The following is a 70,087-nucleotide window of genomic DNA, read 5'->3' on the forward strand; positions in this document are numbered from 1 at the left end:
AGTAGGCTACAACAAGGTTCAAGCAGGGCCGGCCCGAGGCATAAGCGAACTAAGCGGCTGCTTCCAATCGAGTTTTTTTATTTTATTTATTTTTTTACATAGCCTATTAATTAACTTTAATAAGTGACATAAATGAATGAATGGATGAATAATTCAAGACAAGAAAATTCTGATTTCATGATCAATATACCTGCCTACAACTGCTGCTGTGTCTGCCAGTGTTTGAGTCATGCGCATAACCTCGCGTGCATAAACAATTCGTGCGCAAGTCACGGAAATGTTAAGCCATGTCACAAAAATTTGATTTGATCAATGATTGATGATTGACATTTAAATCAATGATTTATCCTTTAAATGTAATGATATTCAGAACAGAAAAAGAATAAAAATATAACTATAAACAAGCCACAACGAAATAATTTAAAGCGAAAGTGAAAGTAAGCAGCGTTGGGCTCACGTATCTCTCTCATTAGAATCTACATTTTAAAACATTCGCGATGAATTTGGATGGTAAACTATCCTTTATTATATGCTTCTTTGTACTCCACTCACGTTCCAATATCGACGGAAAAAAATCATCCTCTTCACATGCGCAAAAATGTGCTTGGAAACATCACAGTGGAGCGGTGCTTACGCTGAATGGTAGCCTATCAATTGTACTAGCCTACTGACTATTTAAACGGAGCAGTGCAATTTTTATATGTTAGGTTGACTATTTTATTATTATATTTTATTACGGTTATAGCCTAATGAACAGGCTGCGATGTCAAGATTGATATGTTGTGTGTGTGTGTGTGTGTGTGTGTGTGTGTGTGTGTGTGGCGCGGGCGCGATCGAACAGTGGAAACATAAAAACATACTCCGTCATGTTCATACAAGACATCATTCAAACTAAAAAAAATTACAAATATCCTCCAAAACGTATTTTGCAAATAATTTATTTAATATGTTTGTGACAGTTTGTTTTCAGAAGTTTCAAAGAGTTAAAACTTTTTTATTTAAGTATTTATTTTGCATTAATACCCTCATTGTATTAATTTATAATGTAACATTATAGCGTGACATTTGTGTCAATAATCGTCAAGCACAGGTGACTCCGCGTGGTGGGAGGGGGCCCCCAAATCAAATTCTGCTTAGGGCCCCCGAAAGGCTCGGGCCGGCACTGGGTTCAAGGGTCTATTATTGTCAATGAAGGAACGAAACTAAGTACTAAGGTCCCGGTCAAAACACAAGATAAAAACATTGACCAATAAAAACATTAGAAACTAGGGTGTGTGTGTCTAAGCAGCGTTGTCAATAATTAGCATAACAGCAATAAAAATCTAGAATAGACAATGCAAGAATAAAAACAGTAATAATTAGTAATAAATTAGGACATAAATAGTCAAATATTACTGTGCATTAAATGTATAAATAATACTTTTACATTTTTTTTTACAATTATTTATTAAAAAAACAAACAAAAAAAACAGAGAAACTTTTATTACACATGCCCGTATCTATATTATTGCACACAGAGTAGAAGATCAAGGATTTGTCAGTCGAATAGCCTCTGCAAAAAAAAAAGTTTCCTGAGCCTATAGTTGTTCTTGCCCGGATGGAGCTCAACCTTCTTCGAGGGAACTGGGACAAACAGTCCATAGACAGGGTGGGAAGAGTCCAACTGCATTCACGATTATTAAATGTGACTTTTGGACAAATAGAGAGATGTTTAAATAAACTCTATTTGTAAAGCAATCTGTTTTTTTAATCTGTAACATTGTAATTCATAAATGTTTTTTGCCTTGTGCCTCAGAATGGTCATTTGAACAGGTTTCACAACAGAAGAATAAATCGAATGTTATATGTGCCTTTAGGCTACCTGAACTTATTTACATTATGTGGAGTTCGTTATGAACTGTAACCTATGTTACAAAAACAATGTCATTTCACTAGAGCAAATTTTTACCTACCCCTCTCAGCATTAGTGATGGGACGGTTGGCACCGGGCTCCGATGCTCCAGTTTTCAAAGCCCTATTAGGCTAAATCACACACTGTACCGATGATAGTTTCGAAATGACAATACCACGTGATTGATAACGTTTGATGGGAAGTTCGGATCATTTTACTGACACTTTCGTTCGATCTCGTCATCAAAATTAATAAATCTTTATTCGAGTCATTTCGTGGTGCATCTAAGTGGCAAATTCCCCGAACACATCCACCTACGCAATCTTAATCAATAAGAAATCATTATAATACAGCCAAAGATAATTTACAGGGAACATAAATATTTACTTTACCTTACGAGTCTTTAGGCTTGTTTGATGCGCCTCGCCTCGCCTACCTTCGTGTGCAAACGCTGCCTGCAAAGTCCGATAGGACAGCGAGGCAACAAATCACTGAATACGTTTTCGACCCAGACGGACAGTGCTCTCTTCTCCTAGTGGATCAGACACCTGCGAGATCAAAGGCAGATATCACGGGATTCACGCTCATGTACGGTGTTGCTAATAAACTGAATGTGATTTTAAGTTCTGTTGCTTTTATATGAAAATAAATATGATGAACAAGACACCCAAAGTATAATTTTTGCTTTAGCCTACAGACATGTTAATAGCCTATATTTTTTTATATAAATATGACAACAATCACATAGACAGATATCACACTGTCAGAGAGTTTGAAATTTCACACATAATTTGTACACATACAAACATGATGAGTTTTAAAATCAAAAATGTTAAAACAGAACAATACATCACTGTTGTTTAAACCAATGAGCATTAAGCAATTAAGTCTTCAGCAAGTCGTTTCTCTTTTGATCAGTGCATTCGGTGGAGAGCAACTGCAGAATCTGACACGTCCGCCTCGCCGTCGCGAGAGTTTTTTTGACATACGCATGACATCAGAGCAAGTCGGACCGCACTTGGACACATTTCACCCAAAAATGCATATTCTGTCATTAATTACTCACCCTCATGTCGTTCCAAACCGTAAGACCTTCGTTCATCTTCAGAACACAAATTAAGATATTTTTCATGAAATCCAATGGCTCGGGGGCTCCATTGACAGCTATTTAATTAACACTTTGAAGGCCCATAAAGGTAGGAAAGACATTGTTAAAATAGTACATGTGACTACAGTGGTTCAACCTCAATGTTGTGAAGCGACGAGAATACTTTTTGTGCGTCAAACAAACAAAATAACGACTTTATTCAGCTGATATGGAAGAGAAGAAATTGTTAAATAAAGTCGTCATTTTGTTTTTTTGGCGCACAAAAAGCATTCTCGTCGCTAAATAGCTGTCAACGGAGCTGTCAATAACAAAGACGAAGCTTGATGACGCTATGAAGGAGAGTGGAACAACACACTGTATGCAGGGGACATTCAAATGCATAAATCTAAAATAAAGCTTTATCTGATCTAAGAAGAAAACTGATTAGTAGAAATTAAGAGTAGTGATCTCGCCTTGCATGAACTCTGAAGCATTTGACCAGCCAGTAAAACTACAAGCTGGAACATAAAACGGGATATTCCTACATAATCCTACATTAAAACAACTATTGAAATAACCTCATTCAGATGAATGCATATCAATCAGCAATAGCCTACCAGACTTGTTCATCACAGTAAGTAAAGCAGCAGGAGCTTGACAGTGAGTTCTGTCCTCTGTTCCTGATCAGATATAAAGCTGATATGTTTTTAAAAAGTGACTGCACTTTTTGGTGTAAGAGAAATCTCAGTGAAACACTGTAAAGAAACAAGCTATTTGTATTATTGTTGATGTTGCTGGCTTAATGAAAAACAATACCCTGCATTAATCTCCATTAAGTAATTAAATATTACATCACGGCAATAACAATATCCCTACTCATGTTTCATCATACACATAGCAGTAAATAACACCACTGGATTAAAATACATTTGAACACATATTACCAATAATATAGCTGGATATAGTAGTGGGCACAGTTTATTTCTAGACTGTCAATTTGGCAAATCATGTGATTTCAGAAAACGGACCGCAAAATATTTCGGCATCTTTTATATAGACTGATATATATATATGAATATGTATATGTATATGTGTATGTGTATGTATGTATGTATGTATATACTGTATATAAACTAAAACTGAAACTAAAAGTTTAAACTGAAACTAAAAATGTCACTAGGGGGCAGCAGTTTTCAAAACACGTGTTTGATTTTAATTTATTTAATGTAGTCATTCATTTTATCACTTAAAACTCATTTTTGATCACCACAATGGCATATTTAAATGTTTTTTCCTGTGATTTTTTTTAAATTCATGCTTTAAAATAACTTGAATGTAACTCTGCACCCTTGCGTCATCTAGTATATCGTTAGCCTCATAGCATAATTGCCTAAGTCTTTTTTTTTTAAATATGACTTGGGCAATTATGCTATGAGGCTAACGATATGCGGAATCATGAATATGCAAATTAGCCCCGCCTCCACTCACTCATACATGGTCGTCTACAAGTCGATGTATCAGAATGGTAATGCGTTTCATGTATCGCTATCAATCACGTCGGACACATAACGGTAATTAATATGATTAGCCTTTGGCTTGACTGCGTTATCAAACAGCTAATAATGTGTTGCTCATTTTACACAAACCATGTTCCCGCTCACCATCTCAGAGTGAAGAATTATATGTCCTATGCACTGATCTATATAATGACTGGATAGCTCATGACGTTCTAAACTGCCACTAGGCAGTGAAGCCACCGGAAGTGTTCGAGCGGCCATCTTACGATTCCCTACCAGCAGAGGGCTCCAACGCCCGTTATACAGAGATTGGTAGCTCCGACGGCACTTTTAAGATGACCCGCTGTGCAGTAAACAAGTGTAAAACGACGTTCACAAAAGGATGTAGAAAAACTGCCCAAAGGTTGTAATTCAAGCCCTTTAAGTAATAATTTATATGCAAAATTGTCGCTATGCCCGTGTTGTTTTCTCCGAGGCAAGAGTAGCCTAATGCTGCTGCTTCTTCAGAAAAAAACGATAAAACAGTCAACAGTAGCCTATAGGCCTATATCACGAAAAAATTGAAGACCGGAAGTACGTCTTTTAGTAGGGATACAGCTCTTCCGGTTAGCTCTTTACAATGGCGGAGTCCGATAGATACCGCTGGACCAAATCTCTCCGCAACCTGCCTGAAGTCACATATGACGATGTGGTTCGGATGGTAAATGAAAACTCTCAAGAGGAAAAGCGTGAAAGCTGAGTTATGGCTTTCTACGTCCTGACGCAGAGCAACCCGGTGAACTACAACAACAGCAGCGGGCCGTTCGCCAGTTAGGTAAACGTTTCTATGGTAACAGCGAGTTGGACCAATCAGCAGACGTTGCTGCTACGCTTAGGATTGTGGGTAGTGTAGTTTTTTTTCAGAAGATCGCGGATAAAACATGTTTTTCTTGAAACAAGGTTGATTTCATACGAACTTATAGCTTCTACAGGAGCAAAAACCTTCGTTTCACAACCTCATAGCTCCTGGTCAGTCTACCTCGGATGGTTTAGACATTATGGCTGATAATATAAATCCTTATGGAGAAATACTGTTGACCGGAAGTTCTGAATCCCTACTCCGCGTTCCGGAAGCAGGAAGTGTGACATAGGCCTATAAGAAACCTCAGGGCAGCAATAATCACAATTACGGTAAGTGTCCAATAGCGACACCATTTGACAGCTTCAAAAGAGCTTCGTGCAGACTCCGTTTACCGTTACATTAACCCATACAATTTGTATTATGCATTTCCTGAACATGTACTTGCTAATCACTTTATATGAACAAACTACTAATCTATAAAACACATTCGGTCTTCCGACCTTTTACTATTGTGTCAACTGATGTTGATATGCGCGAGGGAGAGAGAGCATACAGCGCTCGATCGTGTTGTTTGAAGGCGGTGAGAGTGCGCGCGCGCGCGGCCGGGTCTCTCTCTCTCTCTGCTTGTTCTTATGCGCCCTGTCCACTGATCTAAATAATTCGTTGTTACGACGACTTATTTGTTCCCTCGTTTTAATAAATCGTGGACACGTTGAACTAATTCCCTCCCTCATTTTGATTTAACGAATTACAACGTGGCCACAAGATAACGTGCTGAGCAGGGACGTCGTTAGGCCTATTTTAGGGGGGCTGAAGCTACCCCAAAATGTTCCTAAGCCCCCCTAAATGATAATAAGAACAACAATAACAATTCGATTTAGCAATAACCGTATCCTCATTCATATTTAGACGTAACAAATGATATATATCCAGCTACAAAAAATAGCCGAAAAGTCGGAAGTTGGACCTGCCAACTCTTACGCATTCACCGTGAGACACACGCAATTGACACTTTTCACACGCTCTCACGCCACACATCCATTTTCTCAAGCACAGAAAAATCGCGAAGCAAAGAGGACGCGGAGACCGACAGACTAGACAGAGCAGGTTACTTATGATATAAATCTCAACTCTCAGATTCTGTAAATTTTATTACGAATTTCAAACAATAAATACAGTTTTGGCGCTTGTAAATGTGATGTGACAGATCCCTAGCGCACGTGAACCGATCATCTCTAGGCTAGCTAGTAAAAAAAACACGAACACTGTTGAAAGATACAGCAGTAGGCTACAACTTACCGAAATGTATATTCCTCATACATAATATCGATCAATCAGTGTTTTTTATCAGTGTGAAGAGGTCAATAACATAGCTGGAGAACAATTATGTCACATTTACCTCAGGAAAGCCATTTAATGAACATAATATAGGCTATAGCATGTAGTTGGCAAGAAAAAAAGAGCTATAGAGAGTATTTTGCTAAATATGTGTTCTATATTACATATTTATTATATTTTTACTTATATCATTAAATAAAGTTGTTTTTATTATAATAAAAAAACGCATTATATTTAATTTTTTTATTAATTTTTAACCTTAAATAATACTACCAGCTGATATAGGGCTGTCTGTATGTTTACAGAATTGGATGAGTTTTTATCTTGAGAAAAATGTATGCCTATCTTGAGTAGGCCTACCTAATATTTATCCAAATGAGTCAATATTAAATCATATAAATGAATATAAATTCAAATAATTGAATTGAATTGAAATAATACAAAAGCGTAGCTTACCAGAAATTGTACCATGCACCATAAAATTTACGTATTATTTTACACTTATGCTATAAAGCCTGAAATGGGCACTTTTTGTGACAGCAACCCTATCATTTTTGATCAAAGATATGGCTTAAATTCAGAATTTGAACTAAAATCAGTATTCTTAAAAAAAATTACGGGGTTGTGACGGGGTTGAGACTAGGGTAACAGGGTTGAAGATGGTAACGGGGTTGAAGAGACAAATACAGCTAAACATATACAGTTGTTTTTTACTCAAATTCACTGTAAGATTTTCTATAAACGCAAGTCACAAATACCCTGGGGGCTAAGCCCCCCCTGTCTTCCAATCGTAGTGACGTCCCTGGTGCTGAGGTATTATTAATTCGTGGCCACGAAAAAATATTCACCTGAATATTCACCAATTCACAAAAATATAGGTCTGTAGCATTCACTATTTAATTAATATTATCAAACTGTTTTTCTTACCTGTGAAGATAGCTCTTCAGTGAAGGCCGACTAGTGTTCTCGTACAGCTTTTTATTCCTTTTGCAAAGAAATTGCCGTTTTTTAATAAGCAGGAAAAATTTCCCGACTTTAAACAAATACCCATTTAAATGCTTAGGATGTTTGCGTTGTGAGAATATACAGGGAGACTTTAGATTTAAAAACTGTGTCTCGTTAGGCAATGTTTTCTCAGTCAAATCATAAAATTTCCTATTGATTCAATAGAACGCGTGAGCTCACTAGGGAATACCAATATGGCGGCGCGGTGGCTTCACTGTTTATGACGTCATGAGCTATCCAATCATTCTATATAGATCAGTGGTCCTATGACATAATCAACGAGATAATGAATATAATTTCACTTAATGTACTACGAAAAGTTTTGTCTCCCATTCGTGGCGGCTTTTATGCAATACTCGTGGATGAAACTAAAGACATTTCCAACAAAGAACAACTTGTGACTTTGCTTCGCTGGGTAGACGACACATACAAAATTCGAGAGGATTTCATAGGACTTGATTTGCCAAAAAACGACGCTCACACAATTTTCAGTGTAATAAATGACCTTTTGATCCGCTGCAATATAATGTGTGATTTGTGCAGAGGCCAGGCATATGACGGCACAGCGAACATGTCCGGTCAATTGAGAAGCGTCGCTGCATGCTTTAACCCTCGTGTTATGTTGGAATTCTGTGCACTGCCCTTATGGTCCGGGTCAAATTGACCCACATTGGATTCAATACAATTCCTCAAAAATCCCACTATGAAAAACAACAAAGATTTAGGTTCAAACTGTAAACTTTTAATATCAGCATTTGTCAAATATTCCAAAAAATATATATCTGAAGATATGATTTAATGAAAATGTTTTTTTAACCATTTTTTAAAACTATTTAAAATTTGAATATACGTTATATTTATATATATTTGCATATACATTTTTTTAACTTTTTTTTTTTTTTGCTTAGAACATCATAACTGAACAATTAATCAATTAATCTGAGCTCATTTTTCCTGCTGTCTATGTCGAAGTCTCAAGATATTTCAGATATCTTGAATATATAAATGAGAGCTTATTTTACTATCTGCGTCTGTCAAAGATTTTCATTTGTAATTTGCAATTAATTCTGAACACCATGATTTAGCTTTTTCAAGTGTGTTTGGTTTGGGTTAGAGCACCTTTAGATACACTTACACTTTAGAACTGGAGTTGATGCCCTGACATACATAAAATAAATGTTTTTATTTTGTGTCTGTACAGTTGCTTTTGAATAGCTGCCTATGATGGACATCACAAACGTAATAGTAATTTTGTTTGTATTTGTCAAAAAAAACACCAGTATGTTGAAACTTTGCATGCATGTTGATGATAAATGAGAAAAAGTTAATAATAATAATTAATTAATTTTATCATAATTAATGATAAAATAAAATATTATTTCAGGTAGCTTGAAAAAATAAATGATAGGTCATTTTTACCATCTGTGGCTGACAAAATATTTTTCTGTATTGAAATAAGTGTGGAAAACCTAATTTTTTAGCTTTATAAGGTAGTAAAAAAATAAAATAACAAAATATAACCAAGAAATGTAATTATTTTGGGTCCGTACAGTTGCCTTAGAGCGTTAAAATATGCGGGTCAAATTGACCCGCCAACATCACGAAAGGAACATTAATTTTGTTTGTATATGTCAAAAAACACCAGCATGTTGAAACTTTGCATGCATGTTCATGAAGATAAATGAGAAAAAGTCACAAAATATCAAGAAAAAAAAAAAGGTTTAATATTATTTCAGGTAGCTTGAAAAAATAAATGATAGGTAATTTTTACCATCTGTGGCTGACAAAATATTTTTCTGTATTGAAATAAGTGTGGAAAACTATTTTTTTTAGCTTCTAGAGGTAGTAAAAAAATAAAATAACAAAATATAACCAAGAAATGTTATTATTTTGGGTCCGTACAGTTGTCTTAGAGCGTTAAAATATGCGGGTCAAATTGACCCGCGAACATCACGAAAGGAACAGTAATTTTGTTTGTATATATCAAAAAACACCAGCATGTTGAAACTTTGCATGCATGTTCATGATGATAAATGAGAAAAAGTCACAAAATATCAAGAAAAAAAACATAGGTTAACCAGTATTTCCAACAACTAGAAAATCTAAACGGGTCAAATTGACCCGCAACATAACACAAGGGTTAAAGAGTGCAGTCCAGTGGCTGTACAAGTGCACTGTTTAGCAGATTGCTTGAACTTATGCCTGCCTTCAAGATGCTGGTAAAAATTGTAAGCTGATACGAGATGCATTGGATATTGTGCAAGAAGTTACTCACTTGATCAAACAGTCTCCAAAACGAACTTGGAGAAACACCTTTTCACAGCTTCTTCTGGGGAAGAGGTGACTCTCCAGCCTTCTATAACGTCTTTGTACAAGGTGGATTTTGACTTTGAGAATTTATGTGCACATGAGCATGAGAGCATGTATGTGCACGTGAGCATGTTGCCAGACATTATCAAGGGATCATTCAAGATAAGTCTGGAACATCAGTTAGATTCATCAGTGAGGCTATGAATACTGTCACTGATTCAACTGAAACTGTTTTTCACAATTCCTGCCTCAACAGCATCAGCTGATAGATCATTCTCAACACTGAGATGTATTCAAATGTACCTACGCTCGACTATGATATAGGCTTAATGACTAGATATGCTGCCACACACATACAGAGGTCTCGGCAAAAGTGGACATGATTGCCGTTGCTGAAGTATTCATCCTGCGTAACTAGTGACAGACTTGTTCAGAAAGTTTGAAGAGCGTTAATGAAGTGAGTCTTAATATATTTTGTTACATTTTCAAAGTATTGTGTGGCGAGCAGGATGAGGTCGAGGGCCCTGAGAGAACAGTGCGAGGCCGTTTATTGGTCCGTTTATTGGTCCGTTATATTGGTCCGTTTGCAATCAAATATCTTTATTAGCTACAAAATGCCGGTTAGTGTACTCAGTAACATTTGTGACCCTGGATCACGAAACCAGTCTCAAGTCGCACGAGAATATTTGTGGAAATAGCCAACAAATGCATTGTATGGGTCAAAATTATCGATTTGGCTTTTATGCCAAAATCATTAGGATATCAAGTAAAGATCATGTTCCATGAAGATATTTTGTAAATTTCCTACACTGTAAAAAATTTGCTGTAGTTTTGCAGCTGTTTGCCAGTAACTTACTGTAGATTTAAATTTATGTTATTTACTGGCAACAGTTTGTTCAAAGTTAAATGAACATTAAACATTAACAAGTCTTTGTCTTTAAAGAATACAATTATAAAATAACAACATAATGCAAAGCATTCTGGGAACCAGAAATCTTCATCAACCTTTTTCTGTTTTTTTCCTTCAGATTTTGGTTCCCAGAATGCTTTGCATGAGGATATTATTTTAGTTTTATTCTGTAAAGATAAAGACTTGTTAATGTTTAATGTTCATTTAATTTTGAACAAATTGTTGCCAGTAAATAACATCAATTTAAATCTACAGTAAGTTACTGGCAAGTAGCTGCCAGTAATACTGTAATTTCTACAGATTTTTCTAACAGTGTACGGTAAATATAAAACATTTATTTTTGTGAGTGAATGCAGCACAATCGCAAACATACAGTAAATGGACAACTTTAAAGGCGTTTTTCTCAATGTTTTTCTCAACGTCATACGTCATACACCGGCATCCATCTCCCGTGAACGCTCGTCAAGCATTGCCGGAAGCAAGATATTTTCATTTATAAAGTTTTAAATATGTATATTTTTACGACAAAACCGCACGGATTACCCTCAGAAGGCCTTCGTTTATCCCCCTGGAGCCGGATGGATTACTTTTGTGAAGGATGCATGCACATTTTGGGACTTGAAGGAGGTGGACCCCATAACTTCACATTATAACCACTGAAAGATCTAAGACATTTTCTAAAATAACTGAAAATGTGTTCGTCTGAAAAATGATTGACATAGGGGAGAGTGGGGTGATTTGTGCCAGGGGGGAAGTAGTTCCACCCCTTGTTCTGGAAAACCATAGAATAATTTGGTCATGTGACCACATAATTTTGAAAAGCAATCAATTTTACTCATCCTCCAAAGAAGAGAGATACATGGCATGAGAGTTAAGCACATTTTAGTGCAAAAAACTGTTTTTTCCCTTTCAAAGTAAATTTTCTATGATTAAGGTTTTTTGATTGTAGTGTCTGGACAATTATAGACAAGTTTGAAAACATTTCACACATGTTTTAGTGCTTTAGTAGGCTACACAATGAGTCTATACAGTTAGCATGATGTTAGCTCTTAACTGCTGGATCATGCTAATTATTCAAACTTGTGGGTCTGGGGTGATTTGTGCCAAAGGGCATGGGGTAAGTTGTGCCAGATCCAGACCACCTAGAGACCTACATACTCACAGGGGATAATCTTGAGAAGTGAGGAGATGGGCATGCCTCATCATTGTTTGACTTAGGCCTGCCTGTTATTTGTTTAATTTAGCTAACACTGATTTCAGTTTTGAGTTTGCACTATGTTAATAAAGAGAAGTTTTATTCAGTTTTTAAGTGGCCTAAGTCACAATAGGATGTTTAGAAATTAGCCTAGTAACTTTATTCTTATGTTACATAATTGACAGACAGCGCTACGTCAACAGGCATCTATTGCCAAAGCCTTTTTTGCCTGAAATGATTCACAAATATCATATATTGTGTTGCTATGGTGCTCTAAATGGTTGCTAGGGCGTAGCTTGATAGCTTCACAATGATCCTGAGAGACTGATTGGTCGTCTGAGTAAAATGAGCCCGCCCCCTTGTCTCTGTGACACTGTGATCCAGAGTTGTGTTCAATACAAAATCCCTATGCAATTGACCATAGTAGGAAAAACGCATGCTATGGTATTCCAGGGTGACAATATCTAAATAAACCTTAAATTAGTCATTTTGTATTGAATTTGTCTTGCTTTCATATAGCATACGGTTCATAACAGTAAAATGTTCTGTTTTACTTCAGAAAGCACTGGCACAATTTACCCCAACATATTTCCCCAAAAGGCACAACTTACCCCGCACCAGGGGCAAGTTGTGCCATGAGACCACTTTTTTCCCAAAAGCTATATTTCTGAAACTTTTTATTTTAGATCCAAAGTTATTATTCTCAGGGATGCACAACATCCTGAAATACATGTACATCCTTAAGTTGAAGGCATTACTGCCATGGCCTCACTTTAAAGTCACTTTGAGTAAAAACTGGCACAACTCACCCCACTCTCCCCTATGCATCTCGAATGGCTTGAGGGTGAGTAAATCATGGGTTAAATATCATTTTTGGCCGAACTATCCCTTTAATTTCATGCAAATGAGCAGCAATGTAATGTGGCGACTAATAAGAGTGAAGTCAGTTTGGCACACATGTCCAAAATTTGTAATTAATTCCATATAATTTTTCTCTGCTCACATACAGTGATTTATAAGCAAGACAGTCTGGTAACCATATATATATATACACCGTAATAAATGTTGTGATGTTTTCTCTCTCAAGAGGTTCATACATTTTTGGTCAAGATGTTGTACTGACAATGCAAGAGTCCAGCACTCTGTAAAGTCTCCTCCAGCACATCTCAAAGACTTTCAATGAATTCAAGCTCTGGACTCAGAGGAGACGATTCATGTGTGAAAATGATTCTTCATGCTCCTCCCAACCATTCATTCACAGTTTGAGCCTGCTGAATCTTGACATTGTCATCCTGGAATTTGGTCATTATGCGTGTTATGCTACACACTCCATCAATCAGGGTTAGAAGAACTGTTCTATATATATATATATATATATATATATATATGAAGTGAGTGCAAAAAGTGAGAATATTTTACACTCTTTTGAACACATTTTATTCAGTCTGGTGATTGTATCGGTCCAGCCACAACAATTCAATTCTAATATTTCAACAGATCTAAAACTCAAATCTAATCTGAAAAGTCTGTATATGCATATGATCACAACATATTTGTGCACTGTAAAACAGTTTTTATTTTGATTTGTAACATCAAAATAATTTCACTTTTTTTATTAGTTATTTGTGATTCAACTTTCAAAAAAGGCGGCTTAAGAGTTTTCGATTGTAACCTCTCTATATCCCTCTCTTTTTTCTTGAACAACAGATTTAAGTCCTCCAATCTCTGCATCCTTTGAAATGAGTAGCTCTTTAATAGTCATTATTTTGTGTTAAATCTAACTTTCTGCTTAAAGGTAGAGGCAATTTTAAATTTGATCACCTCAACAAGATCTTTCAAGTATGACAGTAATTTGTCAACCTTTATCTGATCATTAGGTTTAAAACATCATGCTGGATTCTTGCTGATAATGAGATCTTCAATTGTCTCAGTAGTTGCTGTTGCTTTTTTGAATGACAAAATATCTGTCCACATTTGTCAATTAAAGGTTGAAGCTGCTGATGTATATGCTCCTTAGTGGTATAACCATCCAGTTTTTCTCCATGTGTGAAGATTACTATAGTATGATCCCATAGCCGAACAGTAAGAACATTCTCTAGGGTGCTGATGGTCGACTCTGGCAGCACCAAGTTCACTTTAGGAGCCAAGAGGACCGTGTGAGGTTCAGTATCATATTCATAGATGCCACCTACGTCACTACAAATAGAACGCCGCCATATTTGCGACCGATTCGCACGGTATGGCCGCCCAAACTGCCCATTTGAATGAGAGAGAGAGACAGAGATACCTGGAGAAAATTTTAGGCTCCGATCCTTATTTTTTACCTCCAGTTTTCTTTAGTCCATTATTATCTGCCCCAGGTTTGCCCCAATTGGCCTTTCATGATATAGAAATACTTAAGTCATAGAGCTTCATGGCGCGCGTTCATGAGAGTCGAGGCGATGTCATGAATGAATCTATGAATCTGCAGCTGTTCGGCTGGCATGAATGAATCTATCTAATCCGTCCATCAGCACAGCCAGAGACATCAGCCGAATATCATAAAAGACTGCCATATCTGTCCGAAAGAACAGATGTTCAATTACAGAGAGAAGGTTTAATACACACAAATATCGAAATGAAAGAATCTTTCGAGTCGAATCTTTTTGAATGATTCGGCTGCGATTAAAAGCTATCAAGAGGTAAACTCAGTGATTATAATATAACGACTTAAATTGCAGTTTGTTCGTCACATAAAGCTATAATATGAATAAATAACGATATTAATATAACGGACGAGTCGTATTAGATCACTTTTATGATACTTTTGTGATGTTTTTTTTGTTTTTTTGTCTTTTATTATTATTATTTTTTGCGTGACAGCCCCCAGTAGGCTAATGTTACTCATTCACTTTCATTACATCGACAAGAAGAGTCTCCATTAGGCTACATATTCAAAAATGTCCCTTTGTCTTCCGCGGAAAGTAAACTTAAGGATTTGCACATGAAGGTGAGTAAATGACGGCAGAATTATCATTTTTGGAAGAACTAGTCCTTTAATATGCATTTCAAGGCTGAGATTATGCATCGTCTGCAGAGCTACTTAAACAAAATAACATCTAAAGCGCATGTGACGAAGACAATATCTTTATGAACTTCAGAAAAATATTTATTAGATTTAGGTAGGTATTAACTAACAGACAGTTATATTCAAAACAACCCCAGATCTTACTAACTTACCATGATAAAGTGCATTTAAACAGACCCAACAATAAAATGAAGACAAAACATTATCTGTCGATATCTGTCTATAATGTTGGCCTCTGAGAGTATAATGGAAATATAATTAACCACAAACCAACATGAGACTTCAAGTCTTTTAAATAAATGATTCTCTCTTCTCTCTTCTTTTGGTATAGAATAAAATACCAGTTCAGAGTTCCTCTTTCGGCTGTTGTTGCAGCCAACTGCACAACATATTGCAGGCATTACCGAGACCGCCGCGGTCGCAAAGATGGCGGCGCAAAGCTACAGTGACGTCATGTGAATCGAATGAATAAGGACTGCACACAGTGAACCATTTCACATTTCGTTTTCTGTGGACAAGTCTGGGTCAATATGTCTGGATGTAATTTTTATTGCAAAGACATTTGTTAAATAGTAATAAATCTAAATACACATTCATATTATCACCATCATACTCTAACAAGAGCACCTTATCCTCTCGTGCCAAAAAAATAATTTATAAAACTTATAAATTATCATACAGTATATACACTCAAATCAAAGATTCACAGAGAAATATTTATTGTTATAAAAATTGAAAATCTGTATATTTATTTAAAACACACAACTTTTTTTTCCCATTTGTTTCAGTCAGAGAAAGAGTGAATGAAAACGAGTGAGTGAATTCGGACAGCTGTACATTGAATGAGTGAATTCAATAACATCCACTATGGTTTTGGTAACCACTACAAATGCATGTCCCCTCAAATAATGCCCTACTTGAAGGTATAGGGGGCGATTTTTGATTCAGCCAGGGAGTATAAACCCACAGGGAAAATTTATGACAGACAGCTGAACGTAATCAGTTACTATAACTGAACTGAAGCACAAGAAACAAACTCACAGGAATGAAATTAACACTAAACTCAACATAATCCTGACAGTACTCCCCCGTCCCACAAGGCACATCTTTGAGCCATATGCAAAAGTCCTACTGTGGAGGGAGGGGACGAGACGGAGACCCATAGCGAAACTGCGAGGACTACGGCCCAGTGCGAGAGCGCAGGCCTGGGTGGCGTCGTCAGCTCAAGAACATTTTGTGATTCTGTGTGTTCTTGAAGATAATGTAAGCTCCAATCACCGGCCCAACGACGGTGTCCGGTGTCTTGGTCGAAGGCAATGCAGCGTGTATGTCTTTTCGGGCGCTTCTGGAAAATTCACTTTAATTTATTAAACAGTTGATTTCCAATTTTAATTCTGACTCCTTGAATAATTTAATCTGACTCCAAATTTAAGTGACTCTTTGTATTTATTGATTTTCTCTCTTAACAGCTGATCAAAAGATGAATTGTGATTTAATTTAGATCTTTTATAATTCTTGGCCTTCCATACTTTCAGTTATTAATTAATTATGGACCCAATGCCGCATAGAGATCACGTCGGCCGGATCGTGTTTCTCACGGACACAAACTTGCTAATTCTGATTTTAGTCAGTGGATGTAGGGTTTGCTAATACTTCTTAAGTCGGTTGCCTACTGCTCACTCATACAAAAAAAGTGTAGTTTATTTTAGCCATTTCCAAACAACTTGCTAAATCAGTGATAGACAGAAATCAAAAGGTCTTCAGATGACGTGCCCACTGCTCCGTTCATACAGACACCTTTAGTTTGACCTACCCTAACTAAGATTTGCGGTAGCACCAGCCTCCTTAATTTACTAAAATAATGATTTCAGAATACTTCAGAATAAATCAAGATGTAACATTTATTTTGCCAGGCAGGATTAAGCATCAATTAAAAAGGATTAAACAGAATACACAATACATAACTGATCAGCATAAAATACAAACATAATTCAAAATGCAATATCAAAAGTAGTTTAAAAGAGTCTGCATACCTGGCAATAGAGACACACAGCAACAGTGTGGGAAGTTCTGTTCACAGATGCTTCCTTGAGTGGTTTGCCAATTCCCTTTAAATACCCAAGTGGAACAAAATAACAATAAACATCTAGCACCCAAATATTTATTCAGCTTTTGCTGGACCCTTTCTAGTGCCCAAGTGGTCACGCCTGAGTTTGGGGGATAAACACAAATGGTTATCTATTATCTTTATTGGTGCATCTACCACATTAGAAGAATAGGCATTGTTTTCTTTGTTCTGACTGTTCTGCTGCTGCGGGAATGAAACTTCTTTACCATTCGCACCAAAAGTATTTATTTTGACCTCTCATAAAACAACTGGAGACAGTAGGTGTGTGTGTTTTGCATGACTGAATGAGACCTGTAGGGGAGAAGACAGTGTGAGGAGTCAGGAACCCAGCATGGGGGGAAGAGACGAGATTGGAGAAGTTGTGTTGTGCTCTCTGTCCCATAGATCTCTTCTTCAGATTTTTTTTTTTTTTTTTTTTTGGCCCACCACCACCCCCCCTCTTCGGAGGACAACTTTATTGTTTAATAAAGCAAATTATATACACAATATATTACAATACTGACGACAGATTTATATACATGGCGTAACCATTCAACCAGTTTAGTGAGACCCTGGGTACATGAGGGGAGGGGGGATTATAACACCACGAACAGAGTAAAATTTGCTTAAGATCATTCTACTTAATCAATAATAATACGTTGTTGTGTTTGTCAACTGTCTTGTCCCTCTGTTGTCTGTCTATCACCTTGTCATGTCTTATATGTTACGTGTTACACTCTCTTCTTCAGATTAGTGAGTTGTATTGTTTTATTGCAGGCTAGGATTCTTGAATTCAGTCTTAGTAAAAGTCCATCCTTACAATAATAAGAACAATACATATGTGTGAGATTTCCCTGATGTGGAGAAGAAATTATCTTTTTATTCTGGATAATAAAAAAATTAAGCAGACCTCTTTGAGAAAGAAATGATGACTGTATGATAGCTGATGATCACCATGTTTCACCAATTTCCTCCAAGAAAGGTGTAAACAGTTTTTTCATGGCATTATCATTACGAGGGATTTCCTTCATGAGGTCTCTTGTCTTCAGCACTGACTGTTGTTCACCCCACTTCTCTATTATAAGGTCTACTAGATCACCTCCGTTTTTTTTATCTAATGATGATTTGGAAATGTTCCATTCCTTACTCAAGTGCATGAGATCTTTAATTGTTTTCAGTTGATCATCAGTCAGTTTATCCAAGATCTGAAGAAGAGTGACACCCCATCCCTGCTGCTGGACTGACCCTGTTGGAACATGTTCACCACCTGAAATCATTATGTATTTATTCAATAGCTTTCAGTCAATAATAATTGTGTACAAATATTTGACTTGTATGTGCAGAAAAGGTTCTCAAGTAAACACACAAGAAAACTGATTCCTTGTCAAAATACAATGACTTTTGTGTGGGGTTCCCACTAAGAATAGTCAAGTTCTAGAAGTAAAAATCCCCATTAATTCTCCCCATAGAGAAATAGATTATTGATGATTCTGTCCAGACAGACCTACATACCATGAGCCCTGAGATTATTAATCATTATTGGTATACACTTTGGTCAAAATATTATTGATCTGCCTGCATTGACACCCATCCCATGAGAACTGAACTGAGCTGGACGATTACATCACTGTTTTCTTCAGAGTGGCTGTACAGATAAATGAACTAAATTAATGTCTAATTATTTTTACCATGGAAATGAATCAACACTGAACTTACTTAAGCTGGACAATGACACTATTTTCATTTAGAGTTGCTGTAGAGCCAAAACAAACGTTGTGGCATTATTTTCCTGTTAACACTGTAAAGTAAATATTTGAGGGCAGTTGTGGCCTAATAGCTACACGTCACGTCACTCTTTTTAAAGCTGCTTTGAAACCATCTGTATTGTAAAAAGTGCTATATAAATAAAGGTGACTTTGGTATGCTTGAAGCCATCAGCATGACTTCACTTTCTAATTGCCAATTTCCAGGTGAAAAACTATCATACTCATGAATCCTGAAAAGAGAATTCTTCCTCCTGTGAGATGATGTGCTTCTTATAAAGAATAAGGCAGTCGTGTGTTTATTAGTCATGTTTAATCAATCATAGTGTTTCAATCTTCTGTGTATTCAGCAACAGTGATGATGCCCACAGGGATCTCCTGGAATGTGTGTTATCATACTTATGCAGTGGGTCATATTTGGGTGGGGGTGGGGGTGTGTGTGTGTGTGTGTGTGTGTGTGTGTGTGTGTGTGTGTGTGTGTGTGTGTGAGAGAGAGAGAGAGACGCCCTCTGGTGTTCAGAGGGATATGTGGTGTGTGTGTGTGTGTGTGTGTGTGTATGTGTGCCCTTCTTTATATTACATTGTGGGGACCAAATGTCCCCATAAGAATAGTAAAACCTAAGATCACCTACATTGTGGGGACCAGCTAGCGGTCCCCACTTTTCAAAAGGCTTATAAATCACACAGGATGAGTTGTTTTGAGAAAGTAAAAATGCAGAATGTTTCCTGTGATGGGCAGGTTTAGGGGCAGGGGCAGTGTAAGGGGATAGAATGTACAGTTTGTACGGTATAAAAACCATTACGTCTATGGAGAGTCCCCACAAAGATAGTGAACCAGACATGTGTTGTGTGTGTGTGTGTGTGTGTGTGTGTGTGTGTGTGTGTGTGTGTGTGTGTGTGTGTGTGTGTGACGCCCTCTGGTGTTCAGAGGAATATGTGGTGTGCAGCCCTCTGGTGTTCAGAGAGATATGTGGTGTGTGTTGGTGTGTGTGTGTGTGTGTGTGTGATGGAGCATTTACTACTGATCAGCTGCTGCACTGACAAACTGCGCATAAAATAATCGCAGCCTTTGCCAAATTGCGTGCGGTTTCATTGCGATTAATTTTGCAGACCTACTGTCAGTGTGAACAGGACATTGGAGCTTTCTGCACACAAACATTCCTGCAAGATCCTGTGTGATTACTGCTGTTATCAAAAGAGCATGATATGAAAACACATTTGAACTACTTACTATTTGAAGGAAGAACATTTAATGGAATTTGGGGGAAGCTTCTCATGGACTCCTGATTAAGATTTTGACTGAGTCGACTACGGATGTCTGCATGTACAGTTGCATGTTGATCCTCATGTGTTCTCTGTTCTATAGCTCTTGTTTCCCATATTTGTAGCTGTTTTTCCAATTCTTTAATCCCAGTATCCTTTTCCAATTCCACTTTGCACTTCATATTGAGTTGATGTTCCAGTTCTGCAATTCTGTGTTGGGCAGACGGGTCAGGTCCTGAGGATCTTGATCGTAACCTCACTATCTCCCTCTCTTTTACTTGAACAAGGTTATTCAGCCTCTTTATCTCATCATCTTTTGATTTGAGTAGCTTTTTATATGAGTCATTATTTAGTGTTTTTGGATTTAACTGTAAATTTTCCTTCATGGTTAAAATAGAAACAATTTTAGATTTGATCCTCTCGACAAGACATGTCCAGTCTGACAGTAATGCATTAGTATCAACCTCTTTCAGAGCAGAAAGTTTAAAACAACTGGCTGAATTCTTCCTGATAATGAGCTCTTCAATTTTGTCAGTAATCTGGTTGCAGTCATTTTTCTGAACCACGAAATATCTTTGTCCACATTTGTCAATTAAAGGTTGAAGCTGCTGACATCTGATATTATCCTCAATGGTATAACCTCCCAGTTTTTCCGCATGTGTGAAGATCACTATAGTATGATTCCACAGCTCATCAGTAAGAAGTCTTTCTAGGGTGCTGATGGTCGACTCTGGCAGTTTTGAGTTCACTTTAAGAGCCAAGAGGACTGCATGAGGGCCAGTATTGTATAAGGACTGCACACAGTGAACAATTTCCCTTCTGGTTTTCTCTGATCTATGCAACTCTCCTTTCCAGCCTGGAATGCGAGTCAAATGAATCCGTGTTCCTGATACTGTACGAGTCTCCTTGATGTGGTCACTTCTAAAAGATGTCCAGAACGTGAAGATTTTATCCCCAAGGATGGCATTACCAATAGTGTTTTTTCCAGCACCTTGACTTCCAATCAGAACAAGTTTCAGTTCCTCAAAAATAGGCTGAATTCCTGAAAGAGTGAAATGTTCCATTAAATTAAAATAAATTAAAACATATTTTAAAAACTTATTTTAAAGAAAGCCTGCTCGCTCAGCGGCCATATTGCAATGATATAAATCTTAATAAAATGCACAGTTTCACAATACAGGCCTGGTAGCAACAGAGATGTTCATATTCTCACCTTCATCTCTCTCTATCAACGGCACCTGGTCCTCTTGTGCTAAATAGGAAAATAATCAGCTAATCTAAAGAACTTATAAATTATCATATAAAGAGTCACATTAAATATTCATAGGAAAAATGTAAAATTATTATAGTTACCTTCATGTTATAAAGTGGATTTAAATCTGTACTTACATATACTGGAACCCATTTTTCATGTTTTCAGTCAGGAAAAGTCTTGATAGCTTAAGTTTAAGAACAGTCTAATGAATAAATTGATTAAAAAAAGGATACAGTATAAAAGTGTCCTATCCTAAACACTAATGAAAAACCTGATTGATGAATGATATAAATATATTTCTAACTAAATCACATATAGCTCTGCTCATATTTGAGGTCCTGTAAGTGTAAATATCAACTTTAATGACATAAATTAAAATTGGCTTTCAATTTGCATTTAACCTGTTCAAAAATAATCAGTTAAATCTGTATCACATAACTGGTTTTCAGTTAACTAATGTGCTAGTTAATAAGAATTAATTAGTCAAGCTAATATGGTTGGAAACATCAAGCTTTTGATACCTGTTGCTTTTAAAGTAGCAAATTGTGAAGCATTTCTTTTTGGTCGTAATCTGTTTTAATATCAACACAGTATTGCTCATTATCTACAAAGCAATTATGGACATCAACCTGAAGTAATCTCAGTTTCAATGCCTTGCTTTAGAATAGTATTAAGTGTTTCTTAGCTAGAATTACTAACTGAAATATCACCTCCACTTGGTATATTTAAGAAAAAGAGCTTGTCAAGATACTTTTAAAATGCAGCACTCATTTGATCAAATCCAATATAGTGCATGAATCACTCGCACACATTCAAAGACAGATAACAGAATTATATTTACTGTACATACGTCAGTTTCTTCTTGTGAATCATGGCTGCTGTTTAGGCTGAGTATCTGTTGTAACAAAAGAGGAAGCATTAAACATGGCTGGAGATGGAAAAATTCCTCCTTTTGTCAGTTATCTTAATGAGGAGAGATGAGATAAAGTCCGAAGGTCGTCAAGAAGTTAATACTGCTTCTATAATTATCAGTAACGCACTGGAATATAGCTCTTTAGTTGTTTGTACAGAACCCCACCTGAAGATTATCCGTTTCTCTTTTCCTGTATTCTTCTCAGTCATGTGACTATTTTGCTAGACAGATAAAAATAGCAACAACAAACAAGTATGAACTAGACAGAGGAAGTTATTATGTTTCATAACACAAGTGCAGCGACAATAGATGCTACTCTATGCTTTTCATTGTTTTATTCATATAATGACATCCTGGGTCTATATTTTGATGATCTTTAACAGAGCACAAGGTTCAAGGGTTTTTTTTTGTCATTCCATACACATTTTTACATGAAGGAACGAAACTAAGTACTAAGGTCCTGGTCAAAACACAAGATAAAAACACTGACCAATAAAAACATTAGAAACTAGGGTGTATGTCTAAGCAGCTTTGTCAATAAATAGCATAATAACAATGAAAAAACTAGACAATGCAAGAATAAAAACGGTGCAATAATTAGTAATAAAGCAGGACATAAATATTCAAATATTATTGCACATAAAATGTCTAAATAATAATTTCTTTTTAATTATTTCTAAAAAAAAAAATTATAATTTTTTTTTTATATATATGTGTATATATATATATATATATAAAACAATAGAAACTTTTATTACACATGCCCGTGTCTATATTATTGCACACAGAGTAGAAGATCAAGGATTTGTCAGTCGAATAGTCTCTGAAAAAAAACTAAAACTGTTCCTGAGCCTATAGTTGTTCTTGCCCGGATGGAGCGCAACCTTCTTCCTGAGGGAACTGGGACAAACAGTCCATAGGCAGGGTGGGAAGAGTCCAACTCACTGCATTCACGTTTATGTGATTTGTGGACAAATAGAGAGATGTTTAAATAAACATCTCTCTATTTGTCAAGCAATCTGGTTCTTTAATCTGTTTACACTGTAATTCATGTTTTTTTTTTTTCTTATGTCTCAGAAAGAAAGAACAGGTTGAACAGGTTTCACAACAGAAGATTAAAATCGAATGTTACAGCCAGGTCCCTTTAGGCTACCTGAACTTATTTACATTTTGTGGAGTCCGTTATGAACTGTATATTTAACAAATTTACTAATATTACCATGTTTTACAGTTTTACAACTTTTGTAAAAATCCATCATCACATAATGTTTCTTCTATAAGAAACAGATTAACTTGTCAAAATAACAGTCTAATTAGATGCACATTTTGATGTTATCAGATATAAATAATGTATTTGCCTTTTCATCCCACATATGACTGAATATTCAATTAATTTAGTGAAAAGGCACTCAAATCACTAAGCAGACACAAGGGACTGCCTTTCATGCGTTTGTGTTTAATTTCTGCATTCGAGTCAAAAAGATGTCAGGGTATCGCCCATGGACAAACAGCGCTGAAATGAATGGGAAAGTGAAGGTAAGACATCCATCGAATGCATTAAGAAATAGGAGTGGATGGTGGCATTTGCGATGCAAAAGACACAAGAAGTGAAGAGCGATCAGTGTTGTCTACTATAAACTGTGCAAACAACAGATCGGAGAGGGTTAAACGAATTCTGAAGGCCAAGCAAAATGAGGAAGATGGTGAGTTTGACAATTCTGAAGGCGAAAGTGAGGAAGACTTCTTTGAATCTTCAAGCACCAGTTTCCAACCTACCGGACGTTCACCCAGGCCCATATCTGATCCATGTCTGATCGTCCCGTCATCCAGCGAGATGCACCATCGTGGGGCCTGATGCAAATGGATGCAACCCTTGGAGAGGAGAGATTTCCGGCAGGCAAGTCACTATTGTAGAGCACTAATGGAGATCTGGGATTGACAGTAAAGGCACATTTCAAAAACATCTCTCTCAAAGTGTCTCACTGTGTCAACCTGGACCGCATGCATTCATCCTGCAGTGATTCCCGCTTATTTATCCTTCACTGGTCAGTACAGGCGTGCAGTGGAACGTACCTTATCAGCGTTAGGAGAAACATCATGGAGCCACACTATTGTTCTGCTCACCTGGGGGGAAACTTTAGGAGAGAGCGGCCAGCAGCACGTGAAGAGAAACGGTGACCTGGAGCGGCTGGTTCGGAGGTGTGGGAACAGATGCCACGTGCTTGACAACAGATATCGGGAATCTCACGTGGTTAAGTTGCTGGAGAAGGTTGAGGAGATGCTTGGAGGAAACAATGGATGTTACTACAAACTGGACTGAAAAAGAGTGTTGGGAATTTAAAGAGAGCCTTAATGACTTTGAATGACTTTTAAATTATGATATAGACCTATCTGGTACATTGTCTTGACATTCTTGGCTTTAGACAATATTTATGTGTTTAGGAGTACAAATTAAAATAAACAAGATTTTCAAAAGACTTTAAAGTAAAATGTGTTTATGTACAATAGAGTAGGCCGAACTACAGCAAACATGCAAGTATGTAATTCACACTCTTAACAGAAGGTGGCGCACTTGTACTAAAAGTTCCACTAGGTCGTTTCACAGTATTTTATTTCTATTTCACAGCAAATATGAGGATGAATACGCTATTTTCTCTCTTTGTAATACAATACAATGAGGTAAGGTAAAGTACATGGTTCATTTCCAAAACGTCCCACGTAAACTTTTTTTTATGTTTTGTATGTTTAACGATCATTTCAGTCTAAAAATGAATCATTAAGAAGCCGAGCTCCTCATAATTTGTTGCGAGATTGGAACGATATAAAGACGCCAAATTACTCACATTTAACACCGATTCAAGCATATTCAGTGATTCTCCGGAACATAAACAGAATGTAGGCTACTTTCCATAAGTGCCTCGGTGAAGTGGCGTCTTGCTGTGCTTCCGCTGCGATCCTGACAGGTAAATTATTACCTTAAAAATATTGGTCAGTTTCGTCTGAAAGAGAAACCCTTCCCATCGACTGAAAACACACATTTAAAATGAAATTCTCTTTTATGGCCCACACACAGAAAACCCAAACGCTTACATATAATCTGTGGTAATTACGCGAGGATAGTATTCCTCCGCCTCGCTATTATGCGCGTCAAACAGATAAAATAATTCCTCAACAGCGTGTCGTTTCCCCCACGACGTTTATATGTGTCTGAATGGTCTATTTCCAAGTCTTTTTAAATAATCTATCATTTATCACTTATGACATCAAATACAGATTTTATTTTATAAGACCAACATTGTTAGTTTTAGGAAAACACTTCAATTAGACGAAAATAATATGCAATCTAACTGAAAGTGTGTCAGTCTGAGTGCATTAGTCGACTTCTTTCATTTGCCCATTAATTGCTATTTTGGGTTTTCTAGTCATTATCTGCACTATAGCTTTTTAAGGTATAATGAACATGGCCAAGCTAACATCATTTTATCAGCAGAAACTTCAAATTTCAGTCTCCTCTTAAACTACTAGACAGATGTGCATTCATTGGCATGCTTATTGTATGTGTAGTAAATCCTGCTATCTCTAATGGATGATAAAACCTCTTGACAATTCTAATTAGCCTAAATTCACTGCAATTACCATATGTGCTAATTTCTCTTTTGGTCAGATCAGATCAAGCAATGTTAAGGCTTTTATAAGATGATGTAAAACACTCACTCCATTCATGTTTCAATTTAGAATTACACTTTGTTTTAGTTTGACAGCATAAACTCTTCCCAATTAATATAGATTCTTCCAGATTCCCAACATGCAAAGTCACAAGTCAAAGTAGGTGCATTGTTGTTTGTCTCCTAAATGGAAATGAAATACAGTGACTCCAGAAGACTCAAATCAGATATTAACATACAAATACAAATGCAAATAAAATAGGGCACTTTTCAACTTTCTTGGACTATAAGCAGGGTAAACATCTGACTGCAGAGACCATATTTAGCATATAATTGTTGCATTACACGAGGGGGAAAACATCTACAATTGCATTCCCATGACTTATAGCATATAAGAAAAAAAAGATGACTTGTGTCATGTCAAATTCAGCCACTCCCTCAGCATCTCAATTAGAAACCCCATCTTAGCAGTGTTAACTGTTTTATTTATTTATTTATTTATTTATTTGTCATTTAATGATAACATAATGTGGTAATAATATGCCCTATATACCATTTAAATGTTTAGGATCAGTAAGTGTTTTTCGTTTTGAGAAAATAATACTTTTTCAGCAAGGATGCATCAATTTTATCAAAAGTGAAAACATAGTTGTATTTCAGATAAATGCTGTTATTTTAAACTGTCTATTCAGATTTTTTTTTTATTATTATTATTAAATGTTTCACGGTTTCCATAAAACATGTAGCTTAGCTGTTTTTAACATTAAAAATAAGGAATGCTTCTTGAGCAGCACATCATCATATTAGAATGATTTCTGAAGAATGTGACACTGAAGACTGGAGTAATGATGCTTAAAATTCAACTTTGATGAAGAAATAACATTTTACCGCATATTAAAATAGTAAACAGTATTATTGTATTTTTTTGTATTATTTGTTGTAAATTCAGCCTTGCTGAACATAATGGTAGTATAAATGTACATACTAAAAAAAGAAAATATAAAAAAATAACTGCTAGCTTTATGAAGTTATTTATTTTCCAAACATACACAGAATAGCAATAAATATGATAATATTAAACAAGAGTAAATTAATCAATTTTTGTACAGTTTGTATTTATCATGCAAGCCATTGATTCCAAATAATGCTTTATTTTTGTAGTCACTTGTTAGGCATATGCCGATCAAACTTTGAGAGACCCTGACCCTCCAGATGCCCTTTAAAATGCCCCTTTGGAACTTCAGATGCTGTCTGCATGCACAGTGTGCAGCGAACTTATAAAGGTCAACCCGATGTCTCTGAGGGCAGACATATCAATTCTGATGGACCATGAGGAGCAACACTCTAATTAATATCTTCTGGTAAATGCTGATCCAGGAACAGTTTTCCGATCCCAAAATCTATCATCATACTTACTTATCATACTTATCATCATACAGAACATCAAACTACAGAACTGGCCTCAGATCAGCATATTTGTGAGAAAAGGCCAACCTTTAGCCACATTTGGACCATGAAGCAAAAACAATTTTAGGCATTTTTTTTGAAAAGTTTCATATTGAACTTGCATGTTGCACCTCGACTGGACAAGAATGTAGGCAAATGGTTTTACGGCTTATGTCACTTTATTGACACTTAATTCACTTAATGTCACTTTATTCACACTTCACAGAACAGTGCAGTTTTTTTTTTTTTAAATCATGCAAAAGTTTGATAAACATTTCCCAAATTCAAGTCCCGACCCAAAGCATCATCATGCCTATCTTTATAATGCCTATCTTTATAAAGCAATATTTGTCTGAGTTTCAGTGGGTTAAAAAAAATACAGAGAAAAACTGCTGGTATTATTGAGAGATGAAGATGGATTTGAAACATGATGCTCATGAACCAATGATTGATATATTTGGATGATTGATATTTATATATATATATTTATATATATATATATATATAAATATCAATATATATCAATATATATATATATATATATATATGTGTGTGTGTGTGTGTGTGTGTGTGTGTGTGTGTGTGTGTGTGTGTGTGTAAGAACCTGATATATGAATTCTAAAATGTTCAATAAATAATTTTACTCAACAACAAAATGTTTTTTTATTCAGATGATTTAAAGAACTTGGATTTTCTTTTTTGCACACAAAGGTTTCACCATTTATACTTGTCCTATTAACCTCCTGCAGAGTTTCAAGCCGTTTGCTACATAAATTAGCCTGTACTTCATAAGTGCTTGTCTTTGAAATATATGAACTTCTTCCCAAGATCAGCTCGTCAGGTAGGCTACAAGTAAGAAAATTGGGATGTGTTTTATTTAAACCCCAGTCAGAGGAAGATTTGTATGCATCTCCTCCCCGAAATTACCATATATGGCTCATAGCCTCGTTTTATGCATTAAACTGATGCAAGTTAAGCTCCATCCACACACAAAATAGAATCAGCATTTTTTAAGCCATTACATCAACACCTCTCATAATGGGAGTGGGGGAACGGATTCCGACAGCTTTTTTTTTTTTGCCGTCGGATTCTGTTCCCCCCATATTTCTGACACGCTGAGGTTCTAATATTTATCAAATTGATGCTGTTTAAGCTCCATCCACAAACAGAAAGAAATAAGCATATTTTAAGCCGATACATCAACATCTCTCATCATTGGGGTGGGGGAACAGATTTTTCGACAGCTAAACTATTGGCCGTCTGATTCTGTTCCCCTTATGGTTCCTACACCATAAGGTTCTAGTATTTATCATATTGCAACAAATTACTAGCTTCAATAGCTTAGTAGTCAGTGCCCTGACAATATTTTTTTTTAGCTTTGGGCGACCCGAGTTCAGGTCAAGAAAGGTCGTCGAACTTTCTTGATACTATACTGTCCTATCATAATAAAAGGCAAAAAAAATATTCTTTAAACTGATGCAAGTTAAGCTCCATCCACACACAAAAATAAAATCAGCATTTTTTAAGCCATTACATCAACACCTCTCATAATGGGAGTGGGGGAACTGATTCCAACAGCTTTTTTTTTTTGCTTTCGGATTCTGTTCCCCCTATGTTTCTTACACAATAAGGTTCTAATATTTATCAAATTGATGCTGTTTAAGCTCCATCCACACACAGAAAGGAATAAGCATATTTTAAGCCGATACATCAACATCTCTCATCATTGGGGTGGGGGAACGGATTTCGACAGCTGAACTATTTGCCATCGGATTCTGTTCCCCCTATGTTTCTTACACAATAAGGTTCTAATATTTATGACATTGCAGATGATTACTAGACACAATAGCCTAGTGGTCAGTGCTCTGATAATGTTTTGTTTTTTTCGCTTTGGGCGACCCGAGTTCAAGTCCCGGGTCATCGAACTTTCTTGATACTATACTGTCCTATCATAATAAAAGGCAAAACATGTATTCTTTAACGTCAACTACCATTTCCAGATTCCCATCCATGTGATACCACGACAACCATGTGATACCACAACAAGACATTAGGAAACAAGTACTAAAAACTCAGTGAGTGTTTTAGCGCAATTTTCTCACCTCATGGGATCACAACACTAAGAGATAGTAAATCTTTTCCTGGATTTTTTTTGTGCGTTCCCGAGATTAGACCTTCCTTAACATAATGCCGAAAACCCGAAGTCTCTAGGTGGTCTGGTTGAGGAGTAGATAGAAGTGCAAGATTGGTGCGCACAGACGCACAGAACAGAAATCATGAGTTAACAATCGCAATTTGTCCGGTGGAAAATTGCGCTAAAAATATATAAGATAAGGAATATGTGCCGTCACAATACAATAGTAAAAATCATTCATATCCTTGCCTTGTTTTACAATAAATAAATCATTGTATAAAATACATTTCTGTGAAAGTTTACAGAGAAGAGTCATCTTTAATTCCCATTGGCCAAATATTAGGCAATGTTTAATTGATTTAAGCAAATCAAATGTATGCATTTTTTGCCTATAAGGTAAACATATTTATTTGTGTTTTAATGGAAGCAGATAGGCCTTATTTTTTGCATTGTAAATAATTGTCTTACTGAGCACGAGTCACTGACAAAACATTTAAAATAATAAAAACGTGCATATCCTACAGTTTCCTTCAAATTTTATCCTTCAAATACAATTGTAATTCATAATATTGGGAAGACCCCACAAATGATCGGCTACTGTCTATATAGGCCTAATTAATAATTTTTGTATAAATCCTGCCAGATTTGGCTCGTCCCTATTGGAGTCAACCATTTACAAAAACCAGGGGAATATGAAAGTTTACGGTCTCAAATTAACTCACACCCTCCCTTAATCAACACCAAATATAAATAAAAAATATCAAATTCATACCAACATCAATTAATTTAACATAAACCCAACAATATTTCCCCACATTACACAACATAGGCTATATAAGCTAGTAGCCAACCGTTCCAGGTGGCGCCAATATTGGCGAAGACCTGACAGTATAAATACCGGAAGCCCTCGATCATTACCAAGCGCGTTTTTATCTTGGTCTCCTTCGCAGGTCGCACCCGAAATCAGACGACACAAACTAACTGGTAATTATACTTAAATGTATGTTTATGCGGTGTGTGAGTTTATTATAGCGGACGAATGTTGAATTTACGAGGCAAATTAAAATGTGTGTGTCAGATCCAGTGCCATCCTGCCCCTCTTCACAAAATGTATTTGCACTCAGTTTTGCGGCTCCTGGCCGTGCTGGGCAGATTGTGGGTCTTCGCATGATAAACATTTCGTAAGATTTGTTTTAATGGCTGAACACATCAGACGCACTTTTGGTAGATGTCCTCTTTGCGTTATTCAGCCTGAGGGTGGTGCTCTAATGATGATTGACTTAATACACACAACAAACGTATATAATGTCATCTTTTAGAATTGCTTTAATGTAGTATTTATTGCCTCCGAATGTTGTTTTAGAATGTTGTAAGTTGTGTGGGAATCCCAGTGAGGAAAACTGTGTCATGTTCTCAGAACAAACATTAAACAAACACGACAGACTAATGTATAACGTTACCAGGTTCACATGAGCTGCGATTGCTTCGACCTGCCATTTTTGACCAGGTGTGGAAAACGCACAAATGATAGTTTTTGTTTTGTTGTTGAGGTTGTTAACTGGGTGAGTAAAGTCAGTAAATTTTGGTCAATGCAGTAACATTGACTAGCATTTTTGGGTACAGGAAAATTCTAGAGTGCCTGCCCACTGATCTTCAACATGTTTTACGCTAAACAATACTTTTTGTGACCACTAGGCTATGTATATTTTACTATGATAAAAAGGTTTCGGATGAGACAGGTAGGACTCATTTATGGCATTACCATAGTATAATACCTTTAGTTATTTTGAATAAAGGTAAAACTGCTTAAACTAACTTTAGATACTTGGTTTTAATAAATGGAACATTAATAGCCTTGTTAATTAAATACAAAATGGAATTGTATTTGGTTTATTTTTATGTATTGTTATATAACCAATACAATATGACATTAAGTGTAACTGGGACATGAATTTTCAAATTATTTATTACAAACAAACCAAAAACTGGACTTCTGTCTCATTCCAGAGCACCACTGCACACCGTGTTGAGGGAACAATGTTTTTCTAGTGGCCATGACTTCTGTTGAGGAGTCACGGGACATGCACTGTGTTGAGAATTCATGGCCGAGAACGCTTTGTAGCCGTGCCAAACTAAGTTATAACTTTAACCATTCTAAGAACTGTTTGGTCTGACAGTGGAAAAGCTGCTAATGTTTCCCAACCCTGTTCCCAGAGCCAAATTGGTTATTTTGCATGTTTGCCTCTTCAGACACAGTATACACTTCAAACACTGTTGGGAAACACTGCATTTAAGTATAAAGCTGATGCTAATTCTGTTCTGTGATATTTTTCAGATTGATTTAATCCAAAGATGACCCACCCAACAACTCTTCAATTAGTGGGTGCAAGCGGAGGTGGTGGATTCTCATTGACTGGTGAGCACAACGGTGCCAGATTGGAGAAGATCGGCGTCTGGCTGGGAGAATGGCAGGTGAAGGCTGTCAAGGTTTGGCTTACAGACGGGAGAGTTCAAGTTTTTGGAGATCCAGCCGGACCTTATCAAGAGTTCCATTTCCAGGCTGGTGAGTGTTTCACCTCACTGTCCCTGTGGGACAACGGAGCGGGAACGCGTCTTGGAGCCATTAAATTCCAGACCAACCTGGGGAGAGGATTTTTTGCCAAGATGACAAGGTCGGATTTAAAAACCGAATATCCCATTTATGTCGGCTCTGGATATTGTTTGGGAGTTGTAGGAAAATGTGGGTTAGACATTGACAGCATTGGTTTCATGTTCCTCAATGCAGTTTAATCTCCAGTTCTCACCAATTTCAACTATCCACCAACTGATACCACAGGTTACTGCAGAAGGAATCAAATCCATCTCTTACAGGAACGACTCCTCCATCACTCAGAAACAAAGTTGAAACCTCAAAGAAAATAACCAACAAATCGTCATGGTCTGTGAATGAAAGTTTAACATCAACATGTTGTCTGGAAGTGAAGGCTGGGATTCCAATCTTTGCAGATGTTACAATGGGACTCGTGTCACTGTTTTCAAATGATCTTATGGTACCGGGACATAAATATTTATAAAGCTTCATACCTTGTGTAATCACTTTAAAATGATACCTAGAAACCGATTCTGTAATGTTTTAATGACATTTAAAGACAATTTATTAAATTTTTTGCAAGTAATGTTCCCTCTAATTGTTTTCTTGCTGCGCAAAACATTTATTTATTGGGTGGACATTTTAACCCTTGTGCATCCTTGAGGACATTTTTGGCTTTTTCAGTTTTGTTTTTTTGATCACTTTGCCTGTGTTAATGCTAACTGCATAAAATTTGGCACGGGTGTGTATTTTTATTGGAATTTTACTATTTCATCATCATTTTCTTTAAAAAATCTATTTTGCACTAGTTACACAAAATACTTCCTCTCAGGACCTTAAGGACAAAAATGTCCCCATTGAAACCCATTAAAACTGCATTTTTTAATCCCTGTGCCGTTTAACTATAAAATGATGCAATCTTTTTTAATAGGCTTTCATTCTGTTGGCAAGGCTTCAAAATTGACATTTTTACCATTTTTTTATCAGATGGTGCCATTTTTTCAGGTTAGGCCTATAAAGCAAATACTCGCTTTATTCCTGTTTTCTGCTTCGGCATATTATAGAGCCAACTGGATAAATTATGCAACGATAATTGTGTGGGTTTGTTGGTATGGATGTCTAAGTGTGGTTGGTATGTGTGTTATAAAAAAAAAATGTTTGTGTGCATGTGTGTGCTTGTAATATTTGAGAGAGAAAAACTCAACTGCAAATCGAAAATCCAATCACTGTGTTCACCAGTGGAGTTTTGCTGGCATCCAATGGGGAAAGTCTGGTACTGCGCCCAAACAAAATCTTACTGAAAGCTCATTTTTTGAGATATCATCCTCAAATTTGGAACACAACCTGTTTAGATTTATGGCTTTGAATTTATATCAGTTTTAGAGTTCCAAATGTTTCATAAAATATATATTTTATATAAAATATTGATTATAATGTTCATAAATATTTTTCATAAACTTAAACTTCTATAACATTTTTTTGGTTGCACTTTTTTTCAATTTTTTTACTTCAACAACAATCTGCCAAGGGTCTTCTTTAAAATGAGACCAAACTTAAGTATTTGCTCCCAAGCATAACATTTTTATGAGAGTTTTTTGACTTGGACATTTTTGTCCCTTTTGGACCTATGAGTAAGTTTTTTTTATTTTTTTATGTTAACTGCATTAATTTTGGCACAGGTGTCTATTTTTATTGTAATTTTACTATTTCACCCCCATTTCATTTGAAAAAAAAAAATGTTGCACTAGTTACACAAAATACTTATATATATATATTATATAAAATATTGATTATATTGTTCATAAATATTTTTCATAAACTTAAACTTCTATAAAAAAAATTTGGTTGCACGTTTTTCACTTTTTTCACTTCAACAACAATCTGCCAAGGGTCTTCTTTAAAATGAGACCAAACTTAAGTATTTGCTCCCAAGCATAACATTTTTATGAGAGTTTTTTGACTTGGACATTTTTGTCCCTTTTGGACCTATGAGTAAGTTTTAGTTTTTTTGTTACTGTTAACTGCATGAATTTTGAGCTATTATAGAGCCAGTTGGATAAATTATGCAATGATAATTGTGTGGGTGTGTTGGTATGGATGTCAGAGTGTGGTTGGTATGTGTGTTATATAAAAAAAAAATTGTTTGTGTGCACGTGTGTGTTTGTAGTATTGATAGAGAAAAACTCAACTGCAAATAACAAAGCCAATCACTGTGTGACCAGAGGAGTTTTGCTGGGATCCAATGGGGAAAGTCTGGTACTGCGCCCAAACAAAATCTTACTGAAAGCTCATTTTTTGAGATATCAACCTCAAATTTGGAACACAACTTATTTAGATTTATGGCTTTGATTTTCTAGCCGTTTTAGAGTTCAACTTGTTTCATAAAATATATATTTTATATAAAATAATATTCATAAATAATTTTCATAAACTTAAACCTATATAACTTTTTTTTGGATTTACTTATAAAAACATTTTAACTTCAGCAATAATCTGCCAAGGGTATTCTTTAAAATGATACCAAAGTTAAGTCTGTGCTCCCAAGCTTCAACTTTTTATGACCGTTTTTTGACATGGACATTTTTGTCCTCTTTGGACTTATGAGTAACTTTTTTAAATTGATGCACAAGGGTTAACAACCTGAGCAAAAACATTCCTTATACCAGAACTGAACATACACACAATAGTGGTTACTTAGTTGTAACTTTAAAGGAATGGTTCACTTATTCTGTGGCATAAACGAGCTTAATCAACTGTCTGGTTACAACATTTTTCAAAATAGTCTTGTTCAGCAGAAGAAATTAATTCAGGTTTGAAACAACTTGAGGGTGAGTCTATAAAGTGAACTATTCCTTTGTGCTTTTTCTATTTGATTTGACCCTTGATGTTACTTGATGATGGAAAACAAACGATTACCGTTTGTCCAGTTGTTCAGTCCTTTTTACTAATTCTATACCAAGTGTTTTTTTTTTTTTTTTTTTTTCAATTAAATCTCATGCAGAATATTTAAGTTATTCATAATTTCAATATGAATAAAGAACAAAGTAGTTACACTGAGATGGTTTGGACAACCATATGTTTTTGTACAGTCAATTATTGATTACAGACACTATAAAACATCAAAAAGATCTAATTGTTCTTGAAATCCACGCATGCACAATCTATTTAAACTTGGGTATTCTGGGTTTGTGCAATACTTGTGATGGGTGTGTAATTGTAAATGATTCAGAATAACCATTCTGTGCCCATTTGTTATTTACATTTAATCAAGCTACTCTTGTTTTAAATGACAGTTAATTCGTCCTGTCTAGGCATGTGACGGCATAACGTTTTCAAATCATGATAATAGAAAGCTTTTATCATTGTATAAAGGTATTCTCACTGTATTGAATTGGATTATAAAAAGTTGTAAAGAAACTACTTTCAGTTCTCTTCTCAATAAGTTAACATTTTCTTCAAGAAGTTGGCATTCCTGTAGCTCATACAATGCAATAAACAGGTCATAGGTTCAATTTCCAGTTAATGCGTGAATGCATAACATGCAATAAGTTGCTTTGGATAAAAACATCTGCCAAATGCATAAATGCCAAATAACAAAAAGAACCTTCAACATTTAAATACAATACACAATAGAAATCTATGAAGTAAACAAATGTTTCAAACAGCTTAAAGTGCAAAAGAACACAACTTAAGAACAATAATAAAGAATCAGAAAATGTATCTACAGTAGATAAATTTGCATTTTCATCAAACTCGTCTCCTACATTCCTTCCACATGCATCTCATCCATGTTGTTTATATCAGAGCGCACATGCCACTTTTCTGTGGCATACACCCAGTATTGTAATTTTTAATCGTCTGATAGGTAAAGGTAATGTGCATTCTAAAAATCTTGAAGGCACCTTGAATATTCAGAAGTGTTGTGCATTTTCATTACACGTCAAGTCTTGCCTTTAAGTTGGCAGTGCCTCTCGTATTGAGCTATTTAAATGTAAAAGGAATGTAAAATGAAAGCGATTGAGAAAAGCAGACTCGACTCTTTTCAGCTGTGCTTGTTTTCTGTCTTCCGGTTTGTATTTCCACAGCATGAAGGTAAGATACGGATTTATGAATGAACAGCTAGTCTCTAAATCTGCTTCAAACATTGCAATGCTCATGATAACTTTTAACTCTACAATATGTAAATCCACTATAAGTAAATCCACTGGCTAATTACTCTTCGACAGCGAAGTCATAGATCAGTGTGGGAGGGGAGATGCTAGATAAGCAAGGAGAGAAGTTTGGGCAAGGCGGTGTCATACACTCTTTTTCTGAGATCTTCTCTCCAGATTAGTGAGTTTTATTGGTGTTTGATCTCAGCTTTTTTCCTAGCAGGAAAAACTATTTACAGTTTAGTTTTGTTCATGGACTTTTGGTTTGTTCATTGTCACGTGTTTTCTTGTTCAGATCCCCGCCACTCATCTGTCATTCATCACCGTCATTATTAGTTCATATGTGTCAGCTGTGTGTAAATAATCATCCTCGTTTGAGTTCACTACTTAAGTTGTTCCTTTTCCTACACTCCTTGTTCAGTCTACAGTAGGCTATGTTGCATGTTGTGTTCATTCCCTTCCTGTCCTAGTATTATTTTAAATGAATTACCCTCATTAAACTTTGTTTTGGAACTTTATTCTTCATCTTTGTCTACCTTCCTGCAACCACCCTTGACACTAACCACAGTCTTAGATGAAATCAACTGAAGATAAAAGAAGACATTAAGGGGTGTTTTCCCGGACAGGGTTTAAATTAAGACAGGAGTAGGCTTTAATATAGAATAGTTAATCGTGTCTTTAAAAATGGCTTTCTGTAACACAGATTAAGTACGGATTAGTTACACCTGGACTATGGAGACCTGAACTAAAATAAACCAGATTAATTTAAAACCAACTGTGCTAATCTGAATTAGCATGATAGAGGTTGCCTATAAAACATGGAATGAACCAGGAAAATCTTAAGATTAATTGCATGGACCTGAGAAGCAAATCCAAGGAAAACAATGGAATGTGAAAAAGACTGCAATCAAAAAAATTTACTAAACAAGAGCAAATTATTTTATACACGTGGTGTTCAGTGTTGGCAGTCTAGAAGCAATACTGGTTTTAACTAGAGTACTACCATAGTGGTTGCTTTATGATTAATACAAACAGAAATCTTGGTCGCAGGTCCTTGATCCAAGCACAGGCTCAACACTTACTAACATAATACTAACATAACAGACACTTTTAAATACCAACATAATAGAACATTAAACATTAACTAGTATCTCAGTTTTCTCATCTTGTTAAAAAATGCATAAAATATTACTTTACTTCAAAATGTACTCTCCCAATTCAGCCTTGTGCAAAGCATGATGGGAAGTGAAAGTCCTGTATGACTGGATTACTAGATTGAAACATATTTCAAAATGAAAACGAAGTCAAAGAGTGACCATTTAAAGTCGGTTTAACATGGACCAATCAAATTTGAACTAGAAACCTGATACAATGGTGTTAAAACAAAATTAAATGTTTAAATGAAATGTATACTGTATATAAACACTGAACAAAATTATAAACGCAACACTTTTGTTTTTGCCCCCATTTTTCATGAGCTGAACTCAAAGATCTAAGACGTTTCTATGTATAGTAAAGGACTATTTCTCTCAAATATTGTTCACAAATCTGTCTATATCTGTGTTAGTGAGCACTTCTCCTTTGCCGAGATAATCCATCCACCTCACAGGTGTGGCATATCAAGATGCTGATTAGACAGCATGATTATTGCACAGGTGTGCCTTAGGCTGGCCACAATAAAAGGTCACTCTAAAATGTGCAGTTTTATCACACAGCACAATGCCACAAATGTCGCAAATTTTGAGGGAGCGTGCAATTGGCATGCTGACTGGAATGTCCACCAGAGCTGTTGCCCGTGAATTGAACGTTCATTTCTCTAGCATAAGCCGTCTCCAAAGGCGTTTCAGAGAATTTGGCAGTACATCCCACTGGCCTCACAACCGCAGACCACGTGTAACCACACCAGCCCAGGACCTCCACATCCAGCATCTTCACCTCCAAGATCGTCTGAGGCCAGCCACCCGGACAGCTGCTGCAACAATCGGTTTGCATAACCAAATCATTTCTGCACAAACTGTCAGAAACCGTCTCAGGGAAGCTCATCTGCATGCTCGTCGTCCTCATCGGGGTCTCGACCTGACTGCAGTTCATTGTCGTAACCGACTCGAGTGGGCAAATGCTCACATTCGATGGCGTCTGGCACTTTGGAGAGGTGTTCTCTTCACGGATGAATCCCAGTTTTCACTGTACAGGGCACAGGTGGGTGAGCGGTTTGCTGATGTCAACGTTGTGGATTGAGTGGCCCATGGTGGCGGTGGGGTTGTGGTATCGGCAGGCGTATGTTATGGACAACGAACACAGGTGCATTTTATTGATGGCATTTTGAATGCACAAAGATACCGTGACGAGATCCTGAGGCCCATTGTTGTGCCATTCATCCACGACCATCAACTCATGTTGCAGCATGATAATGCACAGCCCCATGTTGCAAGGATCCTGGAATTCCTGGAAGCTGAAAACATCCCAGTTCTTGCATGGCCAGCATACCGGACATGTTACCCATTAAGCATGTTTGGGATGCTCTGGATTGGCGTATACGACAGTGTGTTCCAGGTCCAGCCAATATCCAGCAACTTCGCACAGCCATTGAAGAGGAGTGGACCAACATTCCACAGACCACAATCAACAACCTGATCAATCTATGCGAAGGAGATGTGTTGCACTGCGTGAGGCAAATGGTGGTCACACCAGATACTGACTGGTTTTCGGACCCCCGCAATACAGTAAAACTGCACATTTTAGAGTGGCCTTTTATTGTGGCCAGCCTAAGGCACACCTGTGCAATAATCATGCTGTCTAATCAGCATCTTGATATGCCACACCTGTGAGGTGGATGGATTATCTCGGCAAAGGAGAAGTGCTCACTAACACAGATATAGACAGATTTGTGAACAATATTTGAGAGAAATAGGCCTTTTGTGTACATAAGTCTTAGATCTTTGAGTTCATGAAAAATGGGGGCAAAAACAAGTGTTGCGTTTATAATTTTGTTCAGTGTATATATGAAGAGTTCAGATGCAAAAGCCTCTAAGTGCCATCTGAAATTTTCTTCTAGAATGATCATGTTTATCAAGCTTGTATATTTAAGTTCAGTAATTTCACTTAAATGCCAAGTGAAATTACTGAATTTAAATATACAAGCTTGATAAAAATGATCATTCTAGAAGAAAATTTCAGATGGCACTTAGAGGCTTTTGCATCTGAACTCTTCATATATGTGTGTGTGTGTGTGTGTGTGTGTGTGTGTGTGTGTAACGGTCACCAGCTGGAGTGCCCTTGAGAGCCACCAGAGGGCACTCCACATAAGACTATTATCACTCACAAACTACATTTCCCATAACTCACTGCCCGGACTCATCATTACTGATCACATTCACCTGTACCTCATTTACTGATTGCATTCACCTGTGTCTCATCCTGTTAGTCTCAGTCTATTTATACCATGTTCATTCATTCACAAAACAGAAAGAAATATATTTAGAAGAATATCAGTAACCAGACAGTTTTTGGTACCACTGACCATTGATTTTTTTTTTTTTTTACTACTATGGAAGTCAATGGTACCAAAATCTGTCTGGTTACTAACATTCTTCTAAATATCTTTCTTTCTGTTCAGCAGAAGAAAGAAATTCATACAGGTTTGAAACAACATGAGGGTGAGTATATGATGACAGAATTTTCATTTTAAAGTGGAGTATCCCTTTAAAGCTTTACCAGCACCAACATTAAACAGGACCAAATGCTTACTCCAGCATTACAGTGAATCTAAGTTTGTTTAAAAAAAAAAAAAAAAAAACTCCAAAAGCACAAAAAACAAAATTATTTGTCACCCAATTTTTTAAGTTGTTGGAAAGTGCTGTTTATGTCAATGTCCCAGATGCTCTCCAGAGTATATGTAAATGGAAATGTTTCAAAGATGCAGGAAAGTCAGAAAAATGCCTTGAGGAAAAAAACAAAAACACAGAAAATTTGTTTATAATACAGATCCAGTCCATTATTATATTTGGCCCAATTGAATGAAAGATATACAGTTGCGCTTCAAAGTTGATATATACCTTGCAGTATCTGCAAAATGTTAACAATTTTAGCAATAATAGGGATCACAAAAATGTATACTTTTTATTTTTATTTAGTACTATCCTTATGAAGCAGTTTATTCCAACACATTCTCATAGGGCGTCACTTTTTGTCACTTTCAACCATGCTTCAATATCTGACGCTCAAAGCACCCTTTAGCGTCCATATGTGACGCTTCGGTTATGGGTAGGTTTAGGTCTGTGGTAGGGTTATGCGTCTCATATGGACGCTAAAGGGTGCTTTGAGCGTCAGATATTGAAGCATGGTTGAAAGTGACGCCTTGGGTATGAGAACGGGTTGGAGAACGGGTTGTTTATTCTGCAAGGTGTATGTAAACTTTTGACTGTTAACTGTTGATGAATGTGTGATTTGCCTAATTTTTATTTGATTTATTTTAAAAAGAAATATATTCTCTTCCCTTAGATGCTGTGAAGAGGTGGAGCCCAAATGCTACAGACTCTGAAACTCATGCAGCAATGGCAGAACACCTGAAACACGCTCCAGGAAGAGCTGGGGGTGGTGGATACAAAAAATGAGCCAAACAATGTGTTTAAGGGATAGTTCACCAAAAAAAGAAAATTGTCATCATTTACTCAACCTCATGTTTCAAACCTGTATACCTTTCTATGTTATGCTAAACACAAAGATGTTTGTAACCAAGCAGATGTCGCTTCCCATTAACTACCATAATAATTTTTTCTCCAATAATGGTAGTCAATGGTTGCTCTATTTGCTTGGTTACAAACATTCTTCAAAATATCTTCTTGTGTTCAGCAGAAGAAAGAAACTCATACAGGTTTGGAACATGAGGGTGAGTAAATGACAGAATTTTCATTTTTGGGTGAACTATCCCTTTATATAATAATTCAGTATTTTGTAATTGGTATTTTAGTTTGGTTAACAAATGTTAAACATTGAAAAAAATAAAGAGAAATTTTGGCTGTTCAAGATCAATAAAATGTTGTGCTAAATCAGAACATGCTTCTTTTTTGCTTATGTCCACAAATAATGTGTTCTTGTTTGTGATGTACACGTGATTAAAACGTTTTATTGACGTTCAGGTCTGACTGGAGCAATTTTGGACCTTTTTAGAACCTTTGTCAAGATGTGTAAACCTCAAGACTTGATTACCTTTCACGATGTTACGCAATAGGTGTATGATTATTTTATATGCAGGCTACACTTAAATTATGCAGCAACACATTTAAACACACAGATGACGACGCATTTAGACGTCCAGGGAGTCACGTAGAAGACGTCCGTTCAACTTTCATTTTGGAACTATTTTTCAACCATGACGGGACATGTAGGACGGACGTCAACGGTCATTAAACATCCAAATGTTTGCTGGGATGTAACCTGACACAAATGGATGTGTGGGGCCTGCATCTGGACCCGAATATTCGAATATTCGTTCGGTGGGTATATTCGATTTGAAAATTTGACATTCGAATATTCCTTTGTTTTTTGCACACCTGGCATCCCTCTCGAAATGGTTCTCATTCGCGCTTGAATATGTTTTACACTATAAAATCTGGCGAAATACAATACTCTTTTTTTTTTTACAATTAGCCTATCTTATAGCCTAGCCATTTTTAATAGGATGGACAGTTGAAGGAACCCAACCTCGTTACACTTAATAAATATTTGCTTCTTCTTGTCCTACTAAAGTGTTCCTGCAACTGGAGTATTCTCTGGCTAGAGCGCAGAACAGCGGAGTTTGTATGTACAGAAGTGCATGCCTGAGCTTTTATTAAAGTGTTCTTTATTTATTACAGTTCGTTCATTTATTTTTCGTTTTTCTTTATTTAAGTTTCGTTTTTCTTTATTTAAATTTCTTTTTTCTTTATTTAAATTTCATTTTTCTTTATTTAAATCTACCCTTTACTGTGTCAGTAATTTGTTGGTCAGAAAAATATTAGACTACCTTATTAAAAGTATTGCTTAAGTTAACAGACCTGCAGGGCTGCGTTTCCAGATAAGATGGATCTTAGCACTTACGAGGATTTTCTGCGAGCGACTTAACGAACGTTCGTGTTCATTTCACGTGCGTTTCACAAAAATGCACTTAGCACGATCGTTCGCAGCTGTGCTTTAAGTAAAAGCAAACTGGTTACAAGTAAACTGTCCGTTTGTCAAGTGCTGAAATGTCACCTTGTAGAATGGCTTGTAATTGCAGCACACGCTTGCAATTTTAAATGTTTAACCTAACTGTTTTCACCTGATGTGCATTTTCCACGAGGCCAATAATCTATAAAAGCACAAACCTACGAGTGGAGACACCAGCAAAATGGCTGAACCAAAAAAAAAAAAAAAAAATACCGTGTTCAGTCCCGGGAACGCGCGCTGTGTGAATAAAAGCTATAATGCCGTGTCATAGTGATGACGCTGAAGCCGGGATCGCCAGCTGAAACCAGCGGTTTTATTTCCATTTTTATATATGTTTGCCAGTATTTCATAGTTTGTATGTAAAATAGAAGGATTTAACTTATTAATTAAAGTTGAAAATCGATTGTAGAATTGCAAGCTTAAAATCAGGATTTTTTCAAATGTGTCTGTCCATTAGAATGTACAGTGGGTTCAAACGCCTGTTACTGAAATCACATGTCCAGTGATGCTGATAGAAATTTCCCCATATAAACAGTACTAATACATTTTTGAAACTATTTCATATGCAGAATATACAGTTCTTGAAGTGCTTGAACATATAGCTGATGGAAATATCTCAGATGTTGACTTTATGTGGAGTGATGAGGAAGATGCAGATGATGCTAGATCTCCAACAATTGGTAGTAGACCAACTAAAGTGTAGAATGAAAATTAGGGATAGTTAGTTAGTTAAGACTTTTCATACAATTAGTTGTCCCTAAATGTATTGAATACACATCTTCTGTGAAAGTGAAAAAGTGAAAGTGACACGTGACGGCCAAGTATGGTAACCCATACTTGGAATTTGACCTCTGCATTTAACCCATCCAAGTTAATGCACACACATTAGGAGCAGAGTAGTGAGTAGTTAACACACACACACACTGCAAACGTGGATACACACCCAGAGCAGCGGGCAGCCTTTGTGTGGCGCCCGGGGAGCGATTAGGGGTTAGGTGCCTTGCTCAAGGGCACCTCAGTCATTTCCCACCAGTTCTGGAATCGAACCAGCAACCTTTGGGTTACCAGTCCAACTCCCTAACCACTAGGTGATAAGTGTAAGGTGCACTACTGCTTTGTGTCACAGAGAAATAGTTTCAAAGATGCACACAGGAAATGACTCTAACATGACTGCATTGATTCCTTGGTTCATTTTATTATGAATAAACAAATGTGCAATCTATAAAGCAAAAACCTTACAATTAAAGTTGAAATGTTATACTGTTCAAGTTTGTGACCTTGAGAAGAAGCTTAAAGTATAGACCAACAATTTTTATGTTTATTATTTTATTTCATGTACGTTTTTGTGAAGGCCCCCTTGTTTTCACCTGACGTCCATTGAAATGGACAAAAACAATTAAAGAGTGTAGAAAGTTGTAATATTTGTATTTGGTCTCATTTATAGAAGCCTCATGAGCTGGGAAAATGTACTTTTAGATTTTTCAGAAACTTGATACATAATTCAGGTCTGAAGGGGTTAAGACGCTGCTGAGACATTACATGTCACATCGATGTCACTTGTCTTTACAGGATTTTTACGGGTTGTGTGTGAACGCACTCTCTGATTCCGGAAAATCACTGGCAGTGTGAATGAACCAAAATCAAACGAACCCGGGTCAAATCCCGGGTCACTTTATCCGTGTATTTTCCGGAATCTCTGTGTGAAAGAGGCTATACAAAGACATACAAAACCCATACAAAACCCATACAAAGACAGATACTTTCCAGAGGCACTCAAACCAACTGTGCATGATCTGTTTCAGGACGTCGTTACAGCCCATTGCTGCACTGAACTGCCAAGTACAAGCAGCATGGAGGTGCCCGGTTCCAGCAGGTCAATAGACAAAAGCCCACCAGCTTGCTCTTTACAGGCAACATTTGCTGAACTGGTGGAGGCAGGGCTGGACTGAGACAAAAAAAGGGCCCTGGCATTTTTGCTCAGCCCGGCCCACCACAATCGGTCGGACACAACCAACCAGTACACCATCCTTGCGGTCCCTGTAGAAATGCATATCTACTGTTCCATTCCCAAAAACCCCTACAAAGCACTAAGTGCCATGGACCAGTGTACTCACTCTCTCTTGACTGACTCCCTGGTGATCAAAGGTGGCAGTGGAGTAGGGCCTACACAAAGTGAGGGCATCCTGAGAGAGAGAGAGAGAGAGAGAGAGAGAGAGACAAGAATGATAACTGATTGAGTAAAATGATCACCATACAAGTATCTTTAATATATAACAATGTAGAGAGATGGTTGCACATATTTTACTTACTTAGTGGAAATGGCTCCATGGTCCTCTGAACATCCTCAAAACGACTGAGCATTGGTCTTGCGCTGTTATGTCCTGCGTTGTATCCAGCTGGACAGAAAACATTCCAGCTTTCCGGATCTCAGTGGAGATGTTTTGCTGAATTAAGTTCCGGATGGTATCAATCACAGAGTTGACGGTCGTTTTAGACAGTAGAGACATGAGGGAACCTCTGCCTCTTGTTCCTGGTGACATGCAATTTTTTGCTCTTCTCAGTCACATTACTTAGATGCTCTTTAAATCATATTTTCCCGATAAAATGATCAGCTCCAAAAAATTTCCATGGTCGATGCCATCGTTGTCCAGGGTATACGCAGCCTCATTCTCCACATGTCTGTATCTTAGGCCCCTCTTTCCTATCACTTTTATGACCTCCACTACCCGTTCCAAAACCTGACGCCTCTTCTTGACCTGATTTCTGTGCTCTGTCAGCTGTCTGCCTCCCAGTAGGTTTTTGATGTCAGCTTTTGAGCAGTTTAAAAAATTATCTTCGGCACAATTTCTGTGTGCCATGCTTTTGTCATGCTCTTCCGCTCTCTGGTGCACATGTCTCCAGTCTGACATTCCATTTATGAAAATTTTGGAGTCAGTTGGCTTGCTGAAGGCCAGACTTAAAAACAAAATAAAGCATGACGTTCATGACAATATGTCAGCCACTTTCTGCTTTTGCCATCTCTACTGGATCACCACAGGGTTTTTAGCATCCTGTTTGGGGTAATGATTTAAAAACACCTGCATCATAGCAGGCTCAGGACGGGCAAAGTAGTCAGCCTGTTCCTCCCTGTCTCTCTCCTCCACTGCTATCTCAACCTGGCTTGACTATATAAGGACAGAGAGAGAGATGATTACAATTATTTGGAAGAGTTAGTAAAAGTACACTTAGTAAGGATCCATTTTGGATATATAGTTCTGTATTCTTGAAGAGTAGGATTTCTAGATGGTAAATGTGCTCCATGTTATAAAAGCTAGTTAACCCTTTAGAACCCAATAGAATGTGGATAGAACTGCTAATTCTAAAAAGTAATGTTTTTTTTCAATGAACCAGACAGCAGAAAAGCTACAGTTTACAATTGCAAGTAGGCTACTTTGTTTTAAAGAGCACAAAAAACCCTCTTTAATATGACACCAAACAACATTTACCTCTTATTGTTGAGATACTGCCCATAAAAAAAAAAAGAAAAACAAACTATACTACCAAGTTACTCACACAAAACGTCCTAATAATATATATGTATGTACATACCGTACATACATACAGTATGTATGGGTTCACTGAAGAAGCTCCTGTTGCACAATCACTTTCAGCAAACATGCAGATCATGTGAGTGTGATATACACCAAAGATCAGTGCAATCAGGATGCATGATAGATTCAAATTAATATTGTCTCTTATGATCTATTTAATCTGTTTTTCAATCTGCCTTCATTAAACCTTCTTTGTCTTACACATTGCCACTCTGAAACAAGGACAGACCTGCCTCAATCCCAAAGATGAATGGGTGAAAAAGATCATCGAAGGATGATTTCTCATCTATGTTTATATGCAAAAGCTTATGGTGTTTATTAGAGTGCCTCTGGCTAAAAGTATTTTAAAAAAATCTTTTATCCCAAATGCCATTAGTATCCTTATCCAAACCAAGTGACAACAACAAATGAGTTGTCTTAATGTATTTAAATATATTTATTTTCATTATGATATTTTCCATTGTATCTTTTTATCTTTTCCTTTTTCCTTTACTATGTTTGAGATGTTGTCTGTATGTTTGTCTGACTTGTATTGTAAACTCCGCCCACTTGCCCAAAAGCGGTATCCGGTGTCGTGGTCGAAGGGAATTCAGCGTGTATGTCTTTTCGGGCGCTTCTGGAAAAATCACTTTAATTTATTAAACAGTTGATTTCTAATTTTAATTCTGACTCAATAAATAATTTAATCTGACTTCAAATTTAAATGACTCTTTCATTTTTACTGATTTTCTATCTTAAAAGCTGATCAAAAGATTAATTGTGATTTAATCTATATCTTTGATTATTCTGGGCATTTCATTCTTTCAGTTTTTAATTCATTATGGACCCAATGCCGCATAGAGATCACGTCGGCCGGATCATGTTTCACCCGGACACAAACTTGTCAGTTCTGACTTTAGTCAGTGGATGCAGGGTTTGCTAATACTTCTTAAGTCGGTTGCCTACTGCTCACTCATACAAAAAAAGTGTAGTTTATTTTAGCCATTTCCATACAACTTGCTAAATCAGTGATAGACAGAAATCAAAAGGTCTTCAGATGATGTGCCCACTGCTCCGTTCATACAGACACCTTTAGTTTGACCTACCCTAACTAAGATTTGCGGTAGCACCAGCCTCCTTATAATCTACTAAAATAATGTTTTCAGAATAATATCAATTAAACATCAATTAAAATGATTAAAAATAATACACAATACATAACTGATCAGCATAAAATACAAACATAATTCAAAATGCAATATCAAAAATAGTTTAAAAGAGTCTGCATACCTGGCAATAGAGACACACAGCAACAGTGTGGGAAGTTCTGTTCACAGATGCTTCCTTGAGTGGTTTGCCAATTCCCTTTAAATACCCAAGTGGAACAAAAGAACAATAAACATCTAGCTCCCAAATATTTATTCAGCTTTTGTTGGACTCTTTCTCATGCCCCAAGTGGTCACGCCTGAGTTTGGGGGATAAAGACAAATGGTTATCAATGATCTTAATTGGGGAATCTCCCACATCAGAAGAACAGGCATTGTTTTCTTTTTTCTGACTGTTCTGCTGCTGCGGGAATGAAACCCCTTTGCCATTCGAACCAGAAGTGTTTATTCTGACCTCTCATAAAACAGCTGCAGACAGTAGGTTCATGAGATTTGCATGACTGAATGAGACCTGTAGGGGAGAAGATAGTGTGCAGAGTCAGGAACTCAACATGAAGGGGAAGAGATGAGATTGGGCCAGTTGTGTTGTGCTCTCTGTCCCATAGATCTCTTCTTCAGATTAGTGAGTTTTATTGTTTTATTGCAGGTTCGAATTCTTGAATTCAGTCTTAGTAGAAATCCATCCTTACAGTATGTTTGGTGAGCCAAAGAAAAATTTCCACCCTGGTGGACAATAAAGATTTATTCTCTTCTGTTCTATTCTAATCTTAGAGACTTGTGAAAAATGCATGTTTAATGCAAACATATGTTGTCTCCCATTGCAAAAATGTCAATACAACTCTGTTTGGAATAAATATATATATACTGTATATATATATATATATATATACAGGTACAGTTTGAGCCACTGTGATTTGTGATATTTATAGCAGCAAGTAAGAAAAACATAAGAAAGAGCTGAGATTATTTATATTTTGATGCCTGGGAAATTTTACAATACATAATTAATCATGCAAGAATCATCATTTTTTTACTTGCATATCTTCCACTGAACTTCTTTCTGAAGTGCATAAATGATTAATATAATACTATACCAGAAGATTCATTGACTGTTATCAAATTACTTTCCTCCTGCATGCATGGAAGTCATAGTGGCGTCCATGATGTGCTGAAACTTGTCTTGAATTTTTATTTATTAACAAATCTTTCTTCATGCATTGCGCCACTAAACTAATGCTGACCCTTTTGTTTTCTTAGTTCCTTTTTTTGGCAGAATTATCCTTCCAGATAAAATGATGAAAATGAACTTCTCTCATGTCCTCTGTATGACCACTGCTCTGTTCAGTCTCTCAGCGTGCAGCAGAAAGGAGGACTAGACCATTATTTGGAAAGGATTTTTCCACAGAAAACATCACATAGATCATCCAGACCCAGAGAGGGAATGGTAGAGGATGAGGTGGTTCGCCCACACAGAATTATTCGACAGCCGTTGTATCCTCAGGACTATGAGGTTAGTCATCCTCAGAGGCACCTCACATTTGCAGATGAGCAGGTTAATACGGTAATGAATGCTGATGTTCTCGTGTGTATTCGTGAAATGAGATAGGAGAGCAAGCAGCAGCGGCAAGATGTGAAACGTATCTCAGATATAATCACTAGTTCTCCTGTGTTAGCTCCACTACATGTTTCATCACCTTCACGGCAATCTCTTAGTGCGGAAGTTGGGGTATCTTCTACACCGATGGCTATAAGTATGTTGGCCTCACATCAGGATGATCGAAATCCAGGTCAATCTGAGTACGTGCCATCGGTGCCCCCTAGGGATGAGTCCCTGCACACATGTCTTGATGGTCATCAAGATCTTATTGAAGATCTTACTAATCATCTAAATAGAGTAGGTGGACTGAGTGGCCAATTACATTCAGGCCGGTCAACATCTCAGTATACTGAACCTCCTAATAGTGCGAATGGCTCACCGCAACTCATTCCTGGCCGAGCTGCTAATGTCCGTGGTTCGCAGCAGAGTCAGTCTAATCCTCCTTATTTGCAGTGCGGTGGTGCCATGTTGTTGCAGCCAAATCTGCCATTCTACCCCCCTCGAGATTTCAGTCAGTCTCCTGCAATGCACATACTTGTCATTCGTGTTCAGAGTATCGGCCCATTAGAAATCTTCATGATCCATACTGTGGGGGCATAGTGCACACTTTGCAAGAAACTGCCTTAGCTGACCGCTCTAGTCCTCATCTTCAATGTGATCTAAGAACTGAACACTATCGTGGCAACGCTCGGCTGTATCCGTCTGATCGTTCATATCCAAGTTTGGATCCAGATCTTATGAAACCTACATATTCTTTTTTCTAACAACATCAGTATTACTCTTAAATGTTGGTCTATGCACTTTTGCTCTAGAAACACATTAAGACATTCATTTGTTTCTGTCATTTTATTTTAATTTCAGAATTATTGTATGTAATCACGAATCCAGGATGTTTCTAAACAAAACGCAGCGCCAGAGGGAAGGAACAAATGTGTGTATGAGCTTAGGAAAGAAGCTAGATGTATTCTACATAAGTAATTTCAGACAAATCTAACTAATAGATGAAAAAAATAATCAATATAATTTCATGTGTAAAGCCACAGTTCACTTTCAGGTCAAACCGGACGCGAACAATTTAGTTTAAAAGGTTGTTTATAAATCTGAAAAAAAATAAGTGATGTTTATTTTAACAGTCTTAACACACTTTCATCACAGATTTCATCTTCATACTAAAAACTATGGATTAAAAATAAAAGTATGTACCTTTTCTGGGTCAAAAGACTCAAATGCAATAGGAGAGTTTATGACTCGGGTATCAAAATGATCCCAGTTTCCTAGTAGTACTACTTGAGAGGGTATTCACATCCAATTTTCAACTAGGAAAGTGCACGTGAGGGCAACATTCACATTATTTCAAAATTCTGAAAGCTTGTAATGTAAATGAATGATATATTTATAACAGTATCGCAGACTATATATATATATAAATATCAGTTTTCACTTGATATCTCCCAACATGTCTTATGATGATATTTAAATGCTTAGTTTTGTGATCAAAGCTACGTTTGTAGTTCAAGTAATGCTAAGTTGCTTCAGTCTATTAAATGTTCATCCTGAAATATAAGTTAAGTTATTCTTATGTTTATTTTATAAAAATCAGTAAAGATTTCACAGCAAAAAAAGAACCACAAGCTGAAGCTGGACATTTTTACAATTAAACTAAAAGGCCTTTAACTTGCCCAAAAAAGTATGAACTATCGATCAGACGACAGAAGGTCTGTAGTATGTTTCAGCAAAGTTTTGATCATGATGATTATTTTGAGGCCTCAGAAATTAGCATATCAAATATGACACAGTATGCTTCATAGGGTTAAGAAGTATTTTTATACTCGCTTGTAAATGAAATTACAATAGAATAATAGCCACTGAGAGAGAGAGTGAGAAAGTGAGAGTTCCTTGGAAGAGAAGATTAGTCGGAATCGCAAAACTCTCGAGTCGTGTGGGAGTCTGGCCTGTGTTAGCACTTTCAAACACATTCAAACCCACCAATTCCTACTGGAAGAATACTCTCGTTGAAGGTGATTCCTGCTGGACCACACTGCAAAACTGAGGAGATCATGTGAGTGTGAAACTTACTAAAACAACACTTCAAATACAGACACATTATTGCTTCCATCTGTCAAGGTTCCACACTCCTCTTCTTCTTCTCTTCATCATCTCAGGAGTTCACATGTGTGGTGGACACTTGTTGATGTTTTTTTCACTAATTTGAGTGATTTAAGCCTTCATATTAAAAGGTCTTTAAGATCATTAGAGTGGCTGGTAGCGTGTGGAAATTCATAACTGATGATGATACATGGATGTTTCGTCTGAATGAATGAATTTGAGGCTTAATTTACTCTCCTTCATGTTGTTTCAAACCTGTATGGCTTTTATTTTCACCAGATGTTTAGCAGAATGCCTGAGCTGTTCTTCTGTAAAATAAAATAAAAGGTCTTGCTTTATATGGAAAAGAGCAGCTTATATTCTGCTATAAAAAGTCATACAAATTTAGACAAGTAAATAGAAAATAATGAGAGAATGTCAATTTTTTGGGGGGTGAACATAATTTAACGATAAAATCATGACTTACCAGAATGTCACGTATTTTTTGCTTACAGTGGTCTTTCAAAATAATAATAGATTTTAAATAATCATACATTTGTTTCTTACAGTGCTACATTGAAGAAAGGAATGACGTGTCTCAATCCTAGTGAAGACTGGGTGATTTCTCTCAAGAAAGAGTAAGTTTGTCTATGATGATGTTTTACTTTTATTATCTATTATAAGTGAAATCAAATCATGCTAATGAATCATTTTAATTCATACTTTTAAACTTTGACATTGCAGCACTTTTCATCCTTCAGATTGTAATGTACTGTATGTCTCTTCATGTTTGCAGGATTAACAAGAGGAACCTCACAAAGAGCAACTTAAGGAAATGATTAATTCAACTATTACTACTGTAATATAGAATTTTCTATTTAATTTATCATCTCTTGGTGATAAGTGAGGTATCAGATGTGAAAACATGCTTTTGTTTAATAAACTGTGAATTGATGTTTTTTTAATGTAACTTTTTCTGGCCTTTTAATCATATTTATTATTGTCTCACTGGATTATAGTTTTATATGTTGATCATAGTTTTGCATTGTTTTTTAATGATGACAATTATACTAGCAATAAAATATTTATTCATTTTCAAAATGGATATTTTTGGTTTTTATTGTGCTTATTTGTCATCTTTCATAATATTAATAGGTTACTGTAGATTACAACATGTATTCAGTATTATTCCCTAAGTTATTCACCATAATGTCATTCCAAACCTGTATGACATTCTTCTGCAGAACCCAAAATAAGAAAATCTGAAAATTGTTTGCATGCAGTTACAATGAACTGAGACTGACACTTTAAAGCTTTCAAAAGCATCATAAATATGTCATAAAAATGGACCATGTAACACATGCATACATCTTAAGCCATTCAAGTTATTGAATCTCATGACATCTGGTCTCATTTACATGTTAATGCACTCTTAAAAATAAAGGTTCCAATGGTTTTTCACAACGATTCCATAGAAGAACCGTTTTTGGCTCCCCAAAGAACCTTTCCGTGAACAGTTCTTAAAGGGGTCATATAATGGTACATGCACTTTTACAAGTTGATTGTACTGAAATGTGTGTTGGCAGTGCCTGTACACACAACCATCATATAATGATAAAAATAAAAAAATAAATAATTTTAATCTCCTTATGTTTTCCCCTGTATCAAATCGAGCCATCTGACCATGTGACGTCACACAGTCAGACACCTCTCCCACGATTGTTAATTGACAGCAGCGTTTCAACACAGACCCGCCCTCAGCGAGCTGTCATCATAGTCCGCCATTGTAGATACGCTGGAGCAGAATGGCGTCTAAGCGATTGTGGTGTTCTGTTCTTGGGTGTAATAAGGAACACAGCATCATTTTGATGTTCCTACATCCGAACCGCTGAAGACGCAGAGGCTGAGTTTTGTTTCGAAGGGAATATTACCCACGATCAACGTCAATGCTTTCATGTTTGTGTGAATCATTTCTCACCAGACTGCTTTATAAACGAGAACACTGAAAAAGGTATTAGCTCCTGTCTGAGTATGTGTTGTTTATGTGCCTAATGACTGTCATAGTCTCACAGACTGGTTATTTTTTAAACAGATCAGTAAAATTTTAGTGCTTCAGCCCTGACAGTTGTACCTAACACTGCATAGATAACGTTACACATCACTGACAAGCCTACATTTACCGAAAAAAAGTTTTTCATGACCATTAGCTGTAACATCAATCTGTCAATGAACTAACGTATACATCAGTAAACACATAGCGTTCAACTGTTGTCAAGGCAACACTCCACATGTGTTGTGTCAAAACCGGTCAAAACGCCCAACAGAACAGAGGGGCGGGGTGAGCAAAGCTCATTATCATTTAAAGACACATGCACTTAAATGGCGTGCTGAAAACAGAGCTGTTTTTGACCAGGTAAAATTATGCTTTCTTACAATACCAATGAGAATTTTTAATTAAAGTATATTACAAACTTTTCATTTTGACCCTAAAAAATCATATTAACTTGTACAAAAATGGCATTATATGACCCCTTTAAAAGAAAACATTTTCTCTTAGTGTGAAGAATATTCTAACAATTGGTTTTTATTGTGCCATTTTGTCATCTCGCAAAACATTACCAGGTTACTGTAGATTACAACATGAATTCAGTATTATTCCCTGAGCTATTCACCATCATGTCATTCCAAACCTGTATGGCGTTCTTCTACAGAACACAAAATGAGAAGTCTTGTAAAGGCCATCCATTGGCCCAATGATGGAATCCAACGTTGTGGGCGAAGGTATAATGCGTATGTCTTTTCAGTTTTCTGTGAAGTTCACTCAATTTGTAGAATTTAGTTTTTGAATCTTACTTTAGCTCTGCACTTAATCTGACTCCAATTTCAAATGATTATCAAATTTAGATTGTGTTTCTTATTAGAAAATATTGATTATGATTTCATTTAGATCTTTGATTATTCTGGGTATCTCATACTTTCAATTATTCGTTCATTAAGGGACCCAGTATCGCTTTGAGACTGTACGTCGGCCGAATATCACGAGCTCACAGACATAAAATAGCAAGTTCTGAAATAGTCAGAGGATGCAGTGTAAACTATTTTACCTTTAAGTGGTCGCTCTCTGCTGACTCATAACAAAAAGTGTAATTTTTAATAGTCGTGAGCTGCAACGTGCTACAGTAAGTCAGTGATAGACAGAAATCAGAAGGTCTCCTTAATGATTTGCTCCATGCTCCATTCATTAGTGCCTTCAGTTTGATCTATCCTGGATGGAGATTTAAGGTAACACCAGACTCCACATTGATCTATACTAGGGCTGGGTGATATATCGTATTACATTGTTATGCGCATCTCGTCAGTAAAGCCGGTTCCTTGATTAGTAGTAAATCGCCATCACCTACTTTCAGATGGCGCGGCATTTACTACAATGAGCCGTAGTTAACTGACAAGCTGCGTCATATCACATAAATTATCGCTGGCGATACGTCCACGATATTAATGCGATATGGCTCAGCTTGTCAGTTAACTACGGCTCTTTGTAGTAAATGCCGCTCCATCTGAAAGCAGGTGATGGCGATTTACTACTAATCAAGGAACCGGCTTTACTGACGAGATGCGCATAACAATGTCATGCGATATATCGCCCAGCCCTAATCTATACTAGAAATAACAATTTCAGAATAATGCTAAATGCTAAATTTGTCAGGTAAAAGTGTATCATGACAATTCCAAGCACGCTTTCTCAACCGGAAATGCCTGCAGGTCCCCTACCCTCTTGATGGAGGCCAAAGCGACCAGGAGCACAGTCTTCATTGACAGGAACTTAAGCGCCACTTATTGCAATGGCTCAAAGGCAGCTCTCAGCAGGGCAGATAGGACCACTGCGAGGTCCCAAGAGGGTATAAGAGGAGAGCGAGGAGGATTAAGTCTCCTCGCCCCCCTCAGGAACCTGACGACCAGGTCATGCTGTCCCACCATTTTTGACTCCACAAGGTCATGGTGCGCAGAGATGGCAGCCACGTAAACCTTCAGGGTGGAAGGAGATAGCGTTCGTTCCAACCCTTCTTGGAGGAAGGAGAGCATGGACCCAATTGGGCATTTTCTGGGGTCTTCTCGGCGAGAAGAACACCAGGTGATGAAGAGGTTCCACTTCAACGCATAGGTGTGTCTAGTAGACAGGGCCCTAGCGAAAGTGATGGTAACCACCACCTGACTCTTGGGCCCCGTGGCCAGCTGTGCGCTAGTGCATCCATGCCGAGGGTCCCCTCAGTCAGGGAACAAAACAAGTGGCAGTAGGAAGAGTCTAGGGAGGCAAACAGATCTACCAGTGCGTCGCTGCACTGTTCCCAAATCAGCTGAACCGTCTGGGGATGGAGTCCCCATTCCCCAGGAAGTGGCTGACACAATGAGAGGTCGTTGGCTGCACGGTTCAGCTCTCCCGGGATGTGAATGGCTCGAAGCGACCTCAGATGCTTCTGACTCCATAGGAAGAGATGGCGGGCGAGTTGCGACATACGGCGGGAACGTAGACCACCTTGTCAGTTGATGTACGCTACTGTGGCTGTGTTGTCTGAACAGACTAATACGTGTTGGTCCTTGAGCAACACCCTGAAGCGGTGCAGAGCCAAGCGTACTGCCAGCAACTCGAGGCAATTGACATGCCAAAGGCGCTGGGGTCCTGTCCAGGAGCCCCCGGCAGCATGTCCATTGCACATGGCACCCCAGCCCGTGGTGGAGGCATCTGTTGAGACAACAACATGCCTGGAAACTCGTTCTAAGGGGACTCCGGCCCGTAGAAAAGAGAGGTTCGTCCACGGGGTGAAGATCTGACGGCAGGCCTGAGTAACTGATACCCGGAGCGTGCCCTGTTGCCATGTCCATCTCGGGACTCGATCGCGAAGCCAGTGCTGAAGCGGTCTCATATGAAGCAGGCCAAGCTGTGTGGCTGAAGAGGCCAGCCTGGGATATGGGAGTCAAGGAACCAGGTCCGCTCAGACTCTCGCATATCGGCCAGGTTCAGCCAGAGTTGTCTCTCCTGGACCAAAGCAGTGGACATCACCTGACCCAGGGAGCTCTGCATGAGCCCTGGGTCAGCTCTACCCTCGTCCATATCCCTGAGCATCCGGGCCTGGTAGACCTGCAGGATGGCCATGGCATGCAGCGAGGCGGCGGCTTGCCCCGTAGCTCTGTAAGACTTTGCCACCAGGGTAGACGAAAATCTACTGGCTTTGGAGGGGTGCTTAGGATCACCACGCCAGGTTAAAGCGCTCTGAGGACACAGCTACATCGCAACAGAGCGCTCCACCGGGGGGACCCCAGTGTACCCTTTAGTCGCGGCCCCATCAAGGGAAGAGAAGGCATAGGAGGCCGCCGAGCGATTGTGGGAAGACAATGGTGACTTCCAGGACCTCGTGACCTCCTCATGCACCTCCGGGAAGAAAGGTATTGGGGGCATCATCCAGCCGCAAGTGCTCGAGACAGGGTGGAGGCTTCTCGGGAGAGCATGGCTGTCAATTCTGGATCAGACTCGAGCAGTGCTGGCACACCAGAAGGAGACAGCACAGCCGAGTCTTCATCTCCAAAAGACTCCAGCCCGACTTGTGATGTGGCGATGGACATCTGGAGCGCTGAATGAGACGCGGGGAGCGTCTGAAGACGGACCCGCAATCTCACTCTGAACGCTTGCGGGTTGCGGTGCGCAAGAGAGGGGTGTGGCCCGAGGAAGCATCGTCGGGGCTTTGTTCCACACCGTCACCCTCAGGTCACCCTGGCTACCAGCCAAGTACCACCTCTCGCGGAGAGGATAGATTGGGGTGTGGCAGAGGGGACTATACCTCTACGGAGGTCATCGAGTCTCAACCAAAGCGTCGTGATGGTCATGTTCCCGCAATGACAACATGAGTCATCCACAAACGCTGCCTGAGCGTGATCTAAGCCCAAACACACTAGACAGCGATTGTGCCCATCAGAGAATGAAACGGACCGACTGCATCCAGAAGTGCATGGGCGAGACATCTTTAAAAAGACGTGCCACGTGCAAGCTCTTTTGTGAATGAGAGGAAATACTCTGCAGAGTGTTGAAGTGCCCAGGGAGAAACGCACACACTGATGGCAGATCACTGCACAGATCAGCAGCAGGCAATGTGATCTCGCTGGAACGTGCCGTTACACCAATACACTGGAGAGCCGCTCATCTCATAGAACCACGAAGAACTCAGAACAGGCTTGTAGGGAGTGAAGAGGTATTGGCTCCGAAGCAAAAACATGATGCGAGATTGCCGGCGTCCTCCTTTTATACCCACGCAGTCGGGCGGATTTATGCTATGCAAATTCCACAGACCCATGGCATTTCCATTGCCATTGGCTCATTTTCTAGAACTCGAAGGTGATAGGCTTCTAAGCGAAACTCCCATTTCGTCATTCACTGACGTAGCTCGTAGTGACTGAACAAAAGGGAACAATAAATTCACAAGATGCATAATATGTGATATATAGACATTCTCAGTGAACTTTTAGTGACTTGAACCAGGGGAAAGGGAAGGAAGGAGGGAGAGAGGGATGCACAGATAAGGAGGGAGAAAAGTTTGGACAAGGTGATGTACTGTACTGATCTCTTTCTTTAAGATCTTCTCTCCAGGGTGCGTTTTATTGCTTCATTGCAGAGTGCGTTTTATCTCAGCTTTTGTCTTAGCAGGAAAATCAAGTCTTACAATCTGGAAAAATGACATGCAGTTACAATAAACAGAGACTGAATCTTTCAAGCTTTCAAAAGCATCATAAATATGTCATAAATGTTCTTAATGGAACCGCAGAGGCCAATAAAGAACCTTTATTTGAACGAGTGTGAGAGAAATGATGTAGCCTGTAAAAGTATAATTATTTTTCAGGATCACACTCCTGATCCCAGTTTGATTTTTTACATGCCGTATAGCGGCATTAAATTTTTTAAATTTTGTAATCAGAATTTCTGTCCATTCAAAACTAATATTTAGCCTATTTATTTTTCACTGATACTCTACAGTTCATCTTATGAATATCCAGTTTAGGCTGCTTGCTATTAGGCACCTTAAACGAAAAGTGACTCGATCTTGCCAACCTCCAAAGTGCGCTTTTTAAAGGGTCATTTCACCCATTTGAACATTGTTTTTTATTTAAAGTGGGTCATATATGTAGTCGAAATGTAAAATCATTTTTGAATTTGGTGCCTTCGTGACCGAGAAAAGACAAAAAATAACTTCAGAACGCATTTGTATGAAAGACAACAACTCCCACAATGCACCACATTGCACAGCTCCGCAAGCCACTCCCACTAATCCAGAAAGCGCATATCTGCCTATAAGAGAAATCACTCTTCCGTCTACAAGGCTAGCTACTACCAGAGCTTGAAATTCATTTCACATTCACACAAAATGTCTAGTTAGTTGGCGAACTCATTAGTGCATTACTCCTCGTTTGTATTTCTTTCGAAAAGGTGAATTATTGCATGGTACCTGGATGTTCAGTCAGAACATATGCGGTGCGAAACTAGGATAGTTCTCAACACAAACGTCCGTGTCCTCGTCTGATTCAGAGATTTCGTCCAGGAGAAATTGTCATCGTTGAAATTCTTTGCCGCAGACGGACTCTATCTCTGTGTTCGTAGCGGTTCGTAGCTGCATTGTGAGATCACCGGCGCCACCAGTCCGCCCTAACTCGAGCCAGTCCGGGCTCCTCGTCCGCGGCAGGCAGGTCTTCTGCCTCGGCTGCTCTTCGCTATAATGCGGCTTGTAAAGGTAGCCACAAACACCTGATTCAAGCATCAGACTTCCGAAATCCTCTTCTTCTATATCATATTGAGCACTCTCCTCCGCTATTGTCATAACTTTACATCTGTCTCCACAGCGCCTGTTAGCTTAGCTTCAAACAAGATGGAGGATATTGCTTTCAGTTTCAGAGAGTAAAGTCCCACCCACTGATCTGTAATAGGTCTGTAGCGTGAGCGCGCCCCACCCTGGGAAAGATGAGAAACTAGTGTCTGTAGTCTTAACAGAAATCCCCCCCTCTAACACTTCCTCCTACAATGACGCAAAATGACGATTTTTGCGTCATTGTAGGAGGAAGTGTAAGAGGTGAATAACAGATTTCTCCCGTCTCAGGGGAAAATGAGAGAGTGTTGCACGACCATTCAATAGTATGACTGGGTTTCTAACAATGCAAAGCTTAATGCAAATGGGTGAAGTGTCCCTTTAAATATATAAATTATATAAAATTCTAAGTCGCTTTCTTAGAGGGTTGAACATGGAAACACAGAAATACAAATTTATCTAAAAATCTCATTCTGATTCTTATTTAGCAGATGCTTCTTTCCAAAGTCGCTTTAGAAAGAAGCATCTGCTAAATAAGAATCAGAATGAGATTTTTTAGATAAATGTGTATTTCTGTGTTTTATCATCTCACATCTCTCACATCTTTTCTGCTCAAATCAAGACTTCATGTCCATTTATGTACATACTTGTCCATGTGCAGTGTGTACATTGTCCCTGTGATTTTGCGTCATTCCTTATGTGGTAACTTGGTATGAAAAGACCACACAAGAGAGAGGAATGCAGGAGGGTAGGTTTACTAATAACTGCTCTTATTTTACAGGATTACATCAGCACGACCTGGCTATCCCACAGAACCAAACATACTACAGTAACAGGTAATTCCCACACAACTCAAGCATATACTGTACAACCTCTAGTGGTAAAACTGGAACTGCTAAAATGAACTCAATCTACTACACCTTACTTAGGGGATTTCCAAACTTTTTTGGGTAACACTTTATATTACGACCCGCAAACAACTGCGTAAGTAAACCGAAATTACGGTGTACGTTTCTGTAATTATAGTGTACTTCCGTGTAGGTATAAGGGAACAATATGTTAAGTTTTGGGTAATAAAGGGGTAACAAGCAGATATACAACCTGCAAAGAACTTCGTAAGTAAACCGAAATTACGGTGTACGTTTCTGTAATTATAGTGTACCTCCGTGTAGGTATAAGGGAACAATATGTTAAGTTTTGGGTAATAAAGGGGTACAACCAGATATACAAGCAAATTATTTATAATGTAATTATTTTAAAACTAACAGGTACCTATTCTGTTAATATATTCCAGGCAAAAATTGTACGTCTGTTGTATATAAAAGTTTTTATCACATTTCTGGCAAAATATGTCTTTGTGCAATGTAGTTACAGGGTAATTTTGACATCTGTGGGTTGTAAATTAAACTTTTTGGCAATGCTATTTATTGGCTTTTCTTACTAAACTACTTAACGTTAAGCCAAAAAATGTTGTTTTTGCTATGATTTTAATTTAAAACGTACCATGTAGTACTTAGTACTTACCTTATCACATTGTATTGCAATAACACTTAAATGTCAGGGCAAATATACTGTGTAATTAAAAGTTTTTTGTTTAGTTTTTTTAATAAGAGTACCTTTCTCTGTAATTACTGTGCAAATAGTGTTGTTTCGTATTGTTACATAGTAAGTAGTGTTTGTTACCCGTTTCAACTGTGTAGTTACAGGGTAAGTGTAACTCCTGCGGGCTGTAAATTAAAGTGGCGCTTGTTACCCCCTTGTTCTGTGTAGTTACAGGGGAAGTGCAGTAAATATACAATAAAAGATCCAATTTAATTTCTGACTTTTATTTTACAAAAAAATGTCAAAACATTTTTTCATCTTAATAAAACATTCTTTTCTACAGTATACTCAAACAACAAAGTAACACATTATACCCCCCCCCCCCCCCCCCTTATTTGCGTCCCTTGCTTTTCTTCTTCTTTCTTTTCTTGCTCTTCTTTTTCTGAACTTCCACTGGGGACTCTGAAGTTGAGGAGTTGATGGAGTCCCATTGGTCTTGCTGCACTGCAAAAATATGAATATACAGTATATACATGCTCTTAGCAAGCTACACCTTCAATTTTAAGTTGTCGAACAATCCTCCACTCTAAACATTTTGTGCCACCTGATATTACTGTAGTAACTGTAATTTTGAAGAAAACACATTTTGGTGAAGTTTGAGTCAGATCAATGGGGGGGTTGTGATATTTTATAGTGATAATGACTGTAGTGCAGCAGAAAATGTTTTTTAAAAAGGCATAGTTGTTCTGACAGCAACAAAAAAACAAAAAAGCATGAAACACAAACCTGAGGGCTGTGGCAATAGTTCAATAGTTCAATAGTTCGGATTGAGCTGATCAACAAACGGACAGGGAACTACGTCATCACGTTGAAAGGTCACGCCTGCGCCGGCCGAAGTACCGCCCCACTGTTTACAATGCGACCGTACGTAGGAGGATAATTCAAATAGTATTGTTTGCGATTATATATATAGAAATAGTATTCAGTGAATATGAATATGAATAGTATATGAATAACATTCTGATGAATATGAATAGTAGTTCAAATAGTATTGCCGGCGCAGGCGTGACCTTTCAACGTGATGACGTAGTTCCCTGTCCGTTTGTTGATCAGCTCAATCCGAACTATTGAAGGTAAAAAGTCTATAAATTATATATTCATTTTTTTTAAATGACCTATCGTTTCGCTAGATAACAACCTCTTCTTCAGCTGTGATCACGTACAGCCCGTTTAAACACTTAAAAGACTTTTGAAACTGCATTGATTTGGACTTAACGATGGTGACCAATGTTTGTTACCGTTGTCCGTTGTAAATTTTCATTTTGGGGTGAACTAATCCTTTAACAAGTGCATTTATAATGTACAGTACCAGTGATGTTTAGTTCTTCAATTTGATGTTTTAAAAAATAGGAAAGTGGTCACAAGTATAAGCCCTGGAGTAGGGCAGGAGTAAAATTTAAACGTCTAACCTTTCTTTCTTTCTTTCTTTCTTTCAAAGATAAGATTATCACTCTTAAAGCAGAGATCACCTTGCTCAAAGATGAGTGTGATTTTTTGAAAAAGGAAATTGAAAAGATGAAGTCTGCTGTCCCATCTGCAATGACACAAAGATATGCTGTTCCTATAGTGCCACAGCCCTCATGTTTGTGTTTCATGCTTTTTTTTTTTTTTTTTTGTTGCTGTCAGAACAACTATGCCTTTTTTAAAAACATTTTCTGCTGCACTACAGTCATTATCACTATAAAATATCACAACCCCCCCATGATCTGCCTCAAACTTCACCAAAATGTGTTTTCTTCAAAATTACAGTAACTACAGTAATATCAGGTGGCACAAAATGTTTTAGAGTGGAGGATTGTTCGACATCTTAAAATTGAAGGTGTAGCTTGCTAAGAGCATGTATATATATTCATATTTTTGCAGTGCAGCAAGACCAATGGGACTCCATCAACTCCTCAACTTCAGAGTCCCCAGTGGAAGTTAAGAAAAAGAAGAGCAAGAAAAGAAAGAAGAAGAAAAGCAAGAGAAGCAAATAAAGGGGTTGGGGGGTATAATGTGTTACTTTGTTGTTTGAGTATACTGTAGAAAAGACAATGTTTTATTAAGATGAAAAAGTGTTTTGAAATGTTTTTGTAAAATAAAAGTCAGAAATTAAATTGGATCCTTTATTGTATATTTACTGCACTTACCCTGTAACTACACAGAACAAGGGGGTAACAAGCGCCACTTTAATTTACAGCCCGCAGGAGTTACACTTACCCTGTAACTACACAGAACAAGGGGGTAACAAGCGCCACTTTAATTTACAGCCCGCAGGAGTTACACTTACCCTGTAAATACACAGTTGAAACGGGTAACAAACACTACTTACTATGTAACAATACGAAACAACACTATTTGCACAGTAATTACAGAGAAAGGTAAGCTACTCTTATAAAAAAAAAAAAAAAAACCTTTTAATTACACAGTATATTTGCCCTGACATTTAAGTGGCATTGCAATACAATGTGATAAGGTAAGTACTAAGTACTACATGGTACGTTCTAAATTAAAGTCATAGCAGAATTTTTTTGTTAAGTAGTTTAGTAAGAAAAGCCAATAAATAGCATTGCCAATGTTTTTCGAAATTAGCTGTTTATAAAATTGTTTCAGATTAAATTTTTATCATACTGTGCTTACATACAGCCATATATATATATATATATATATATATAATTTACAACCCACAGATGTCAAAATTACCCTGTAACATTGCACAAGAACATATTTTTCCACAAATGTGATAAAAACTTTTATATACAACAGACGTACAATTTTTGCCTGGAATATATTAACAGAATAGGTACCTGTTAGTTTTAAAATAATTACATTATAAATAATTTGCTTGTATATCTGCTTGTTACCCCTTTATTACCCAAAACTTAACATATTGTTCCCTTATACCTACACGGAAGTACACTATAATTACAGAAACGTACACCGTAATTTCGGTTTACTTACGCAGTTGTTTGAGGGTCGTAATATAAAGTGTTACCCTTTTTTGTCATCTGAACCCCTTTGATCTAAAATATTACAATTTAACAACAAATTTGCATGTTCACTTGAGAAACATTTGATAGCAATTGTAAATGTAAAGTGCTTTGAGTGCTGAGAAAACCTCTATTGTCAATGTAACAAATTATTATTATTATTATTATTATTAATTGTCATTATTACATATTTCAAAAGATGTGTACATTGCATTATAATATGCAATTCAATATATTATATAATGTAAACTTTTACATTTACAAATAAATTGTGCTAATTGTGCTTGACTTTACAAAACATCAGTCCATCTCTTAGCTGTGGTTAAATGTCATGCCATGTTTGCAGACATTTCCAAATATCTTCTGTCGAAATCCACACTTTAGGTGTATAGTACATTATTATGATAGATTTCATTGCCTTTTCATCAATTCACAATCCCCATTTGATCTTTTTCTTCCTTCTGTTGAAAATGCTTGTCATCTGTGAAAAATGCCAAAGTCTTAAATGAGTTTAAAGCTAAATCTCCTGGGTGCCTTCTGCAGAATTTGGGTTCACTGAAGAAAGACCTGTTGCGCAATCACTTTAAACAAGAATGATGTCAGTAGTGCGGTACTTTAAAAGGGAAAGTCCTGCCAGATAATCCACAAACACTATCAACAGACGGGAAAGTGAATTCTGGCAGCTTTACGGCTTATAGCCTATACTTGCACGTTGTTTGCTCAGTGGGAAATTTCACAACAATGAAGTTCACCGTAGCAGCCTTTCTTTTTCTGACCTGCATGGCACTGCTGTCCACAAAAGAAGGTAAGCAGAGGCATTTTCTGCATGTCATTGGCAATATCAATTGTACTCGATAATATTAAGTCTTTATTTTTTTTAAAGGATTGAAAATTGTCATGTGTCAAGTCACCTTTATTTATAAAGCACTTCATACAATACAGATTGTTAGATCAGTGATGCAAACAGAATTCAGTTCTGCTGTAAACCAGCTCTAAAGATGTTGAAAGAATTATTGCTCACTCTTATTTCTCTCTTTTCATCAAGTCTTCGCTGCTAGACTGTTGGCTCCACAGCTGCGCTGCCCGTGTATTCAAACATATTCAGGAAAACCAATTAATCCAAAACTAATTCAGAACATAGAGAAGATTCCTGCAGGAGCAAAATGCAAAAACATGCAGATCATGTGAGTGTGATATACACCAAAGATCAGTGCAATCTGGATGCATGATAGATAGGATGCATTAATCTGTTTTAATCAGTGTTCATTAAACCTTCTTTGTCTTACACAGTGCCACTCTGACACAAGGACAGATCTGCCTCAATCCCAAAGATGAATGGGTGAAAAAGATCATCGAAGGATAATTTCTCATCTAAAAAATGATGTGTTGGATTTACTTAAAATATATACCCTGTATGCACCATTTTTGCATCACACTTTTTAATTAATCCCAACTTGGAATAATTTTACTTAAAATTAACAAGAAAACCTTTGTTATGTGTACTTTAATATTTGAGTTCACGCAACACTCTTTACTTAAAAATATATGTAACGTGATAGAATCTACTAAGTAATTGCAAGTTGTTTTAACTTAAAGGAGAACTCCGGTCAATTTTAACATTGAGCTCATTTTTTAGTAAATTTGGAGTGCTGTCAGTACAGAGAACAATGACAAAAATCGGTGTTGCCTACACCATGTTATCCTCTTTTTAAAATGTGCACCCTGTTGACTTAAATGGGGCAAGTTTTAAACCTGCTTTTAACCTCTTAACATCCTTGATGTGTCATTACAAGTGCCCAGCCATTGTGAGTGATTCCTTCAGAGTGAACACGGTGAATCTGACTGCAGTAGATGTGCAAGATATGAATAAAAGTGATGTTAATTCAGCCAGCGCACATACCTGTATTTACTTCCTGTTTTCGGTCGAAGTCCACAGTAGTCGATTGTCGAGTTCACGCGCGTGATAACCTATGCGTCTAAAAATTCAAATGAGTATCTGAGCTCTTTGGGGTAACTCAGATTAATTGCATAAATTAGTAGAAAAACACAAGCCTTCGCAACACCTGCCAACCCTGTCATCACCTCTTTGCCTTCCAGCATTACCCCAGTCTGTAAAGGATCATCTGTTGAGCCACCTTTCATGATAATCCTCAATGTGTTCCTCTTCGTTCCCATGAGTATCCTTAAAAAAAAACCCCAGCAAATCTGCATTTACTTACAACATCACTTGTTATTGTTCAGATTTTTGCGAAAAATACATTGCATTGAAAATACATTGTATTGGAACACAAAATTAGAAAGAAATGTACCTTCATATTTTAAAATAAAATGAATATCTTACAGCCTCTTGCATCTAATATGGTTAAATTAATTAATTGCCATTATACAAGTTAGAAGTTAATTAATGAAGACTTTTGTCCAGAGGTTTTGAACGAATCTCATTGAAAACATTTTAACAGTCACTACTAGAATAGCCTAACAGTGTAATAATAATAATAATAATAAGTTTATTTTATATAGCGCCTTTCTGAGGACTCAAGGTCGCTTTACAATAATTACAAATACACATAACATAGAAACATGAGACGATACATATAACCTTTGAAGGATAACATAGTAGAGGTATGGTACATATAGAAAAGTGCTTTGAATGTAATAAGGAGTATCTTGTACTGAATGCGATAGCGGATGGGTAACCAATGTAGACTGCGTAAGATGGGAGTAATGTGGGAAGATTTCTTAGTGTAAGTGAGGACTCTGGCGGCAGAGTTCTGGATATATTGAATTTTATTTAATGATGAATTTGGTAGGCCATAGAAAAGAGAATTGCAGTAGTCAAGCCGTGAACTGATGAAAGCATGAACTAGGGTCTCAGCATCACTGATGGTAAGAAATGGACGTAAGCGTGCAATATTGCGAAGGTGGAAGAAGGCAGATTTAGTGAGAGAGGAGATGTGAGGAAGAAAGGAAAGAGAGGAATCAAAGATTATACCCAGGTTTTTGACAGTGGTGGAAGGTTGAACCGGAACTCCAGCAATATTGAGATTGTCAACACAAGATTGTGTAATAGATCTACAATCTTTATTTGAAGCTAAACTTTTGTTTAAAGGGCATTTACTTATTTTGATAATAATTTCGAAGGTTTAATAGACAGAGTCGTCGTTGTCATTTAGGAATAATATTGTGCTTGAATCAAGATCGCCATTATTTAATGATAAATCGTGTACACATACAGTATGGAGCTGTAGCCAATGTGTTTTCGAATTTAATATTTGTAGCTACATTAACCTTACCAAAAGTAACCCGCGCCCAAGGTCTGGCCGCCCACCTTTCCCGCGATCCATAGAGAATATGGGAATATGTAAATACGCAAAGTAGGTGTAATTTGCGGGCGCCGGGCGGGACGGGTGGGACATGTCCCCCCACCACTTTTTGCCAATGTCGATGTTGTCCCCACCACTATTGATGCATCTCACGGCACGAATGTGCCAATACAAATAAATAAAACATATCCTGTTAACTAGCAGAGCATTCATTTTGTTTGTTTGTTAAATAAGTGGCGATTTAGCGCTGAAATGTGTTGTTTTTGAAATCAAGTGATCATAGTGCTTGTTGCCGCTGCGATCAGTGGCGTGGATACTGTGTTCTCTTGTGAGAACCCGAGTCTTCACTCGGACGCGCGCTTCCATCCGTTGTGGAGACTCTCTATTCGTTCCAGTGAAATTACAGAACAAAATGCACACAAACGTGTCCCTGCCTGATATACAACCACTGATAAACATAATCGGTTTTGATGAGAAAAAAAACCTAAACGAGTGCGGATTAAAACAAAATTACGCACGCCACTGCAAAGTAGGCTACATTTTTTAAATTGAAGCGTTGAAGCATCCAGCTCCAAGAGAAGTTTCTGAAAAACCTCAAAGGTATACTTCAGATGCCTGGGATAATGGAGATTCAGTGCATAGGTCTAACCAAGGAGGACACAGCACGCCCTGGGAACACCTTCAAGGCCTGTAAGAACTTTCACGCCCTCGATAACGATTCCAGTGTCCTTTGGACTGTCACTTGAAGCTCCTGTCCTGGTCACAATTACTGCCATCACAAGCCGTTCAAGTCCTGTCTGTTCTTCATTGTCCTGCAACATTAAACAGCAGTGAGACTTAAAAATTTAGATAAATTCGTTTGATCAGTGTTGTAAGATACAGATAAATCCAATCAATGATATGGCCTCTTGGAGAAGTATAGCAAACAATAATTTTGATTTAAATTCACTCATTATATTGAAATTAAGATTGCATACGTTGAATTCTTTGATGAGATCTCCTGCATGTTCCCCAAGGAATTCTATCATGCAGCGGATGACCACCTCTCTCTTGTCATATCAACTGAAAACTGCTCATCCTAAAATGAATGAATGGCAATAGGTGAACGACATGACTAAGCTTGGATTCTCCCAAGGTTTATTTTTTTGTCTCCTCAATGTTTTGTTCCTCGCTACTGTCACCCTTTGGCTTGATCAGTGGGGCTTAAAACCAGTTAATATTTAGCTAATTTTACATGCGATTGCTGGACACGGCATGCACACAGTTCAATGGCAGCACTAAATATATTTACAGCTTTACAGTTATCAACTTCAGCCATTAATCGGTGAAAAACGCAATTTCCCATTTTGTATGAGCAACACCCAAGTTCAAAATGCAACACTACGGACATCATTAAATATAATGTTGCTCGTTTCCCATTAGCCTACAGTTAAAATAGTAACTTTAAACATACTGGCAACGTGAATGGATTAGGCCTAGTTAACTTAGTTGCCTTATATTTCTAGAGCACTAGTTTTCTAGTTTAAAAAAAAAAAATTAAATGACTTGCATATTACATCAAATAGACAACACAAACTATTTTTTTTCTTCATATACCTTTGTCAGAAATTAATTGAAAAAGCGTCGAATAGCTTTGCCTCCAGGTTGTCAGCGGGAAACTCCAGGACAGGCCTTGTGAGCATTAACTATTCAACTTCAGAGGTGAATAGTGTTATAGTGTTAGTTCAGTAAATACATTGTTTGTTACAGTTATTTTACTTGTATACATAATGTGTTCTTATTAGCCAATCAGATGTGGCTACGTCATTACGTAGGGATTACTTCACTGCTTGTTTACGTTTAGCATCAGAATGCTCGTAGGTCCCGGTGCGGATGGTTGTATATAAACCCATCATCGCTGGGCAAGAGCATAAAACCCCCATTGATGTAAAGTTGTGTCTTAATATGTAAAGTAAATTTCCTGAACGTACTCTCTTTGTTGTGTGCTTCTCTTCACGCCTCCACGGACACTGAGAAACCAACACGAGAAAGCACAACAATAGTTTTACAGCTGCCCTTTTTACGTTAATCTGTGTCCTTTATTGATATTACGAGCAAACATCAAAAAAGTTGCGCAAAATATGACTTGTCTGCAGCGAGGAAACTCCGTTGCATGATGTGTGTCTCGTGCTCGTGAGCTGCTTCAAGCGCGTGTTTGAACAGGAAATGCTTGTAAATTGAAAACAGCTTATTTGCATCACGTTGGATTAATTCAATATTCTCTCTATTTGGAATTATTCAAAAAGAATAGCTAAATCTAAACAACAAAACTTAGTAGATTTTATTACAGTAATTTTTTAATAAATTTAAGGCAAAAAACTGTTGAAAAAGCAAGAAATTAATTTTGTTAAATAAAGTTTACATATTAAATTTCATGAAATCTACAAACCCACAGAATAACTTTTTACAGGCTACATTAACTAACATGTGGGCTACAAACGTTTTCATACATATTCGTAAGTAGGACATGTTTCTAATTGTTGAAAATTCGCAGTAATTCTGAAATTCAGTTTAAAAGTTAATTTCTTGACCAAAAATGCAATAAATCAGTGTACCTTAAGTTAAAAAAGTTAAGCTTACCTCTTTTCAGTGTCTTCATCACGTTGCATTTCAGAAAATCTTCACCCACTAACACAATAAACAAGTGTTTATTAATGTTAAAATGTCAAAATCTAATATTTTACTAAATTTATAGAAAGTTAAGCTTACCTTTTCACAGTCGTCACATGTGCTCCTTAAAATGTTATGCTAGATTTACTTAATTTTGACGCAGTTGTTATAGTAGTTGATTTGACTTATGTTTTTTTATTTTATTTATGCATACATTTAAGTTCACCTGGTAACTTATATTTTTGTGTTACACAAATTATATATTTTAAGTAGAGGTTGAAAAGCTATGAATACTACGTTTTTTGTGTTTAATCTAATTACTTTTATAAGTAATGGTTGTTCAGCCGATGAATCGTTTTTTTTAGAGTGTATGTTTATATGCAAAAGATTATGGTGTTTAATGGTTATGGTTATTAGAGATCTGTGAAAAATGCATGTGTTCAATGCAAACATACATGTATCTGTCACACGGGAGAAGAGAGGACCCAAGAGCGATAGCAGGTAAAGAGTCTCTTTAATGAAAAGAAGGCAATGAGCCACAGATGGGCTTTCAAACAGAAAAGTTCTCTTTGATAATTGTAACAGAACAGCAGTAAACCCTGGGCTGGGTGAGCAGGTCCTTTAGAGTTCTCAGTGTGAAACCGGCAGT

The 70,087-nt window shown here is 37.3% G+C and overlaps 2 protein-coding genes, 1 long non-coding RNA gene and 1 pseudogene across 7 annotated transcripts; 3 read left to right on the forward strand and 1 right to left on the reverse strand.

Annotated features, from left to right (window-relative positions):
• Positions 1–17,045: 17,045 nt before the first annotated feature.
• Positions 17,046–22,671, reverse strand: LOC307155502 (uncharacterized protein). Of its 4 annotated transcripts, none has more exons than XM_079866187.1 (6): positions 22,628–22,671; positions 22,400–22,444; positions 21,684–21,733; positions 21,508–21,546; positions 20,263–21,336; positions 17,046–18,535 (listed from the first exon to the last, which is right to left on the reverse strand). In XM_079866187.1, exons 3-6 carry the CDS (start codon positions 21,697–21,699, stop codon positions 18,219–18,221), a joined length of 1,446 nt encoding a protein of 481 aa, XP_079722313.1. In that variant the 5' UTR covers positions 21,700–21,733; positions 22,400–22,444; positions 22,628–22,671; the 3' UTR covers positions 17,046–18,218. The 4 variants fall into 4 exon arrangements, with proteins under 4 accessions (XP_079722313.1, XP_079722314.1, XP_079722315.1 ...); XM_079866189.1 differs by having other exon boundaries at positions 17,052–18,514; positions 22,628–22,669; XM_079866188.1 differs by having other exon boundaries at positions 22,400–22,629.
• A 7,967-nt stretch (positions 22,672–30,638) lies between these two features.
• LOC307156528 (aerolysin-like protein) lies at positions 30,639–32,874 on the forward strand (annotated as a pseudogene). Its single transcript, XR_013824047.1, has 2 exons — positions 30,639–30,686; positions 32,042–32,874. The product of XR_013824047.1 is annotated as an aerolysin-like protein (transcript).
• Positions 32,875–50,939: 18,065 nt separating this feature from the next.
• LOC307155038 lies at positions 50,940–51,891 on the forward strand. The gene is made up of 3 exons (XR_013820449.1): positions 50,940–51,025; positions 51,621–51,689; positions 51,848–51,891. It is a non-coding gene; the product is annotated as an uncharacterized lncRNA (long non-coding RNA).
• Positions 51,892–64,116: 12,225 nt separating this feature from the next.
• On the forward strand, positions 64,117–65,362 carry LOC307156564 (interleukin-8-like). Its single transcript, XM_079867984.1, has 3 exons — positions 64,117–64,271; positions 64,512–64,650; positions 64,757–65,362. Exons 1-3 carry the CDS (start codon positions 64,208–64,210, stop codon positions 64,827–64,829), a joined length of 276 nt encoding a protein of 91 aa, XP_079724110.1. The 5' UTR covers positions 64,117–64,207; the 3' UTR covers positions 64,830–65,362.
• The last annotated feature ends 4,725 nt before the right edge of the window (positions 65,363–70,087 follow it).

This window comes from Squalius cephalus, assembly GCF_949319135.1.
Source record: "Squalius cephalus genome assembly, chromosome: 3".
NCBI classification, from domain to species: Eukaryota; Metazoa; Chordata; class Actinopteri; order Cypriniformes; family Leuciscidae; genus Squalius; species Squalius cephalus.

Coding starts and splice junctions, on each gene's coding strand:
- LOC307156564 (XM_079867984.1), top strand. CDS start 64,208: ATGAAGTTCACCGTAGCAGCCTTTCTTTTTCTGACCTGCATGGCACTG. Junction 64,272..64,511: donor ACTGCTGTCCACAAAAGAAG/GTAAGCAGAGGC, acceptor CTTTTCATCAAG/TCTTCGCTGCTAGACTGTTG. Junction 64,651..64,756: donor TGCAAAAACATGCAGATCAT/GTGAGTGTGATA, acceptor TGTCTTACACAG/TGCCACTCTGACACAAGGAC.
- LOC307155502 (XM_079866187.1), bottom strand. Junction 21,337..21,507: donor GTTGATAGAGAGAGATGAAG/GTGAGAATATGA, acceptor TCACTCTTTCAG/GAATTCAGCCTATTTTTGAG. Junction 18,536..20,262: donor AAATGTTCTTCCTTCAAATA/GTAAGTAGTTCA, acceptor TAATGATTTCAG/GTGGTGAACATGTTCCAACA.